This window comes from Arvicanthis niloticus, chromosome 19 (genome assembly GCF_011762505.2).
Source record: "Arvicanthis niloticus isolate mArvNil1 chromosome 19, mArvNil1.pat.X, whole genome shotgun sequence".
NCBI classification, from domain to species: Eukaryota; Metazoa; Chordata; class Mammalia; order Rodentia; family Muridae; genus Arvicanthis; species Arvicanthis niloticus.
Window position 1 is genome coordinate 51,245,106 of NC_047676.1, and position 72,089 is coordinate 51,317,194.

At 38.0% G+C, this 72,089-nt stretch overlaps 1 long non-coding RNA gene and 1 other non-coding gene across 2 annotated transcripts; both read left to right on the forward strand.

The window, feature by feature from the left end:
- Window positions 1-618: 618 nt before the first annotated feature.
- On the forward strand, window positions 619-759 carry LOC117724077 (small nucleolar RNA SNORA48). The gene has a single exon (XR_004608766.1). It is a non-coding gene; the product is annotated as a small nucleolar RNA SNORA48 (small nucleolar RNA).
- A 4,779-nt stretch (window positions 760-5,538) lies between these two features.
- On the forward strand, window positions 5,539-46,536 carry LOC143435146 (uncharacterized). Its single transcript, XR_013105156.1, has 4 exons — window positions 5,539-5,674; window positions 6,493-6,600; window positions 18,124-18,252; window positions 45,002-46,536. It is a non-coding gene; the product is annotated as an uncharacterized LOC143435146 (long non-coding RNA).
- The last annotated feature ends 25,553 nt before the right edge of the window (window positions 46,537-72,089 follow it).

Below are 72,089 nucleotides of genomic sequence, written 5' to 3' on the forward strand. Positions count from 1 at the left end.
TTTCCTGGCAAAGGGGTGGGGGGAGGTTATTAATGGGAAACATTGAAGTTTAAGAAGTCCCAAACCTGTGATACTGCTATAGCTGCTCAAACTGAGTGCCACAAGGATAAAAGTCCCATTCCATTGAATACTGACTTGAGTCACAAATGAAATACTGTATTTAATAAAATGGCTGCAGATCTGCAATAACCAAGCAAATCTTTAAGTCTTATATAAATGTGGTACTCAAACTGAGTACCACAAGGATAAAAGTCCCATTCCATTGAATACTGACTTGAGTCACAAATGAAATACTGTATTTAATAAAATGGCTGCAGATATGCAATAACCAAGCAAGTCTTTAAGTCTTATATAAAGACCTGCAGATATGTGCATATGAATCAGCTACAGAGATAGCAATAAACAATTTAAGTCCCTTGTTTTTATTGCATCGGGGTCAGATAGATGGCCAATATATCTATAAATGGAACTGAAGGTATAACTCAGTGGTAGAGCAATTGCCCAGCATAAATAAGGTTCCGGGTTTAATCTCCAGAGCTGTAAAATAAGGAGAAAATAGCAAAACAAATGTATAATATGACTAGAGATAAAAAGTGCCTACAAGAAACATAGGTACCCCACCACCAGCAATGGGCAAAAAGACATCGTGTTGATGGTGTTCTTATATCAATCAGGGGCAGAGCACATGGCAGACCTTTGTTCATTTTAGCTTGGTTCTTGGCTCATTGGTCAAAGCTGTTTTATGCCTAGGACAAATAAAAATCAACTTAAATCTAGGCAGCATAGCATGGGAAGAAGAAGACAGACAGAAATCTGTGTTTTGCTATGCCATACAGTGTGACAACAGAAAGATACCCACAGCTCTACCCTCTGCCCCATGGCACAGGCAAGCCACAGGCTCTCTCTCTTGCCACCGTATAAGTATGTGGTGGACAGATGGGAGAGAAAGAGAAGTGGAACAGCTTGAACACTATGAAGAGAGATGGAACTGGAGACTCGAGGGTGGAGAGACCAGGAGAGGAGACCACAACCAATCAAAGTGCAGAGTCGTAGTTCCCAGCCCCAGTTAATACATCTACAGCACAACTCCTACATTTACAGTTCAGGGAACTGTGAAGAAAAGAGGGCAGAAGTGTTCTGAGAACTAGAGAATCAGGAAGATTGCTGTGAAACTGTGTCTCCTAGTAACTGCAGAAGCCACACCCACAAAGTCTCACCAACATGTCTGCCTAAACATGAGCTGAACATGAACAATAACAATAGGCATGCTATTGGGGCAGGGGTGAGGGGTAGCAAATGGGACTGAACGTTACGAGGAAAACTACAAGCAATTAAGAGATGCTGACAGTGGGAGAAATGGTCTTCACAGGGACAAAAGAGCACAGCAGTTGGTTATCTAACATGAGATGGTCAGTCCTGAACACAGACTGAGCATATGTTGTGTGTGTATGCATATATATGGATATGTGTGTGTGTGTGTATGTATGCATATATACGTATGTGTATGTGTATATGTGTATGTGAATGTGTATGTGTGTGCATATATATGTATGTGTATGTATATGTATATATGTAACAGCGACTAATAAAAAGAGAGACCATGGGTTTTGAAAGTGAACAAGGAGGCATACATGAGAGCATTTGGAAAGAGCAAAGAGAACATGGAAATAATTATATATTATTATATTATTACACTGATTATTAAACTATTACATTATAATCCCCCAAAAATAAAAGAAGCAATTTTAAAAGGCCTACTCTAGTCTGCCTGATAAATGACATTTGAGAATAGCTCTCCAAGAACTAAGCACACAGGCATGATTGGTAGTTTTAATTGTCAGCCTGATAGTGTGGAGTCCCAGTGAAAAATTGCTTAAATTGTGTTGGCCTGTGGGTATAACTTTTGAGAGACTTTCTTAAGAAGAAATACCAACCCTTAATGTGGCTGACACCACTTCATGGACTGAGAGCTGGGCTGAAGACAGACAGAGAGAGACAGCGGAAAGCAGTCATGTATACACTCTCTCTTTCTACCCTTGGCTATGGCTATGGCTATAATGTCTCTCAGGCTATTCCTGCCAATGTACTGGAATTGTGAACTAGAAGAAATAATTTCTCCACCAAGTAGCCACTGTGAGTATATTTTATCAAACAAACAAACAAATCTGGAAACAAAAACAAGCCAAACAGGACTTGGCGAGGATAATATTCTAAACACAGGTACATCCAAAGGTCCCAGGGCAAGAGAGTGGGACCCAAAGATGATCTTTACAAAGGACTCTGGGAATCCACAGCTGAGGTTTTTCAGGGAGAAGTGATTGTGATGCAGCCCGTTGTCTACTTCATAGAAGACAAAGGTCCTGCTAGAAGTGAAGATTGTAAAAAAGACACCACGTTTTTGAGCCAGTATTATATATTCTCACTGGATTGTTGCTTAGATCATGTAAATTTCTATCCAGACATACATATTTATAACTCTTATCTAAGCCTCAAAGCAAAGCCATTGAGGTGGTTAATCTTCACTTTTAACTTGTCTGGATTTGAAATCACCTAGCTGACACACCTGTAGATGTGTCTGCTGGGGGTATTTTCAGAGAGGATTAACTGAAGAAGGATACACACCCTAAATGTAGGTAGCATCATCCTTAGGCTAGACTTGATGGAGAAGAGAAGAAGACAAGAGGACCAGCATTTGTCTCCCTTTGTTTCCTGGCTGGATGCAGTATGAGCTCATGCTGCCTCATGTTGCCTGCCACCATGCCTTCCTAATATGATGGATCATGTCCCTTCTTAAATCATCAGTGAGCATAACTCCTTCTTCTCCTTTGTTGCTTTTGCTAATCACTTTTCACAGTGTGGAGAAAGTAACAGCTACAACCATAAACTAGCACACACACAAGAGGTCATTCTTCTTTGCCTATTCCAAATTAGTGATGTGCTCACAGTGTTTACACTTATTGGACAATAGTTAAGGAACTGCACTTTGAAGTCAAGCAGAGAGTTGTTCAAATTAAGAGCCTACTAGATATCCAACCAGGGAACACTGCACGGGCCCTCAGAAAAACAGTTTTATTCGTCTCGTTTTGTATAAGATCCTTCATGGTTGTGGAAACGAGACATTGTTCTCTAGTGCTGTCTCTTTCTAGACTTTCCTTACTGAAACATTTATAAGCATAGGCTATACAGGAAGACATTGAAATGGTAAAATTATTCTGAAAATCTTACCCACAATAGAAGCAAGTAAACGTAAAAGAAGCAATATAAGAAAGTGTGCCTTTAGTGCACAAAAGAGACTTCTGTGGGAATTGCTCTTTTCATGTTTGGATGATGCACCTGTAGCTTGAATAGTCTTCATCTTCTCTGTTTTCCAGATAACATATGGCCAAGGCAAGATGAGAGATTTTAGCTAAAATCTCATAGCTTGTCTGTGGCAAAGATGGACCAGGTAGTCAACTCTTCTTGTGATTTGCTGGGGTCAGGTGGAACAACATCAGCCCTCAGTCCTTAGCAGGACTTGGAGAAGGGCAACCTCAGGTGACTAACCCAGTGACTGTATTGCAAGCCTCTCTCTTCCTTTTTGGTTTTGCTTTCTTGCTGGGGATTGTTAACAGAGATTATGGAACCCTCATCACAAACGTTCCAAACTGTCTCATTATGTGCCGACTACTAAGGATGTATGAAAAACAACTTTATTCTGAATGGATTCTAAAGGGTATAGATTTAAAATGTGAGGACAGAAAGCCCTCTGTAGTCTACAGCTTCATTTGGGAAGAAAGGATTGTTTCTGACTTATCTTTGGATCCAAGGACTACCACACAGCCTGCCATGTGGAAAGTATCTGGGTGGCATTTTAAGCATCGCACCGCCAGGCCCTCTGATGACCGATACCCGTTATCACAAACAGTCAAGCTGGAATGGACCAGACCTCAGCTGCCATGACTTTGTGCTTTCTGCTCTAAATCTACAGTGCTTACCTGGGAATGAATAGACAGAGCCCAGATGTGTCTCCATTGCCCGTTGGAGACTTACTCTACTTGGGTACATGAAGGCAGCTTCTTTTGCAGCTGTTGTAATCTGAGCTAGAGCCTCGGGCCTAGTTCATCTCCATGAAAAAGTAATTTTATACACTTATTTATATATTTATATGTCTGCGTGTGTGAAGAAGTTATAAACACCCCATGTCTCCAGGTGATCAGTGAGGTCAAAGAGAACATCCAATCCCATTTTCTGAGTTTTCTGGGGTGTAAGCCATGCTAGGTAGGTGCTGAGAACTGAACCCTGTAGTCTGCAGTGGACCAAGCATTCTTAACAATTGAGCCATCTCTCTAGTCCTGGAAGAGCAAATAAGAATAAAAGAATACACAACCACTTCCCTTTGGAGGCTCTGGTTGCCTCCAACCTTGCCATGGAGAATGCAGAGAAAGATAGTGACTTCCAGAAGAGTAAAGTGTCCTCACTATCTGCTGTGAGAAGACCGGCACTTGGTCTCAGTCTGCACGGTCGCTGGTAGTTGACCTGCCTTGCCTTTTGCTCCTGGGTTCACTTCACATACTCAAGATTCTATGTCAATATCAGCAAACAATTCCTGTTACTATTTCCATTTTGTAAATGAGCTAAATGAGGATATAGAGGTAAAGTAACTTGCCTGAGATCACAGACAGCAAGTGGCCAATGTCAGACTTCACAGCTACACTGCCACCCATGCAACGTTGGCCAGATAAGAGATGCTCTGCCCTTCTCTTTCCTTATAAGAGAAATGAAGGAGAAACACAGACTACCTTAGATTGTAAGGAAAGGCAATTTGGAAAATGCACAAAACCCTCTGATTTCTCCATGCATTCCAGCTCTTTCTGTTCTCTTCTGTCCTTCACATAACCTGGCAAGGGGAAGCATCACCTCTTGAGCAATCCTGTAGAAATATAAAGCTGAAAAGAATATGCTTCTTGCCAGAGCCAATGATAACAAGGCTGATTTGTTCAGACTTATTATTTTGTTTCAATAAAAGATCTGTCTCTGGTTTCCCCAGCAATCCCTCAGAGCCAACCCAAACTGAAAAGACACGCAGCACAGAGAGTGCAAACTCATTGTTGAAACATGACAAATACTTGGAGAATCAGGAAATTCCTTCTGTAAATGGCCAGCTCCTCAGTCAACACAGTCATGGATGAAATAAGACAGCAGTACAGTTGTGGCCTTTGAGGCACACAGTAGGACTCCATGCCCCTGTATGGAATGGATACCCAAGTCTATGCTTGCCAGTTGGCACATATGTTCCATGGACAAGATATGCAGGGCCTGGCCTCCAACTTGGAGCAACTGCTGGCAGAACACTGTGAGCATGTCAAAGGAAGGGGAATTTTTTTGAAGCCCATCGCTGTTTTTGTTTCTTTAAATGGTAGCCACTGAAAAGTTGTGCAAACACTTCAGCTGTGGAATATTTAATCTGACATTTGGCATGGCTCCTTTGTTGATCCAAGACATGAAGAATGTGTGTACTCTCTTAGTTCTTTCATTGCTTATTCAAAAAAAAAAAAAAAGATAAACCAGATATGGCAGTTTCATGTTCCTCCTCCTCACTTTGAACTGGGTCTGTAGCTGGAGGTATCCGTGGTTCCCCAGAAATGGAATGATAATTACAGACCACAAGTCAGGAGATGAATAGTCATTTAACCAGGTGGGTGGACTTAATGCCTTTCTGGAGGGGGGCTGGTAAAAACTTTAGGGGGTCACCATGACTGTAGGTGGGCAGCTTTCCCTCTAGAACCTGGCGTCTCGCAGCTTTGGAGCTTCTCATGGAAATATTATCCAAAAGATAACATCCCACTCCTCCCTTGGTTTTGGTGAGAAGGGACAGAAGCAAAACCACAAAAACAGCAAGAAGAACCTGGTGGGAGTCTCTTATCTGCTACACTGGTCCTGCAGCATGCTGCCTCTGCTCTCCAATGCCAAGGGGAGATATTCATTCTGCTGCTTCTGAGTTGTCTCATTGATGCCTTGTTTCCTTATAACCCACATCTCTTCTGGATTACCTTTAACTAAGATGAAACCGTTTCTACCTCTACACCAATAAGGAGAGCATTGCCCACCTAGAAAACTCAGCGTTCCCAAAAGCCTGGCTAGCAGACACTTCTTTTTCACCGTGTGGAGGGAAGGACAAAGTCCTGAGCAACATTGCACAGTAAAGCACGAAAGTTTCCAGATGCTTCTCCACTAAAGGACGGGAGCGGTTGATTGACGTCAGAAAACACAGCTCAAGTCCCACCCTCTACAGGCAAGCCAGGCATGCTGGCTACTCTAGCATCACAAGCCAAGGAAGACAACCTATTCATCCTCCCCCACTGAATTCTCAGTGGCAACCACTCTGACCTAAAGCTGCAGCTAATATGATCGGTGTCAGAACCAAGGACAAGAAGGCTCACTGCTGTCACTTAGCTATAGATGATGTAATTCTGAGTCAACAAATTCCTAAAGCAATATTTCATTTTATTGTAGGATGAATGAAGCTGGACGGGCAGAGGAGAGAGCCGGGTAGAGATCATCAGTCACAGAAAACAAAAAGCCAACCAGAGACGCTGACACTGCAAAGAGCACTGGAGACTGGTAAACCTGGCTAGTTCCTTAGTTTTCATTCAAGTTCCCAGGCCGCATTCAAAACAAAAAAAAATCTATCTTTGTTTTCCATGGAAAGTTAAAAAAAAAAAATTGTTTTAAAAATAATGTCCGTGTTTGTGCTTTTATGGCTTTAGAGTTTGAATGATTCACTTTGATGAGAAAGAAATGTCTAGAACTCAAAAAGAACTTAGTTAATGGGCAAAAATGTGCTCCACAGTAGGAAATGCCTATAAGAATGGGCCTTCTGGGAAAACACAATTCTGATACAAAATAGATATGCAAAAATACAATTTTTGACATTGAATATGTGTTTTATATGTAGCAGAGAGTGACCACACATAAATAAATAATAAATAAATAAATAAATAAATAAATAAATAAATAAATCTGCCTTTTTCCAAACTCTCTTCTGTTGGACATAAGCAGTCAGTGTATGGCAAAGTCTGCAATATTTACTATGCATTTTGGAAAGACTAGAAGAGAATTCAAGGTTCTCAATACAAAGAGCTAATATGTTTGAGAAACTGGAAAGGCTGACCAGCCTGGCTTGATCATTAATATGTATACTACAACTGTATGTCTCTGCAAGCATTATACGTCAATTACAGATAAAAATCTATGCATTCTTTCTCAAAGAACCTAACAGTGTGTGTGTGTGTGTGTGTGTGTGTGTGTGTGTGTGTGTGTGTGTTTCCTGGCAGGGTGTTCCTGGCATGAGGTACTTCTGAGTGTCTTCCCTGTGAGAAGATACACCAAGTCAGAGAATTGCTGTGGAAGGTTTCCAGAAATTGTTCTTCTCAAAACAGCTTAAGGGTGTCCTTCATCTATCTTTGTCAAGTGTCACTCATGCAAAAAGATGTTGTGCCTCAACAATGAGCCAGTTACAACTTAAACTCAAGCGTGAGAGAGTCCTTAAGTGAAGAATGTTCTGTAGAAATCACTTCATGGACTTGCTCAAAGTCATCTTAGCAGTCTGGCACCTCAAAGATGGCATCAAGGCATTCATCAGTAAACAGTTTAGAAGCCGCATCGGGCCTGACAAGTCCTCTTAGGCTTCTTACTGTAATAAGAACTACAGGTGTTCAGGAATGATTCAGGGCATAGGCTGAAGAATAATGATATCTCACTTGCTGACTCTGGAAGGAGTTTCTGGAATGTTCTGATGAGAGGTAGTAGAAGGAATGGGTCCAAACTGATTAACTATGGCTGTCACTTGTATAATGCAGTAATGTTGATAGCACAATTGGTTTTAGATTACGAACTGTAGTCCAAAATTGGATCAGATGAGTTTCTACTGGTTATAAACTGATCAACATAGTTTTTCCCCAGGGTTCAGATGGTGCCTTTCTAAGCCTAACTCAGGACAACTGGCACTATTCCAGTTTTCATTTGCATGTGTCTCTGTCCATGTCTAGATGCTCCACAGTCATTTGCCAAGGTTGTTGGAAGACTATGATCTGTGCTGGACACTGAAATAAACTAGTTAATTCTCTGTAACACCACAACCTCCCTTATAAAACCATTGCTTCATATTTAAATGTTTAAAATGGTGGAAAAAGAATGTTTCTTTTTATGATCTGCCTATACATTCATCTTTCCCTATCCTTGTATCACCCTCTCCATGAAAGGGATAGTTTAAAAGAAGATTATATTATGAACACAGTGTAAAAGTGTGTCCCAGCATCATCCTTACCATTCAGTTTCAGTAGATTTCTTACATGTGTGTATTCAATATATGCAGTGGAAACCTTAGAGAAATGAACTCAATTCCTATGGAAAATACTAAAATTACTTCCTGTCATATGGCTGCAACAGAAATGTTATTGGCAAAGTAAGTCGCAATATTATTCCCTGCAGAAGATTTCTGCATATGTGAAAAAGTATAATTGCTTAATTCAACACAAGAAGAGGAAAAAGTGAGCACGTTGGGAAGTGTGCTGCTATAATCAAGTTAAGCTCCATGTTGATTAAATTTGAACTTACAAAAAGCTACATTTATTAAACATATAAAGAAAGTGATGAATTGTCTAAGGATTTCACACTCAATAAAGCTCAGGTCCATTGAGGGTCCATCAAAATAAAAAAATGAGTCATAACCTTTACTATAAACAAATATAAAAAATTATATTTTTTGCGGTTCTAGCTAGAAAGCTACTGGTACACCCCTGATGGAAGAGTGGTCCTCTTCTATCAAGGAAGGACATTCTGTCTGACCAAGTCTACAATGTCTGGAGAGGTGCACGTGGAGCGTTGAAGGATGAAGGGGAGAACTTCCTAGGTATCTCAATCTGCAGAATCAACCATAGTGATCAATGGAATTACAGATGTTGCAGTCAGATTGCCCTCATATTCTGGAACAAGAAGGTTTAAATGGGATCAGGGATAGAAGGGCAGATTAGAGGCTGGAGTATGGGGAAGGATGACTGAAAATCTTTGAAAATGCAATATGGAAACTTACTACTATAGAATCTTTCTAATATATACATATATGCTATATATGTATATAATATACATATACATATGTACACATATACAAACACACACACACACATACACTACTAGGAGAGAAAGGTTATCAAGAGTTTAACCCAGATGTGAACCCTGTAAACTACAAGAATGATTACACTAGCAAGATATGTTCTAGTTGCTCAAATACTTTAGGAGTAACCAATCACTTTTGGATTGAATATAAGATTTGCTTCATAAGATGAAACTCAATCCTTGTATCATTAATTAAACAGAAAAATATGGCTGACTGGATCATAAGCCCTAGGGAAAATATTAACATTATCCTTATGATAAATAAATAGTTACAAAACTGACCCCTAAGTTTTTGTTGTTATATACATCACTCAACTTTCATCAGAGAAACTTCTTCTTAATCTTATTGCTGATTAGCAGAGAGACCTACAACTGGTCAAGTGCAGACAATAAGAGATTGTGGGGTTTTTTAGACATAAATGGGGCAGTTATATCTCACGTTTTCCTTAAAAGACCCATGGAACATCATAAAAATGAGTGGAAAGTTTGTAATAGCTGAAAGTATTGGGCATATGTGCCAAAATAAAATTTGCCAGACATGACACTGCCTCTACAGTATGAACTCACAGTATGGTGAAATCAATTCAGCCAAAATTCCAACATAAATGGGAGAGGGTATGAAATCTTACACCTAGTTCAGGGGTATAGGCAATGGATAGCTACTGGGGGAAGGTGGCCAATGTTGTTTAAGAATGAAACCCCTGTAAAACTACCCATGCTTCAGGAGATGGCCATACTGACAACACTAGTTAGATTCAATGGGTTTTAAGGAACAAAAGCACATGACGTTGGGAGTGGGCAGTAGTGGGTGGATTGGGGAAGAATTGGAGGGTGGAACAAGTAGATGGACTTGATTAAGACTCATATGCATATAGAAAATTCTCAAACACTAAAACATAGAATAGATTGTGATTATAGGAGATGCTTGCATATTTTATGAAGGAATACATGCTCCTGAGAGCTTCAAACAAATTACTAAGCAGATATGATTAAAAAAAAAATCTCTGCAGTTGGCACACAGGAAAAATTAGAGAATAAAAGAGCTTAAGAGCAGCAGCAACAACAAAAATACAAGAGTTAGAAATGAAAGATAAAATAATTTCAGCATTTTCCCTGTTAACCACAAAAATGTATTAAAAACAACTAAACAGAAATAGTAACATCTACAAAAATCACCCCAGTACTGAGTCACAATGATGAAGTAAATCTTGTAATATCAAACTGGAATTGTTGCTATCAGAACAAAAAAAATTGAATCAAAGCAAAGAAAAACCCATCACAGTGCTGAGAGGATAAAGATACAGAAAGTGTCTTAGACAAATTCTGGATATTCTCCTAAATCTACTTTAGGAGTTTTTTCCACATTTTTTTTATTAACTTATTTATTCACTTTCCATCCCAATCTCATTACCTCCATTCTCTCCTCTCAGTTCTCCCCTCAAGCTCATCATTCCTTTCTTCCCAAGGGAGCCCAGTTAGGGGAAGTGGATTCACAGACAGGCAACAGAGCCAGAGACATCCTCTGTTCCAGTTACTAGGGATCCATGTGAAGACCAAGCTACACCTTTGCTGCATATATGCAGGGAGCTTACATCCAAGCCATGCATGCTCTTTGGTTGGTAATTCAGTCTCTGTGAGCCCCAAGGGTCCAGGTTAATTGACTCTGTAGGTCTTCCTATAGTGTCCTTGACTCCTCCGCCCCCCTCAATCCTCCACCCAATTCTTCCTCAAGAATCCAAAAGCTCTGCTCAATGTTGGCTGTGGGTCTCTGCATTTGTTCCCATCAGCTGCTGGATGAAGCCCCTCAGAAGACAATTATGCTAGTCTCCTGTCTGCAAGCATAGCAAAGTATCATTAATAGTGTTAGGGATTGGCACTCTCCTATCAGATGGATCTCAGGTTGGGCCAGTCATTGGTTGGCCATCCCGTCAACCTCTGCTCCATCTTTATCCTTGCACATCTTGTAGGCAGGAAAAATTTAGGTCAAAGATTTTGTGGTTGGGTTGGTGTCATTATTTCTCTACTAGAAGTCCCACCTGGCTATGTAAGGTAGTCACTTCAGGCTCCATATGCCCCTGCTTCTAAGAGTCTCAGCTAGGGTCACCTTCACCTCGATATCATCTCAAGAGCCTCTCCATCCCATGCATCTGGCTTGTCCCAGAGATAACCCCCATGGGTTTCTATTCTCTCTTCCAGCCCTCTTCCCCCATCCCCGTCACACCTGATATCCCTGCCCAGCTCCCTGTTCTCCCTACATCCTCTCCCTTCCAGTTCCCTCCATCCATCCACCTGTGATGTCTATTGTATTTCACCTTCTGAGTGAGATTCAAGCATCTTTCCTTGGGTCTTCCTTGTTACTTAGCTTCTTTGAGTCTGTGGATTGTAGCGTGGTCATCCTGTACTTTGTGGCTAATATCCAGTTATATATGAGTACACACCATGTACTTCTTTCTGGTTCTGGCTACCCTCACTTAGGATGATATTTTGTAATTCCATTCATGTGCCAGCAAATTTCATGATGTCCTTGTTTTTAATAACTGAGTCCATTGTGTGAATGTACAACCTTTTTTTTAAAAAATTCATTCTTTAGTTGAGTGGCATCTGCATTGTTTCCAGTTTCTTGCTATTACAAATAACACTGCTATGAATATAATTGAGCAAGTGTCTTTGTGGTATGGTAGAACATCTTTTGAGAATATACCCAGGCATGGTGTAGTTGAGTCTTGAGGTAGAACTATTCCCAATTTTATTAGAAAAAGCCAAATCGATTTCCAATCAAGTTCAGTTTTTAAAAAAGACATGGACTAAATTGTTGGGAGGGACTACTGCATCTGGGAATTCAGCTCTGTGCTAAACTTTGATACCACACATGTTTTGAAGAAATTCGGGGATCTTTTTGTCGCAGTGATCTCTGCTAAGAGTGTTCTTAATGATAATGATATAGGGAAAATTATCTCTAGGAAGTGGTCGCTAAGGATTCAAGATGAAACCCACTTGGAGGAATGTTCGCTATTACAGTATGATAGTCATGAATGTAATGAAGTATGAGAAGGAGAAGCTGTGGGAAAAGGAGGGAGGAAAGAAGGACACTTTCTCACACTACATAAAGGGGAAGAATACTGGGAGGTTCTATACTTTAAGTTTGTACCATTATGATGAGACCCCAGAAACTACTGAATACAGGAGAATATTGTCTCAACTCAGTGGAACTGGAGCCTAAGAAGTTGTTTTAGAACTGTGTAGGAAAGACGCACAATCATAAAGCAGAAATTCCACTGTAGAAAAGGGAGAAAAAAATTTTAAAAAGACTGCATCCATATTTTTATTTGCTTTAGGTATGTTGACATAAGGTATTTAGGGTTATAGTTGTCTATTAACTCAATTAAACTGGAAAAAGTAAATTTTCTAAAAAAAAAGTTATAAAATAATACAAGAAATAAAAAGTACTACATGCCAAAAACATATGTAGTTTTAGGAAAAATTTACTCCTAGAAAATGAAAAAAGTAAATAATAAATGTTTTTTAAAGAAGATAATAGAAAAAGAAAAAATATTAATTCTAAAAAAGGTATGAAACATGAAATTAGACAAATAATCAGTATTCTTACTTAAAAACTAGAGTGCAAAAGTATCTAAAATAACTAATCTTAGACAAATTAAGTGTAGTATGGTGGTTGCCAGAAGGCAGGGGAGAGAGGATGTGGGTCAGAGGAAACAAAATGGAAGTCAAGCAACTTTGTATTTCGAGGCGTAAATGCTAGAGATTTAAAGTTGTGGGTATATTAATAAACTTCATTCAGGTATTCTACACCACTTAATTGTTATATCACTTTGTATATCATAATTATGTAAATTATAAGTTGTCAAAGAATTTTTTAATGAAGTGGTAAATAAATGAACTGAAAAATTCAAAGTACCAGTTTATAAACAAATTATTGCTTAAAAAATATTTAATAGTATAAGGAGAAAGTGTGAGGGAGGGAGGAAGAGAGAGAGAGAGAGAATCAACAATTTAGAATAATCAACGAAGGCCTAGAGGATTATAAAGAGGAAACGAAAAAGACAAAGACATCGGGAGGAATCGGGAGACAATGAATGTTGCATATAAGGATGCATAAGAATAGGGGACATGAATGAAACACTGGGAGAAAATGAGTTTAAAATATGAGATTCCATCTGAAGGAGCTTCATGAAAAGTAAAAAGTTAGGTCCCTAGATAACAGTGACATTAAAGTCAGAAGGTAAACTGTTTTGCGAGAGTGGAGCCATAAGAAACAGATCAGCTATCAGGAACAGAAATCAGGCTGGTTTTAAAAGATGTACATCCATGTTCACCAAAGATAGCAGAAAAAGCAGCTGGATATAGTCCAATACCTCTTAATAGAAACATGCATTTTTTTTATTTATACAAACAAATTGTATACAATGAAAATGACCTGCTTATAACTTATATGGTAAATGTACACATAAATCTCATAAAATAATAATACTGAATAAATGAAGTTCTAGATGAAAGAGTGTGCCAGAAAGGGGACGTTAATGGACCTTCGGAGGGGCACTGTCCTCCTTCTTCACTCACCCATGGCATGCAGCATTTTCACCCATTTTGTGGAATCGACTGAATTGTATACTGACAGGTTGGATAAAATGTCAGCATACTATTAGAGAGAAGCCATCTAAAATGACAGTGTTTGGTGGATAGGTGCTCCAATTTCCATTAACATTTTAAAATATTTGTATCAGAAATTTAGTGGGAATGTCATGTGATACAACAAAGCTTCAAAATGAGCAACAATGAAGCGAAGGAGGAAGAAAAAGGGAAGAAAGGAAGGAAGAAAAATGAAGGAGAAAGATAGGAAGGATGAAGGGAGAAAGAAAGAAAAGGAGGAAGGAAGGAAGGGAGGGAAGAAGGAAGGGAGGGAAGGAAGGGAGGGAAGAAGGGAGGGAGAGAGAGAAAGAGAAAGGAAGGAAGAAAGCAAGAAAGGATGAAATGAAAGAAGGATGGAAGGAATTTTATCAAGGGAAATGCAAAACAATGAAAAGGCATAGAAAACAGAACTAAAATGTAATGGCAGAAACTGCTCTAAATGTGTCAGTCATCACAATAAAATGTAAATAGTTTAAACATTTTTTTAAAAAGCACGTTAGAAACTTTGAAGTAAAAATGTATCTACAACCCAGATCATATTTCCAAATTCCAAATATGTTCTCCCATGGAAGTAATAAGTGACCCTAAGAAATGAGCCGGAAGGGGGATGTTGAAGGAGGGGAGCTAGAGGAAGGCAGGATGCTTTCCTGGAACTGTGGACAAGGTCTTTCTGAAGGCTGAGGTCTTTGTTCTCATTTTGGCAGGAGTTGGGGCATAAGTGTTGGGTTTAAAATCAGAATAATACCTGTAATGTACCCTCAGTTGTACCCTCAGTTGTGCTAGGGTTTGGGGGTCTGTTACATGGTCATTGCTGAATTCAATTTTCACTTTTGTGTTGACAAAACGTGAGCACATATGCACACTCTGGACTCCGCTGACTTATGTCTTTTTCTTTTTTTCATCCACCCTTATGAAAGTAATGGGATCAGATGCTTTTTCTTATCCTCTTCTCATTTGGCTTTAGTTCAAGTTTATACTGTCATTACAAATAGGTGTCCCATTTTTAAATTTTTCCTTATAAAATTTCACACAATTATCATTGCTTACTTATATCATTGCAAATATTTATTTGCCTTTTGTCTGAATATCTTTTCTGTTTCTGTGATTAAAATACCTTGACACACATTACTTAAGGGTTACAACTCTGGGTGACAATCCATCCTGACAGAGAAGTCATGGGGACAGGAGCTTGAGAAAACCAGTGGCGTCACATTCACTGTCAATAGCAGAGAACAATGAATATCTGCATGCTAGTATTCAGATTCATTCTCCATTCTTATATAGTCCAGGATCCTCTGCCTAGGGAATGGTGCCTCCTACAGTGAATGGATCTTCTCATCCCAATTGATGCAATCAAGATAATTCCCACAAACTGCTCAGATAAAATCTTGGATTTCTTCAAGCCTTGGACAAAAAAGCAAGCTCTTTGGGCAGCTCCTAATGCAATCTCATTGCCAACATATCAGGGTCTTTGTAAAAGAAACAGAAGCACATTTAATCTCCCTGACACCAAACTTAGAGGTACACTTATAAGCAGGTGTCTCTCCTTCACACCTTGTACTAATTATTTCCAGCAATCTTTCTACTCACAAACTTTGCTATGAGTGCCTGTGTCTGACTATGTTGCCTGCCTTTGGGACTGTTTCCCCCTACTGGGCTGCCTCCTCTAGCCTCAGTAGAGAAGATGCTCCTAGTCTTATTGCAACTTGATATGCCAAGTCTAGTTGACATCCATGGGAGGCCTCCTCTTTTCTGAAGAGAAAGGAAAGAGGAGTGGATGGGGCTGGAAGGGAGGGAAGAACTGGGAGGAGAGGAGGGAGGGGAAAATGTGGTTGGGATATAAAATCAATCAATCAATCAATCAATCAATCACTCAAAAGAACTTTGCTATGGTTGACTCTGGGCTGTGTGCTCTACAAAGATCTATTGTGCTAAAAATCTTAGTCCCCAGGTGAGTATGTTGGGAGCTTGTGGAACATTTGAGAAGTGAAGTGAAGAGGGAGGGCACAGAGACTTCATGTGTGTGGACTGTGTGACTCCAGCCTCTTTCTAATCTTCTCCTTAATGATAAAGTCTGCCCTTGTCACATCTATGATGTGACTCTACCTGTCCCTCTCACTAGAGGTTAAACCACCTGATTCTGGAAGTGACCAGCGAAGATTGTGAACTAAGATAGTACTTCAAACATAACATTCACAAGCATCCTATAAAAAGAATAAGAAAGTTATCAACAGTAAATATATAAGCATACTTTTACTTCTGCCAACCTTGGGGAAAGATACAGCAAAGGAAATATTTGTCTTCTTGACCAAAATAAACCTGGACATGATCTGCTCACTCTGTCTGCATTTGGAAGACAGGGAACGAGATTGGTTAGATTCTACTAGAGAAAATGCCATACTCTAAACTGGTGGCTGCACTGCATGGATGAACTGAAGATACCCTTCCATTAGAAGATGTAATTGAATATGACTGAGGTAATGAGGCTGAATGTGTCAGCTTGGAGCCCTGCAAAGATGCAAATCATTGGCAACCTCAAGGCATCTTCTAATGTGTCAATCACCATCCCTGCCATGACCCACCTGGTCTTAAAATTGCTTTGCAGTCTTTTATATTCTGAGATGATCATCGTATTGTTTTAGAAACAAGATCATGTCCTAATCTGTATTGTTAGAATAGCTGATTATCTGAAAACAACCAAGTATTTTTCTATAGCCTGTCACTTTAAAAAAAATCTAGCATTACAATCTCAAGAATCTTATTTTTAGGTTTCAGATTCTGGTCTTGCTAATTTCAGTTGTATGTATGGCCTTGAGCAAATCTATCATTAATAGGGTTTGAATCTTGAACTCCCTCACAAACTTCTAGGACCCTATTGTGAAGGTTGGGGGGGTCTTTAGAATGTGGGGGTTGGCTGAAATAGTTGTGTGTGTGTGTGCTGTGTGGTGTGTGTGTGTGTGTGTGTGTGTGTGTGTGTGTGTGTGTGTGTTAGGGTAGGGTTTTGAAGGTACCAGCCTGTGCTCTCTTCTTCCTGCCTGGGGCCCTGTGAGAGAGCCCTTTTCTCACGTTCCTGAGGCCCCAGTGGAAGACTGAAGTCTCTTTTCAAGCACAAGAGAAAAACCCATTTTCCCCTTTAAGTTTGTTTCTGTCAAGTTTCAGTCAGTGTCAAAAACCTAGTATAATTATTTTTAAGTGAGCTTAATTTTCCTCAATTGCAAACGTTCCTATTGGATTGAATTGGATGTCATACGCAAAGTATTTAGAATAGTATCTGGAATCAGAGATGTGCTCAATAATAGTTCTCATTATGCAGTAATTAATTTCTTTGGTGTTTTGTTGACATCCTCTGGGACAATTCTATTTAAAGATCTGGTTTTTGTTCAATAAACAATGCCACCCTGTTTCCTAAATAAATTCAAGCCTGTAGGCCTTGAATATGAAATAACTGACACAAACTGATTATAATTCAAGAGTTTAAAATTAGATTTAAACACAATTTTTGTTTCAGTGTTGAAGTGAAAAGTCTTAGCTTTGCCTTATGCCTTAAGAGCTCATCCGTGGTCGGTTGTTCTAAATGATTTAACATGGATTCAGCAAGACCTGCCTGCCATGGGATGTCCCCTTCTGCGAGAATGCTACAGACCCAGATCCTTCTGATGAGGGGGGAGCCTCTGAGCCAAGACTTGCTCCTGCATAAAGACTTCAGGAATCAGATGCCGGTATCTCTATCACTGAGCTGACCTGATAGATTACCTATAAACTCATTCATATAGCAGCAGGTAGGTAATTACCAAGTGCCATTGGAGTTTAAGCTCAGTGTGAGCCGCAAACAGTGCATGGGTTTTCATAAAGCCATGTGTAAACACAAAAGCATCTGCAACTAAAAGGAAATGTTAATTTTAAAACAAGAACTTTCTATAGTTAGCTCTCTTTTGATTTCTTCCCACAAATTCATAAAAGTTTACAACATACTTTTACATTATATGTCATATGACTATTAAAAAGTATCTCCATCTCTTTGCTGAGCAGAAATCCTATCTTCAGTTCGGTTACTAGTGAGATGAGAAGCTCATTGATCCTTCTTGGCTCATCTATCAATGTCTTCTTTTGCTCCTTAGGGTTTGGTCTTCAGCCTGCGGCCAGTTGTCATGGCTACGATGATATTTCCTTCCTATACCTCCAGTTACCCTTGAGTGCTTCTCATATTCATAGTCTGTAGCTCGCTCCTGTCATACTTGATGGCCATCCATTTGAGATATGGCTTACATTCCACTAAGTCAACTTCCTTAACAGTTCTTTTCCCCTCTGCATTTTTCTTTGCAGTGTTGGCCAAGTTTGTGAAGTCATCAAAAGTCTGCTTCTGAACATTTCCGTTAGCTCACAGGAGACTCTACATTAGTGTTCAGTCACTCTCCATTGCCTTCCATCTCCAGCCTCTGTCCTGGACACCCGGTAAGCAACGTTGTCACTTCTGATGCCAGTCAACTCCAAATTTCATTTCAATGAGACGTTCAATCTCATTGCATGACATGTTCTACTTCCCTAAACCTCTGTCCAACACTGTAGTTGGTATTATTAATGTTAAATTTGTTTTCATTGCTAAATAAGATTTTATTATATGGATGTGCCACACTTTTAAAACTATGTTCATTCATTGCTGAACATTTGCCCTGTATCCATTCTTTCACTATTTTGAATAACGCTTTTAAATGTTTTATTAGCATATATTGGTATTCATAATCCTTGGTTTCTGTTGCATGAAATTTTAGAAACATGCTTGCTCTTTCTTGTGAGCTCTGCCTACATTCGTGGCTAGGCTCTGTGATCAGCAGCTGCCTGCATCACTCAGCTCCACCAATTGCTAGCTCTGATTCTTTTCTCATGAGCACCAGGAACTGCACTCTCTACATTGGCCAACCACCAAGCCTCTAACAGCCCAGGCTGTGCCTTTTTTTTTCTGTGCCCTTTCTCTTGTCCACCTGAGTCGCCGTGGGTAGAAAACACCAGACAGCCTGAATATTTTAAAACCAGTCAGATAACACAACTGCTAGGAGCAGAATCTGTTGTCCTAAACTCATCAGCTATCCTGTATCAGAATTCTGCCTGTGGTGGAGGCCATCACCAGTTCTAGTAGCCTCTAGGCCTTACATGATGTTCTTCTTCTGCCCCACGGTCTGGCCGAAACCTCTCTTTCTGTCTCCTTCCATCCTCTTTCTCCTGGGACCTGGAAATCTCACCTTTTTTCTTTTGCCCAATGATTGATTCTTCCATCTTTATTGAATTAATCAAAAAACAATTAGGGAACCAGATTTTAATATCAGTTCCTCCCCTTGCAGGTTTCATTATGATATTTATCATGCATGTCCATATTTTGATCTTATTCGTTCTCAGTTTTCCTCTCTCCACATCTCTCCCACTGCTCTTCTTCTTCTCAAGATACTATTATGAACAGGAATATGTAAATGTTTGGGCAAATATATAATTTCTTCTCTGAGCTACGTAGTAAGTCTATGTTCAGTTGCTTCAAGAACTATCAGCCTATTTTCAAAGTGATAACATTGTTTTAAATTCCCAACAGTATTTTCAATTTTTCATGTCTTCACTAAATTCTTACTATCTATAGCTCCTTAACAATAACTGTTCTAGTAGTTCTAAGATAAAATTTCATCACCATATTCAGGTCTTTCTCTCTTATAGTTTATGCTACTTTTTAATTTGTTTGAAAGTCCTAAAGTAATTTTTTCTATGACCATACTTCTAAATCCCAAACTGCCTTTTAGAAGTAGGTTCATAGGTTACCTTTCATTATTGCTGGGTTTGTGTACTTAAACAATGTTAAATTTCATGTAATTATTTAGCACAATTCCTAGTAAATCAATATTTTATGATCAGCTTGGTGCTGCTCTTAAATGTTGCTGTCACAATGTAATAATGAAATTCCTGGTTTACAAAACAAAACAGAACAAAAAAAAAAAAACCCGAACAACATTGGAAAAAGTTTAAAAGTTTTGAATGTTTTGAACAAGATGCAAACATACTGCCAAAGAGTGAAAGGAAAGTGCAGGAAGAGCTCAGTATTCTGTGAATATCCTAGAATCACAAAGAAAAAGTGAAACCAAGAGGAGAGAAAGACTAATAGTTACCTCTTATATAACAACTTATATTAATGAAAGCTATGTTTTAACGTAGTTTGCAGAACTTAGCAATTCAATGAGACATCAAAACAGTTTTGATAAAAACATCTTTGGCTACCACCAAGTAGGGAAAATGGTTTCTAGAATGGTTAGTTTGTACAGTTATCAAAATGTGAAAGAATCATGTATGTTCATTACATAGCTGGAAAGTTTTAAAGGGCACTTCATGTTAGAGGCAATGATGTCACTATCTGGAAAGACTTTTCAAAGTTCACAAACAAAATCCCCACTCACATGTACATACAGCACACACAGACACACACACACACACACACACACACACACACAAGCAAATGAACATGCATACACATACCAGATACAATATCCTAGCTTTTAATTTTTTTCTTTTATTATTTGAAATTATAATTATAGCATTTACACCTTCCATTTTCCCCCTAAATCTCCTTTTATTCCTTTCCTTTCTCTCTTTCAAATTCATGACTTTTTCCCATTAAATTGTTGTTATAAGCATATATATATATATACATACATACATATACATATAACATATACATATATGTTCCTAAATATATAAATATAACTTGGTTCATTATATACTGTTATTTGTATGTATGTTTTCAGGGATGACCATTTGGTATTAAATAACCAATTGGTGTGCTCTTCCCTGGGGAATGCCATTTCTTCTACTCTCAGCATCCCTTAGCTGCCTATAGTGCATTGTATAGGGTTGAGGCCTTGTGGGCTTTCCCCATCCCACTTAGCAGTTTATTGTTGCTGTCCTTGTTCAGCTCATGTTAAAGTGAGAAGTTATAGAGGTTGCCTAAACATTAACTTGAGCTTCTAGGCTCTTAAATTTTTCATTAATATGAATAAACTCAAATATTTATAGAGGTTATCACTTGCACTCAGATATGAAAGTATTATAAAATATTCTTCAAATCCAATCTGCATAATATTAGCACAGTGCATCAATGTAATATTCTGTACAATGTTCAAAATACATTATGCTGAAGGATTAGAAAGCTGAGTGAGGCCAGAAGTGGGATTAGAAATGTCTTTCTTTCACATATGGGAATTGCTTTTACTTATCTTTCATTGATATGAATTTTTTAAAAAAAGAAAAATGCAATTGCCAAATGATATTCCTGGGGCCATCTTGATGTGATCAAGCGTAATGGTTACTATTGAATCTAATTTTTGGTGGGATCATCTTATTCATTCTCATTTGCCAGGTTCAATCTTCTTTTAGTATCAGTTGAAGTAGTGAGTCAAGCAAAGATAAAGGTAGCCACTACCTTGTACCAATAAAAGCTCATGTCAAATATCTGATATATTTCAACACAATCCAAGTGTTATCTGTCAATTGCTGAGGAGATCTCTTCAAAATATGCATTGATGGGTAGATTAATGCTGACCTTCCCATGAGTCAGACATGCTACTGGACCCCATTGCCTACTTTTCAGATATCATCACTTTTCTGGGGCCCATGAGATACAGAATTCCTCAACCATCAGTGCTAACAAGATCCACTGCCTAAACAATATCCTTGAAGCATTTGGTTGTAGCTTTTTTCTCAGTGTATAATTACCCTAAAAGACTCCACAGTGGTGCCATGTGGCTCTGTTTACAACATGACATTTTTTTCATAATGAGGTCAAATCTGAGCTAAGGACCCAGAGATTGACTTCTGTGAAAGGGAGAGGATGGGCTCAGAATTCAATTGTATATTGATCTTTTACTCCCTTTAGTATCAAGTGATAGATTTAGTTCTTTCCTTTTTTCTTAGTTTGGATTTCATTGCTGTGATGACCAGGCAACTCTTATAAAGGAAAACATTCATTTGGGGCTGGCTTACACATTCAGAGGTGTATTTTTTTTATCATCATGGTGGGAAGCACGACAGCATCCAGGAAGACACAGAGCTAGAGAAAGAGCTGAGAGTTCTACATCTTGATCTGCAGGCAGCAAAGAAAGCCTGAGCTCTATACTCAACATACTTGGAGCATATAAGAGACCTCAAAGCCCATCTCACAATGACACACTTCTTCCAACAAGGCCACACCTAATAGTGTCACTCCCGATGGACCAGGCATCTACACCCATGAGTCTGTGGGGGTCATACGTATTCAAACCACCAAACATTTCATTGCAGAAGATGAATCTCTTTATATGTTTGTAGGAAGACTTTGACAGTGCTTGCCTTCTTCTCTACTCTTCTTTGACATTTTGCCAGCTCTCTCTGATTCATAAACAAGAGCAGACAAACGGACAAAAAATTCATAACAGTCCTTTTGTATTATCCCTTATTATTATTCTGTCATACTAGCAGGAGTAATTTGCCAGCCACAACTTTCATTTCAGTGAATATATCTACTTTACCTTTAGCACTAGCATAAACAACTGGAGCATTTTGGCATACTAGGGGATATTAGTATTTACATATAACAGTTTGTAGGCTCTTTCCTATCAGCTGGTAGACAGGTAACAAAGCTTAATGCCACAATTTACAGTGTATTTCTTAGTATCACTTAGGATTTCTTAGGATCACTTTTAATTAGTAACTATTTTTATCACTGCTCCAGGGGAAAAAAAGACACGTATGTTAAGATTTTTATGGAAAAAAAAATTCCAGAGGAACAAGCAGAGTGGAGCTGCGGGAGAGAGAAACTGAGCATGTGGTTATAATCGAGGCTTAGCTGGTCTCAGTGGAATCTGTGGCACATTAATGACACTTCAAAGGTGTCCTAGATTGAGCATGGAGGCCATTCAGTAGACTCAGGTTATCTCCTGGGAAGATGTGTAAAAATGAATGAAGCTACTCTTTCCCATGGGCAGTTTTGGGGTAGGAAGCATTTCTTTTAAGTTATTTAGAGCCATCAACTTTACAAGTTATGAATGTGAGTACCTTTGTTCCCAAGGAAGATTGTAGGCTGGGAAGGTCTCAGGGAAAGATAGATAAATTGGACAGAGAGACACCCTATTCAGTGTTTGTAGGTTTTTATGACTATCAGAGAGTGAGTCTGGATAGGAAACAGTAAGGGATTGGCTGAGAGGTTTGTTACGGAGTGTGAGTGTGTGTAATGTGGAATAGGGGAAAAATGTTGGAAAAATCTTGATGACATTAGAAATTCGAGGGAAGCCCCACACTCTGGAATCAGGTTGAAACTTTTGCTGATCAAGAATTTCAGCAGAATTAGCTGTTTGTTTTCTGTCTTCCCAGCCATTAATTTTTAGACCTCCATGGTTTTCTAGGAATCTCACCAGAAGTCTTATATATAATGAAAAGTCATGTCTTAAACCCTTATGCAACCTTAGCACCTTCTAGTTTGACTGTACCTGATTATAATGGCATCTAAAGCATTTCTTAAGGTGCCTCTCAAGTCTCTATTATCCGAAGAGACAGAAGGAAAGAGAAACAGGTTTCCTAGCAACCTTTTAAGATGTAACTTAAGAGTCACCAGAGGTTACATGCAGCTACTACTAAGACAATTAATTGTTTACTGTCCCTTGAGCTCAATATTCATATTTGTACATATCTTTCTCCTATTCTTACATAGATGGCACCTACCCCCACTGGGGTGTCTTTTGTGTGTGTATTTGTGTGTGTGTGTGTGTGTGTGTGTGTGTGTGTGTGTGTGTATTTCCCTTTCTCTCAACCCCATTGCTAAATCCTATACAAAACAAAACAAAACCTGTCTCCAATGAAATTTCCAACTTTGCCTCATTATACTGATTATCCATGGAGTTACTTTTAGTGTCAGAGTCACAAATCCATGTTGGGCCTGAGTTGAGGTCTCTAAAAGTCTAGCAGAACTGGTGAGGCTGTGGACAGTGGCAATGTAGAGCTGTGTCTCTGTCACCTCTAAAGGGTGAGTGCACATATTTTTGGAGCAGATTGTACTAAAACCAGAGGTTGGGGACATGAGTTTCCACCTGCAGCTATAGGGATGAAGCAACTTTTCATGGACTAAGATGAATAAAAGGCAATTGATATTCAGAAAGGACTGAAGAGTTTCTGGGATTCTCCTATTTCTTCTTTAAACAAGGTTTTCATTTGTGTCATCTTGTCAGATGCATCATTGAGATGTCTCAAATGACATGGACATGCATTATAATGAAGCAAAAGGCAGTTACCAGTTGTCTGGGTCAACTATGTTGGTCCCAGTAGGTTCTGACAAGGTCTTGTTTTCCAGAATTTGAACAGTTGCTTGGTGTCCTGATGTGATGATGTTCCTGTTCTAGCCACGTGGCCATAATGCCTACCCCTTTCCCTGTGCTGTGTAGTTAGCCTCCCTTGGAATCTGAAAATTCTCTGTGTATGCAGCAACTGTCCACCACACAGACATCATAAGTGGAAGATTACAGTAATGCTACATCAACCCAGTATTCTGTTGAGTTTTAAAACCAGTCAGTTTATTGAAAAAATACACTGCACACAAGGATCCCGACACCTATTAAAATAAGAAAATATCCCCCTGAGGTAAAAACAAGCAAAACTCCTGCCCAGAGATAGATCCTATTTCTTCCTGTCTATCTAACAATTAGCGCATGCTGTAGAGAGAAGTGTGCTTCTGAATATCAAGTGAGTGATCTGAAACCCGAATACAATCTGCCAGAAGACTGGAGCTTTCTTAGGTAAACATAACTCCCTCCTGACTGCTCAGCAGAAGCTCAACACACACACACACACACACACACACACACACACACACACACACACACACACACACAATTCCTGTAAAGGAATAAGTCTGATTCCATCATTGCTGGTACTGCCATTACTTCTGCTTCCTGCATCAGCATTTTTCTCTGTGTGCCTGCCTGTTAGGATGTCATGGGGTCTCTGGCAGATTCCGTCCTTCTGGAAATACGAGTGAATGCAGAGTAGCCTAGTTTGCTTCTGATCATTTTGAGAAACATCTTGACCAGAAGCAGCTTCTTGAAGAGATTTGAAAGAAACTTCTTGAAAGTTTATTTCATCTTTCAACTTATGGTGCATCATAAAGGAAAGTCAGGACTGGAAATCAAAGTAGAAACCTGAAGGCAGGAACTGAAACAAAGATTGCAGAGGAGTGCTGCTTTGTAAACTTTCATGGCTCGTTCAGCCTGCTTTCCTCTGCAGCCCAAGACCACCTGCCCTTAGACTGTCTTACAGGTTAATCTGAAGGAGACAATTGAGGTCCCTCTTCCATATGACCCTAGCATGTGCCAAGACAAAGCTAACTATGATACCATAGTGTCTGTGACTTTTTTCTTCTCCCAGGGTCATCTCACACACACAAATATCTTGACACTTCAATAAAATAGATGATGCAGGAAGTGGTGAATATATATTTTACTGACATTTTAACACTCTCCAAAACATCAGGGAAATATGATATGCCAACCACAGAGAAAACACGGCTAAGGACCCAGTGAGAAACCTGAGGCTCTGTCATCCAATGTGTCACCAGATGTTTCTTTTGTCAATATTTTGAAGAGTGCAGAGAAAATTCTGATTATGTCAACTCCAAATGTCAACACCAGAGCTTGAATAATTGTGGGAAGAAAAAAGACCTCTGAGACATCCTTATACAAAAAAAGACCTGAGCCTTTCAAATGCACAAATACTGTGCTAGTAAGAAAGTATCTGGATGTAGAACTGAGAACCGCCATTGTGCTTGCTAACTAACACAGGAGCACATAGGTACATCCATATGTGCTCACACATTCACATTCTCCAACATCTATTGCAAATGACGGACGAATAAAAATGACAAAAAAACCTAAAAGAATGAATGAAAATTATAAGATAGAATCAATTAGTATTCTTTGCACAAAGGAATACATTCATCCCTTGGAAGTACAGGTCTCAATGTCAGCATATACAGTCTTTATGAATTAAAGACTACAAAAAAAAAAAAAAAAAAAAAACCAAAAAAACAACTCAATGTGGTGAATCAGGAGTTTCTGCATGTATGCAGTACATTGACAGTTTTTTCACTTCAAGTTCATATTAGTTACTTTCCTTGAGGGACAAAACACCTGACCAAAGCAAATTATGAAAAGAAAAGTACATTTTAGCTGGCAGTTGAAGGAGAAGACCCTTATTACAAGAAAGCCTACATAGCAAGAGAGTGAGCCGCCTGGTCACATTGTGTCTGCAGTAAGGAAACAGCACAGTGAATGCTATTCTTGGCTAGTTTTTTACTTCTGATACAGCTAAGGATCACAGCCCATGAAACAGCAATAAATTTAGGGTAGGTCTTTCAACCTCAATTGACATGATTTAGAAAACCCCATCTATTTATATCTAGAGACTATCTTGAGAGTCTGATTCTGGTTTCTCTACAGTTGAAAATATTAACCATCCCAAAGTATTTGCCTGATCAATATTCTGGAAAAATTTAAGACCAGGAAGCACTGAATTTTCTGTGTTATGGATCACATGGGTGAATTTTCTCTGCCCAGTTCTCTTCCTTTTGCTGACCCCTTTCAACTAACCCCATTTAGTAATTTAATTGAAGCATAGTATAAAATATCAAATGAATTAATTAGTTAACAAATAACTGACACTTATAAGATATAAGTTATAGATACGGTTTGCTGAATGGCTACAATTCTAGCATGAGGAAGGGAATGAAAATAGGAAAATCATAAGTTAGAAGCCAGCCTGTGCTATACAGTGTAAATGTAACTTTTATTCTCCTGTTGTAATTGTCATCTCTAAGACTTACTGCCTCAGTCTGATAACCCATGCCTAGTCCTGGAAGTGTCTATCCTCTGTATAATTTTATCTAGGCCTAGGATGTTTTCAGCCTCTTTGACTTACTATTGAATAAGCTCACCCTTTCTAATTGTTTCTGAACTCTAGGTGGTGGGTTCAACTCAGTTGTTTTGGCTCAAACTCCTCTCCCAGCTGACTAATTAAATCTGGCTTCTCTCAGCTTCTCCTGAATTGCTCTGCTTGCCCTCAAACTAACTCTGTCAATCTATTCTAATCTTCTAGCTCCTCCTGATTCTCTCGTTTGTTCTGTCTTCACAAGTGTCTAGCTTTGTTCCCTTTTCAACCTGTCTCTGTAAAACTCTCCTGGTAAAACTGCCTCCTTTCTCTCTGCACAGCTCCTTTAAGGAGCTTTTCTTTCTGTTCTCATGAGAATTGGGTATTTCCTATTCTGTCAAATCTTTCTCTGATTCAACACTTTGTCTGCCACTCAATTTGACATCACTTTCAAACATGGGTACTTCCTACTACAAACTAACTTTACCTTCTTTATTTGAGATTAAAGGTTTTAAGTATTAAGATGATCATGGACCATGAGAACAAAGCAACCATGGGGTTGGAACACTCTGAGTGTGAAATGTATGTATACATTTCAGCCAGAGAGATTAAAGGTGTGTGCTAAGGGCTGAGTCACATCACAACTAGAGACAGGTTTTTTTTTTTTTTTCTTTCAGTAAATTGCACAACCTCAGGGTTCACATTGCTGAAACAATGTAGAAATACATACAGTAGAAGTTAGGAAGAAAGAGGTAAATGATGCAGGAAGGAAGGAAGGAAGGAAGGAGAGAGAAAGGAAGAAGAGAGAAAGAAAGAAAGAAAGAGAAAGAATGGTGGGAGAAAATGAAGGAAAAGGTGAGAGAAATAAGAAAGGAAGAAAGGAAGAAGGGAAAAGAAATTAAGAATTAATTGTTTTTTTTATTTCTTGTTTTCTTTCGATCAAGAAAAATGGACTAAATAGCCTTTATGTATATTGAATCTTACATAAAGCAAATAATTGGATCAAACACTAAGTATTTAATAAATTAAGTAATATTACCATCCAAAGAAAGACAGCACACATTTAACATTGTGTCATAGAAGTTCACCTTGGCATAAATAAGATGTGCACCAAAACAAACAAACAAAAATTCATGATATTTTAAAGTAAAATTTTAGGGGCTAAAACTTTCATGAATAATTACAGTCATGCCTCTAAGTTATAAGAATATGAATGTACTTATTAGTAACAAATACTAAAAGAATAGTCACTTGTATCTACATTAGGCAAATGCTTCTTAGAACAGAACTCAAGAACTGGCAATAATAGAAAATGCAGTTAACACACAACTAGAGTGCTGTACTTAGCAGGATTATACTGGGAAACCTAAGACCTGTTGGACCATGAGAACAAAGCAACCATGGGGTTGGAACACTCTGAGTGTGTTCTTTGAAAAGCTGAGTACAGTTAAGCCACCGGTGTTGGATGTTACGGAGGTGGCATTGGGTTCCTGGCAAGCTCTCCTGGAATAAAGGAAGTAATTACATCATGACATTTGTCACACCATACGGCAGGTGGAGATTTCTCAGAATGCCACCTAATGTCACATCAGCACAGCAACTCTTCTGGTGAGAGCTACCTGCAATGTAAAGCTTAAGAAGAGTCTAAATTCCCATAGATGTTTAGATTATGCTGAGAAAAATCCAGATCCCATGAGAACTGATCAAGAGCCAAATCGAGAAAGGGTTGCTAAATATGCAGTGGAAATGGACAAGCAGTTAGAGATGAGCAAACATTACAAACACAAAGTCAATGGTCACTATTTACTGAGCTTAGAGGGAAATGGCTCATGGGATCTAGAACAGATTGATATTTGATATTATTTACTTTAATTAGTATTCCATTACTATTTTCCCCCAAATAAAGACAAGAACTATCAATCATGTGTTTATTGTATGCCCATTAGTGTGCTCTCTGCTTAAAAAAAAATTCTTTAGATAGCTTAGTGTGCATTTTAATGAAGGGAAAGGTTAATTCTTCCAGCTGTCCTACAAGCGTTACAATGAGAACATACAATGTTACTGCTAAGGGACAGAGCAGTTAAAATAAAAACCAGGATTGCTTTATTCTGAATCTATGAATTTTACATTCAGCTGCTTTGTGCAGGAATCTGATGAAAGAATTAAGTCAAAAGCTAATAATGAACACTCGGGGTAGAACTGAAGAGGAATGGGAGGGGTGTGTAGAGGGAGTGGCGTGAGAGAAGTTCAACAAGGGGAGTCTGACCGAGGTCTGAGGCATGGAAGTCACAGGGACAGAGGATCTGACAGATGGAACTTCAACAAGCTAGGGGTACTAGATGTGGCTGAGATTCTGGTCCTCTGACCTTGGGCATTAAGAATATACCTGTCTGCATGACATCTACCCAAGATCTTCTGGCTTTTAGAATCTCTGTTGAGAAGTCTGATGTAATTCTGATAGGTCTGCTTTTGTTACTTGACATTTTTCCCTTTCTACTTTTAATATTTTTTCTTTGTTCTATGCATTTGGTGTTTTGATTATTATGTGATGGGAGGAATTTCTTTTCTGGTCCAATCTATTTGGAGTTCTGTAGGCTTCTTGTATGTTTATGGGCATCTCTTTCTTTAGGTTAGGGACTTTTTTTCTATAATTCTGTTGAAGATGTTTACTGATCCCTCAAGTTGAGAATCTTCACTGTCTTCTATATTTATTACTTAAATTTGGTCTTTTCATTGTGTCCTGAACTTCCTGGATGTTTTGGGTTAGGAGCTTTTTGAACTTTGTATTTTCTTTGACAGTTGTTTGATTTCTTCTATGGTATCTTCCATGCTTGAGATTCTCTCTTCTACTCTTGTATTCTGTTGGTGATGCTTGCATCTGTGATACCTAATCTCTTTCCTAGATTTTCCATCTCCAGGGTTGTCCCCTTTGCAATTTCTTTATTGTTTTTATTTCCATTTTTAGATCCTAGACAGTTTTGTTCAATTCCTTCACCTGTTTGATAGTGTTTTCCTGTATTTCTTTAAGGGATTTATGCATTTCCTCTTTAAGAGCTTCTATCTGTTTACCTGTGTTCTGGTCCTCTGACCTTGAGCATTAAGAATATACCTGTCTGTATGACATCTACCCAAGATCTTCTGGCTTTTAGAATCTCTGTTGAGAAGTCTGATGTAATTCTGATCGGTCTGCCTTTGTTACTTGACATTTTTCCCTTCCTTAAAGGCATTCCTTTAAAGGAGTTATTATGTCCTCCTTAAGTTCCTCTATCATCCTCATGAGATGGGAGCACACAATCTGTTCCTGGAGCAGTTATGGACCTGAGGGAAAATGTGTCTCCAACAGGTCAGGAGGTCCTGTGTCCTCTGGGCCGGAAGGGAGTAATAGGGAGGTGGAGATGGAGGAGTGGAATAGGGGGTGGGTGTCCCAGTAAGGCCAAATATTGGGGTGGGGAAATTCACCTATGAGTCTGGCAGTGTCAGAACTTCTGGGAGTCAAGCTGTCTCTGGGTGTGGGTGTGGGTGTGGGTGAGGGGCTGGAGCAAACAATCTGCTCCCTGGAGCAGTTGCAAACTGGAAGGAATGTGTGTCTCAAACAGGGTGGGAGGTCTTGTGTCTTCTAGTCTGGGTAGGGGGAGCTGGTCCCACCTAGGCCAGGTATTGGGTCAGGGGATTCACCTGTTAACCTTGAGAGTGTCAGAACTCCTGGGAGTCAAGCTGTCTCTGGGTGTGGGCAGGAGGGAGGGGGAGGCTGAAGCACAGGATCTGCTTCTGGGAGGAGAAAACACAGGGACAAACAGTTGTACAGAGACCAAAGGAAAGGCCACCAGAGACCTCCCCACGCATCCCATCTGCAGACATCAAACCCCAACACTATTGCTGATGCCAAGAAATGCTTGCTGACAGGAGCCTGGTATAGCTATCCTCTGAGAGGCTCTGCCAACACCTCAAGACTACAGATGCAGACACTCACAGCCAAACATCAGACTGAGCCCATGGATCCCAATGGAAGATTTAGGGAAAAGATTGAAGAAGTGAAGGAGATTGCAACTCCAGTAGATTGCAACTCCATAGGAAGAACAACAATATCAACTAACTGGATCCCCCAGAGCTCCCAGGAACTAAATCACCAGTCAAAAAGTATACATGGATAGGTCCATGGCTCCAGCTACTATGTAGCAGAGGATTACCTTATCTGGCACCAATGGAGGAAGAGGCCCTTGGTCCTGTAGAGGCTTGATGCCCCAGCGTAGGGGGATGCTAGAGGGGTGAGGCAAGAGTGGGTGGGGGGGAGCATCCTCCTAGAGGCAAAGGAGAGGGAAATGGGATGGGAGGTTTGCAGAGGGGAGACCTGAAATGAAGACAACACTTGAAATGTAAATAAATAAAATAACTAATATAAAAAAAGAATATACCTGTCATGAGGACACTGGCTTGATATCTTTTTAGAATGTCCTATACTTGAGACTGAGAAAGTCAAGAAAAATGTGAGGCTTGTGCAGTATAGCTATGGTCTCTGGCATAGTTCTTTTCTGATATTGAATATCTACATGGTTGTGACTTCTGACATCTAGGGCCTGAGTAGTCTGACATCTACTCTCTGATTTTATGCACAGAATAAACTCTCGGAGTAAAGTGATCCAATTAACCAGAACTTTTGATATCTCCTACTATCCTATCTGCAAAAACTTTAACTTATAGCCACCTCTGGGATTATGAGCTGGGGTGATCAGGACTCATCTGGCATCATGCTTGCATCTCATCAAATTTCTGAATATGTATTCCAGATATACTCCAAAAAAAGTATATTCTCCTAAACTGATGACCCTCCTTGTCCTACTTACCCCTTGCCAACAAAAACTTCAACAGAGCATCTAAATTAGCTTGTCAAGCAAGTGGGACATTAGGCCATTGGGTACAAGTTCATCCGTTACCATCTTGTTAATGTTATGCAAGAAGAATTTGAAGCTTAGCTAATGGACTATGTTTTATAAACCCAGCTGGTTCTCAATTATCCTGACTAACCAGGCACACAAACTGCCTAAGAACAGTGACAAATAGGTCTCAAGCTGTTTTCTGCATAACAAAGCCACAGAAAGAATCTAGATCTCTCCCCATAAAGTGGGGATTCCTAGATTGAAATTCTGCACTTACGTTTCTGAGTGGTACTGATAACATTTAATTATTGAGCTGTAGCAAGAGCAGGTGCATTGAACTTCGATAATTGAGGAGACCAGCAAGGTCTTAAGTTAAAAGACTGTTGTAGCCATACAAATAGGTCATATAAGCCTAATGTATGTTTCAAAGACAAACCTCTGAGCAGGGCAGATAGCTAGTTAGATCTGAGAAATAAGTGTATTTGTCATAATTATATCTGAACATAAAGCTCTGAAATACATACAAAGTTATTATACTGATAGTACATATGCATACATATACAACAAAACATAACATGATGTTTTCTCCATCCAATTCTTGGTCCTCCAAAACCAATTTTTGTCATAAGCTATTTATCATCTTATAAGTAAGATTGTCTCTAAGATCCTTCCTTGGAAGAATTCTAAGCTAGTTTCCACACTTCTGGGTTCCAGCCAAGTGTTGTTGCAAGAACTGTAGAAAAACTGTTATTTTGACTGTGGAACATCCACAAAGGAAAAGGCAGCATATTAAACCAGTTATATGTAAATTTCCATGCATCCGGGAACTTCATCTATTTCAACATGGAAATGTGTTGCAATTATTACCAACAAAATCATTGTCTTTCATTAGTGAAGTCTGTTCTTAAGGAACATACATTGTTTCCTAATTACGAGGGTTCCCCTCACTCTTTTAACCTACTGTAATTTTTCCCACAATGTTTATTAAGTAACTTTGTCTAAAGCTGCCCATAGACAATACCTTCTAAGTAATATTTCCTTTTGTGTTAATTCAGGGTGATGTATGTTCAGTGATGCCTAGACATTAAGCCAGCTTTGTTAATCTCATAAAATAAGCTGGACATATGAAAATATTTTCCAGATGTAGTAGGAATGGGTCACTTTGGTCTCTTCAAGACACTGGCTTTTCCATGTTCACAGTCCCCCTGATAAGTATCTGTACTATGTTGTAAACTCCGTGTCACTGCCCAAACTCAGTCCTCTTAGAAACTCAAGCAGATCCCACTCTGGAGCTTTAAAGTTGAATATCCTTGATGCCATTGAAATAGCTTTTATTTACTATGGACTGTGGCTAAAAATATGATTGCAAACAGAGATGAAGGTTTTTACTTTCATGGGACCACATATTCAGAGACCTAGAGGAGTCAGGCACCAGTGAGGGGGTAAGAGTGGGTACAATGGGTGGCCAGAAATTTCATGACTCAGCTAAAGCTACAAGGATTTTGATATTTTAAAATTCATTAGTGGTTTGAATAAGAATGGCTCTCATAGGTACAGAGATTTGAGTGCTTTGTCACCAGGGAGTGTCACAACAGGGAGGCGTGGCCTTGTTGGGGTAAGTGATATTACCTTGTGGGATGAATTGTCTCATTAGGGTTGGGGGTTGAGGTTTTAGAAGTCCAATCCAGGCACAGTGTTGGTCTATTTCTGTTGCTTAAAGATCTGCATGTAGAACTCTCAGCTACTTCTCCAGCACCACGTCTACTAGTGGTCCATCATGTTATTCACCATGATGATGATGGACTAAACCTCTGAAACTATGAGAAAGCACCAATAAAATGTTTTTCTCTTATAAGACTTGCCAGCACCATGGTGTCTCTTCAAAGCAATTGAACGCCGACTTAAGATTCTATTATAAAGAATTAAGAGAATACATCAGTACAGCTTCCTCCAGGGCTATGCCTGGAGCACATGTTAGATGCTATATGCTGCTCTTGCCCTATACATTTGCCACTGAGCCACAAGCTGCAATTTAGTCTAATGATAGTTAACTTTTGACTATTTGTTTATTGGTGCTATCTGCAAATTCAGGTCTTGTGTCTGCCAAGGAAGATTTTGGTGGGCCTGGCTCCATATATGATGCTTGATAGAATATGATTAACATTTGAAAGAGGTAGAAACAGATCCTTTAGGAGAGTGGTTCTCAATCTATGGGTCATGACCCCCTTGGGATTTGAATGACACTTCAACAGCTGTCACCTAAGACCATCAGAAAACATAGCTATTTACATTACCAGTAGAAAATTACAGCTATAAATTAGCAATGGAAATAATTTTATGATTGAGGGTCACCACAACATGAAAACTTAAATTAAACAGCTACAACATTAAGAAGGTTGAGAACTTCTGTTTTAGGAGGTATTTAAAGGAGCTCAAATTTAGTAATAATATAGTAAAGATGCAACTTTCAGAACTCATTTCATGTTTCACTAATCCAACTGGAAAACACCTTTTGGGTCTCTCAAATCCTCAGAGATGCACCAAACATGGAAGAGAAAATAGATCATGTGGCAGTGACTACATTTATGGAGTTCACAACCTGACCATCCCATGTGTTTTACATTTTATTTACACCATTTAAATATTACCTAATAAGATAATTACAATTTCTGTATATATATATATATATATATATATGTATTTTTTTTTTTTGAAAAGAGGCAGTCTCCAGAAAATTTTTTAATTGTGGAAACTGGTTTGTTCCCATTCTGGCAACCAGTTTTGAACATACTACTCTCATCATGACTTAATTTTTCTTTGACATAATCTAATGGAATCTTGGAGAGAACAAGGGTGACACAATTAAAACCATGCTTAGGCCATACCTGCCAAGTCAACAGAAAATGGATAACTGATTAGGAATTGTGAGTGCTTCCATGCATTTGCATCAAGTGTGGTAGGCTCTGAAAGTCTTCAACCTATCAGTAACTTTACTTAGGGATGAATCAATATGTGTTTTGTGTAATTATGAGATGGTATCTGGACTAGGAACAGGGTCAAAGTAAGATGAACAGAGTAGAATGCTTATAGCAGTTACGAGTATTCTAAATCTGACTTTACTGAGTCCTAAAGCAATTTCTAGAGTAAGAAAAGACAAAGAAAACTTGAATTCAGACCAATTTCCCTTAACCTTAGTAACAGTGTATGCTGATAGGAGTTTGGTAATCCTAACCTTTTATTTTCCATAAAATGTTCAATAAGATTATTAAATAATCTGACTCTTACTTCTTCCTTGCAAAGAGAGAAAAACAACATCTATACTATATTATAGTGATGGTTACACTTGTTATGTTTTAAATATATAACAATATATAGCATATGCACACGGCATTAAATAAAGGGTACTAATTATTATTATGATTTTCACAAAAATAGCATAATTTTAACTAACTTTGAGAGTTTACCATGTATATTTAGAAAGCAAATCATGAAAGCTACCTTGTTTTATACAAATCTTTCAACATTTTAATGTAATATAATTAATATGATTATATACATTATATTTGTATATAAAATAAATAATGTTATTTAATGTAATGGAAGAACATGCAATTGCTTAGGAAGATTATTTGATGATATTTACCAGAATATTGTAAAATTATACAAAATTTAAACATTAAAATCATCTCAAATTATGGAAACATTGCTCTAACAGAGATCCATAGCCACCACACTAGGCCAGACCTTATGTAGGCAACTTTTCTGCTTCTCCTTGTCTTTCATTCCAGTGTCTCCAGACTAGTTCTTAGACATTCATTTGCCTGCTCCCCTGACCCCCTCCTCCCATCCCACCTCCATTCCTTTGAGACTTGACCCCATGGTACAGACCAGAGTCCAGGGTCTCCATAGTTATTTTCTACTTCTTCTTTCAGCCTTTTCTTTGAGCTCATCTTCATTGCTTGGCTGGAATTCAGGGATCTCACAGCCACACATTTGGCTAAGATACAGAGTGAGTAAATACAACCAAAAGAAAAAGAAAGGAATACCCACCCTACAACAAGAAGACAGATAATTATACCAAGAAACACTTCAAAGATCATAACTGCTGATGTCTAGATCCCAGCTCAAAAGCATAAAGCATAAACAATCAACATAATACACTTCCTCCAGAAGCTAGCAACCCTATTGTGTTATGATTTGAGAAAAGCAACTTATCAAAGCACAAGATATGTACTTGAAAACAGCAATTATGAATATATTGAAGGACCTTAAAGAAGATATGAATAAATAAATGCCTTAATGAAGACCATGAAAACATTAACAGTTGAATAAAAAAAATGAAAACAATTTAAAACATGACCATAGAATTCAACAACAACAAAATGGAACCACTAAAAAAAACCTAGACTAAAATAAAATTGGGAATTAAAATATCAGGATTTCAAACAAAAACCTGAGATATAATTCTTGCTTACAAATTAAAAGACAAGGAAGAAAGAATTTCAAGCCCTGGAGACAAGGTAGAAGAAATAGATAGCTTAGTCAAAAAAAAAAATTAAATCTTTAAAAAAAATTCTAGGCACAAAATATTCGGTAAATCTGGAACACTCTGAAAAGACTAGTTCTACAAATAGTAAATACAGAGACGGAGAAGGAGTCTGGGTCAAAGACACAAAAAATATGTTTATTAAAATCATAGAAAAAATTCCTTGTCTAAAAGAAAAAAATGTTATCAACATATAAGAGACATACAAAACAACAGATAGGACCAGAAATGCTCCAGATACATGATAATGAAAACACTAGATGTTCAGAACAAACAAAGGATAACAGAAGCTGCAATGAAGAAGACCAAGTCATATAAAGGCAGGCCTATTATAATAACATCTGACTTTTCCATGGAGACTTAGAAATCCAGAAGGACATAAAATGTTGATCTGTAAACTGAGCGATCCCAGGTGTCTGGTCAAACTAGTATACCCAACCAAACTAGCAATCATAGTTAACAGAGAAAAAAAAAAAACTATTTCCAAAAAAAAAAAAAAAAAAAAGCAAATTCTATCTACCAAGCCATCTTTACATAAGGAACTAGAAGGTGACTTCAGTTTGAAGAGTAGTTTGACAGTTTAGAAGTTATAAGGAATAAATAATCCCAGAAGATTTCATCAAAGGAGCTGGGATGGGGAGAACACAAAACAACAAAATAACAAAAGTTAATAAAAACTACTCATTAATAATGCTCAATCTTAATGGTCTTAATCACCCCCTCCAAAAAGACACAGACTAACAGATTGGATTATGTCTTAATTACTGTTCTATTGTTAGAGACATCATGACCAAGGCAACTTATAAAAGGAAGCATTTAATTTGGAACTTGCTTACAGTTTCAGACTGTTAGTTCAGTACCATCAGGATGGGAATAAGACAGCAAGCAGGCAGGCATGGGGGTGGAGATGTAGGTCACAGCTCACATGACCTGCAAGTGCAGGCAGAAAGAGAGAAAGACAGACAGACAGACAGAGACAGACAGAGACAGAGAGACAGAGAGACAGAGAAACAGAGACAGAGAAACTGAGAGACAGAAAGACAAAGAGATGAACTTACTGACTGGGTTTGATGTGGACTTTTGAAGACTCAACCTTCCTATCCTTCCAAATAGTTCCACTAACTGGGGATCAAGTATTGAAACAAATGAGCTAATAGGAGCCATTCTCATCCTAACCCCACAGATTAAAGAAACAAAACAAATGGAAAAAAAAAAAAAAAACAAACAGGATTCAACTTTTTGTTGGATCCAAGAAACACACTTCATCATCAAAAGCAGATATCATCTTCAGGTAAAAAGATGGAAAAAGGTATATCTATTTTAAGATCTGTCAAACTAAGGTTCAAACAAAACAAATCAAGAGACAGGTAAAAACACTTCAGAGTCAGTTAAAAAAAATTCACCAAGAAGTCATTACAAATTCACACATTTATGCACCAAATGCAGGAGCAACAAAGTTCTTGAAAGAAACATTACTACAGCTAAAATCACATATCGACTTCATACAATGATAGTAGTGATTTCAATATGTCACTGTCACTAATATAGAGGTCATCCAAACAAATCCTAAACAGAGAAGTGATGAGTTAAATAATGTCATAAATCAAATACACTTAACAAAATATTTCATCTACACATAAAAACATATACTTTCTTCTCAGTAGCTCATGGGATTTTCTCCAAAAATTATTACATATTAGGAAACAGAGCAAGTTTCAGCAGATATAGAAAATTTAAAAAAGAAAGAACAGAACAAAATAAAAACCACCCTGTATCTTGTTTGACCACCATGAATAAAAGTTGGGTATCAACAACACAGAAAGCAGAAGCTATACAAACTAATATACACCAAATGAAATTGAATGAAAATGAATGAAAGTGAAAACATCATATACAAAACTATAGCACACATGAAGCCAATTCTATGAGGCGAGTTCATAGTACTAAGTATATTTAAAAGAGACTTCATATTAATAATTATTGGTACACTTAGATACTCTAGAAAAAAGGAAAAATTAATGCCTCAAAAGAGAAAGTAAAAATAATCAAACTGAAGGCAAGAAATTAATGGAATGGAATTAAACAAACAAAAACAATACAAAGAATCAATAAAATTAATACATGGTTCTTTGAAAAAATGACAAGATTGACAAAACTTTAAGCAAATTAAATAAGAAACAGAAAATCTAAATGAAATATGAAAAGAAAACATTAAAAGAGACACTGAAGAAATTCAAAAAACTATAAAGATTTTAAAATTTATATTCCAATGACCTAGAAGACATAAAAAGAAAGAATATATATTTATTGATACATATGACATACCAAAGTTAAGATAACACAAAATAAACAATTTAAATAGACATATAACTCTAGTGAAATAAAAGCAGAAATTTAAAAATAAACAAGAAACAAAGCTGAGGGCCAGATGAATTAAGTATAAAATCCTACCAGACATTCAAAGAACTAATGGCAATATTTTTTAAATTATTCCACAAAACAGAAGCAGAGAAACATTTTCTAATTGTTATTTTATAAAGCCACTATTACCCTTATGACAAAAACTACACAAAGACCCAACAAAAAGGGGAGGAAAATGAAATTTATAGACCAATATCCCTTATGAACATAAATATGAATTTTTTGAGTAAAATATTTGCAAGCCAAATTCAAGAACACATCAAAAGGATTATCTGCCATCATCAAGTTGGATACATTGTAGAGTTACAAAATATTTTAACATACATAAATCAATAAATGTAATCCACTACATAGACTAATGACAAAGACCGCATGATAATCTAATTAGATGAAGAAAAAGCCTTTGACAAAAATTAAAAACCCCTTCATAATAAAAGCCCAGGTTGATACTAGAGATAGGAGGATATACTTCAAAAAAAATAAAGGCAATTCACATCAAGCCCACAGACAACATTATACTAAGTGGAGAGAAACTCAAAGCATTTTCACTAAAATCAGGGACAAGACTGTCTACTATGTACATATATATTGTATATAGTACTTGAAATGTTAGCAAGAACAATAAGACAACTGATAGAAATTAAGAGGATACAAGTAAGAAAAGAAGAAATCAAAGTATCCTTATTTGAAAATAAAATGATTATATAAACAAAGGGCCCTAAAAACTTACCAGGACATTTCTACAGATGATAAACAGTTTAAGCAAAGTGGTAAGATAAAAAGTTAACACAAAAATTATGAGACTTCCTATACACAAATTACAAACATACTGAGAAAGAAATCAATACCTTCCACAATAGCCTAAAAACAAATAAAAAACAAAACAGAACACACACACCCCACATGCACACATACACATGCGAGCACACACACATACATACACACACACACACACACACAAACTTGTTATAACTCTGACCAAGCAAATAAAAGTTTATATAATAAGAACTTTAAGACCTGAGGAAGACTTCTGAAGATGGAAAGGTCTTCCATGTTCATGGACCATCCCTAATATTAACATAGGAAGAATGGCTTTCTTACCAAATGCAGTCCACAGATTCAATGCAATCCTCATGAAAACTTTAACACAATTCCTCTCAGAATTTGGAAAACAATATTCAACTTTATGTGGAAACCCAGAATGGTAAGACAATCCATAATAATTAAAGACATGCTTTATATATCAGAATTCTAAGTTTCAATTTATATCACAAAGCTATAGTAGTAAAAACGCCCTGGAATTGGTATGCAAGCAGACATATTATACCTTTTCCAAGGTCTAGCCCAGTAAGGCTCACTGGTCCTTCCCATCTGTACTCCCTTCCCAACTCTAGGACTAGCTCAGAATTCATAGCCAGTGATTGCCCTTACCATGGATTCTACCCAACAGTAGACATTGAAGGAAACTCAAGATGAAATGAAGATAGACTTGAAAAATCCAATAACTCAAATAGAAAGCCCAAAGGAAAGCCATGTAAGTACAATAAATTAAACAGAAAATAGATAGAAGGACTCAAAAGTTAAAATAGAGAATCTAGACTAAATAAAGAATATTTTTTTAGAAAGTAGGAAATGCCAGGCATCATGACAAAAACTAAACCTAATTACAGGCATAGTTGAAAGAGGAGAATGTCAAATCCAGTTACTGGCATATATGGGTGCTTCAGTTAGAGCATAGGAAAAAACTTCCCTAACTTAAAGAAAGACAAGGGCCTGTAGGTACAAGAAGCACACAGAACACCAAATAGACATGATAAAAGAAGAGAATCACTACAGCATATTATAGTTAAAACACTAAGTATATATAACAAAGAATGTATATTGAAACTGTGAAAAAATTCTTATCTCATATAAAGAAAAAAGCCATCAAAATAAAAGCTGATTTTTCAATGAAAACTTGGAAAGCAAGAAGAGCCTGGAGCAATGTGTTTCAAGTCCTAAGACTATGAAAGTTGACCTAGACTAATACACCTAGCAAAACTATTTTTCATAATTGAAAGAGAAAGAAAACTTTCCACAGTATAAATAGCCTAAAATACTCAACAAATCAAACATAAAGAAAATATCGAAAATACTATTTTGAGCTGAAGAGAGGAATAAGCTTAGCACAAAGACTGTAAAAGAAACACAAAGCCATAATTATTAAAACACAAAATACCACTGAGAACACAGTACCATGTAAAACCAACAACACAATATCCACAATTAACACATATTTCAATAATAACTTTAAATATCAATGGTTTCAATTCCCCATTCAAAAGACACAGGCTGACTAGATGAATCAAGAAACAAGATCCGTTTCTCAGTTGCCTACAAGAAACACATCTTAGCTTTAAAGATAGGCACTGCCTCAGTGTAAGAGGATAGACAAAAGTTCTCCAGTTAAATCAAACAAGAAAACAATCAAGGGTTGCCATCCTAATATCTAACAAAATTGACTTCAAGCCAAAACTAATCAGAAGAGATACAGAGGGACATTTAGTTCTAGTCAAGGGGAAAATTAACCCAGTAGATATCATTTATATATATATATATATATATATATATATATATATATATATATATTTAAAGACACAGATTAATATCAATCAATTAATTGTGCTTTTAAAACCCTCTTTCTCCAGATCAGTGATCTGAACAAAAAAATAAATAAACAAAGAACATCAGAATTAATTGACATTATTCATCAAATGAACTTAACAGATATTCTACCCAAACATCAAAGTATATACATACTATTCAACAGCACAGAAAAGATTTTTTAAAATAGACTGTATCCTGGAACAAAAAACAAAATTTACAATTTTAAAATGTTTGAAAACACTCCTTCTATCCTGACCACATTGTAATAAAATTTAAAACTGACGGTAAACAAGTATGAAAATATATGAGCTTATGGATATTAAACAACTCAGGAGTGATAAATGAGTTAAAAATGAAACAAGAAAGAAATAAAAATGTTTCCTGGAACTAAATGAAAATGAAACACAACATGACAAAGCCTTTGGGACACATTGAAAGCTGTCCTATAAGAGAAATTTATAGCTCTAAAGCCTACATTAAAAAAATCAGAAAGCGCACAAATTAATGACTTAATGACACAACTCAAAAATTTGGAAAAACAAGAATGAAGCAAATCCAAATCCAGTCAGTGGCAAGAAATAATAAAATTCAGAGCAGATAAATAGAAATAAAGAAGACAACACAAAGGAACACTGAAAGTACGGGCTAGTTCTTTGAGAAGATAAACAAGGTTGACAGACCCTTGATCCAACCAATCAAAAGAAACAAAGAGAAGACCCAAGCTAACACCATCAGAAATGATCAAGGAAACATTATAACAAATCCCAAGGAAACTCAGAATATTATAAGGGAACATTTTTAAAAATCTGTACTTCATTAAGCCAGAAAACCTAAAAGAAAAGATGAACTTCTAGACTCAGCCAAACCACCAAAATGAAACCAAGTAGAAGTCAACAGTCTAGTTAGACCCACAACATATAAAATTGAAATAGTAGTAAAATGCCTTCCATTTCACAAACAACAACAAAACAAACAAACAAAAACAAGGCCAGATAGAGTCACAACAGAATTCTACCAGACCTCTAAAGAAAATCTGCACCTAATCTTTCTTAAATCATTCGAAAACATAGAAGCAAACAAATATAATGCTCCCCAACTCATTCTATGAATCCAAGATTGCTCTAATACACAAACCAGGTAAATACACAATAAGAAAGGAAATGACAAGGCAATATTCCTCAAAATATGCTTACTAAAATACTTACATATAAAATATATATGTATTCACTATGACCAAATTGACAGGGATGGTTCAGCATGTACAAGTCAATAAATGTAATAAATCATATTAATGTACTTAAAGACAAAAATCACATAATCATCTTAATAGATGCAGAAAAAGTCTCTTACAAAACCTACATATCTTCATGATAAAAGAAATAGCAATGAAGTGCTAGAGGGAGCATCTCAACACAAGGAAACTGTATCTGAGAAACCCATAGCCAACATCATCATAGATGAGGAAAATGTGAAGCAATCTCTAATTGAATGTCACTGAGTGAATATGATACTTCAGGTCAGGCCCCATCACCAAGAGTAGTTAATCAACACAAAATGGGTTCCCTCTCTTGTGTGCTTTTTCTGCTGGTATTTTTTGTCTTATTGTTTGTTTTTTAGAGAAAGAGGCAAAACATGAAGTTGAAGGAATAAGGAACTTAGAAAGACCTGGGAGTTGTTGGAGGAGGGAAAAGAATATATTAAAATATATTGTATGAAGAAATATTTTAATTAAATTATTTCTCAAATTACTGTGGCAATGACTACACACAATTCTAAGTATTGTAAAGTTACTACATTCTATATTTGAAGTACATTGTACATTACACAATTTAAATTTCAATAAAGTTGTTATAAAGGAGAAATTCATATATACTTCTACTCAAAATTATGAATGTTTATGTCAATCACTTACATATGTTCATCATGAGTTGAATAAGATATAAACTTTTGTGAATTTTAAAAGTCCATTAATGGAGAGTATAAATCATTTATAGAATATCTTTACCATGAAATAGAACAGTTCTCTTGAATAATAGAATAATAGGTCTTTGTTTGTATTCAATTCTGCCAAGTAAGAAAAGCAAGTCATCGAAGAAAATGTACGGCATTATCATATTCATGAACAAGTGGCATGCTTGTAGTCACGTATGTGTAAATGCACTGAGAAGGGCTTATGGATGTGTATCAATCTATTAGAAGAGCTTTTGTCTTGGATGTACATGTCATTTTGTGAATGAGACATAAAACTAGGAAAAATGAAGAGGGGGCCTTTATATTTCACTTTGTCAGCATCTAGGTTATGTATATAATAAAAACAAGAAACTAAGCAAGATGATGTAATAACATACTATTAACTTTAGTCATGTACCTCCTCAGCTAAACACAGCACAGCGTTAGTCCAGGACATAGTTTATTTTAGGTGACATTTTTCATGAGAGAAGGGAAATGATTGGTCTTGGTAGACACTGTGTGGTGCAAGCTCAGGCATTTTAATTTGCTATTCTGATTTCTTCTGCTTGAAATATTTCCCTGCAAATATCTACTTCTCTTAGATTTTTTGCTCAATAACGATTTCCTAAGCATTTATTACCTGCCTACCTTGTGGCATTTAACTACCCTTTGTCAATACCCCTCATAAAATATTTCTCTTAATTTTATAAGACTGATGACTGGCTTATCTGATAGCATTTTTCCCTCACTAAGAGAATTCTATGAAGCTAAATTCATCTGTCTTACAGCTTGCTTTACAGCTGCAACTGTGAGCCAATAATAACATCTGGTACATAGTATGTTCTCTGTATGTGTGTGTGCCGGGGGAGAGCTCATGAAAAAACTGAATAGTAATGACACTTTAAAAATGAGGTTTTCAAATAACAGATGAGATGAAAATGATTTATCTCTAAATTCTTATTATTCAGTCTTTCCCAGTAGATGATCAAATAGTTAAAAACAAACACAAGATATCTGAATTTTCTTCAGTTATCTAGAACCACTTGCCCTAATTCCTCTGCCATTCAACTTACAGATCCACAAAAAGAAAAGGAAGAAAGAAAGAAAGAAAGAAAGAAAGAAAGAAAGAAAGAAAGAAAGAAAGAAAGAGAAAAGAGAAACATGGCTGAAGAAATAGCATTTACCCATTCCTAGTCAAGCAAAAGCAATAGTTACCACAAATAAATCAGAAATGTAATTGACAGCAGGAGAGTTCTAGGATTTTGAAGTCTAATTTTGCTCATTAGAGTGTGGTCTCCCAATCTGAGCTTGAACCCAAGGTCAACATAGCCTTACTACTATAATAAGCTAGATTTTCTCATCCATTAATATGTCTCTTTTGGAAAGCAGTGTCCTGTGTAAATACACATTTCCATTTTCTTCATTATTTCTGATTATGTCTGAAAAAAAAATTCTATCTTAAACATATAAGTCCAACTACCCGATATAAGACACACCAGATGGTGGCTTTCTGGATCTTTCTTTCCATTCGAGCAAAGACCCAGGATAAGTATTAAAATATTTTGGGAAGCATGTTTTATCTTATTTTTCTTTCTTCTGCAGCTTAAAATTATATTTAGAATTAGCCACCTGGTAGCTTAGGTGACCCAAATTTGATTGACAATACCTAAAGAATCACAATCTGGAGCCACTTGAACATTTGCCTTTTGTTCTCCAACAGGTATGAACAGGTTGCTTGCTTTGGCAACATTAATTTCACAGAGTCTCTTCACAGCCTATTTGGTCTGCTATTTGTCAGACTTAGCATACACAGTCATTATGTTTATGTGTTGTTTTCTATCTTCTACAGATTCTGGATCAGGAGAAAAGTGATATGATACAGTGGTCAAATTTATTTCCCCTGGTGGATGAGTTTTCCAAGGATGTGAGTGGCCTTCAGAACTTCAGTGTCTGTGGTCAGTAGAGGTAGATTGACAGGGAGGTCCTCATTTGTGGTTCACCTTTCCCAACAGCTTTCTTCACACTTAGATCCTTTCCAATATCTTTTGGAGCAGGTTGGAGGAATCAGGGACTTCTTTCCTCAATTTTAAAGACCTTAGCACAAAGCTACACTTAAGGAAACTTTTGTTCACTGCCCACTTGAAGTCTGTCTGACTGCATCTTGTAGAACCAGTTTTGGAATGCCAAACAAAAGGAAGAAAACATTAAAGAGGACTGACAATGAAAACAACTAAAGGAAAAGTGCCCACAAGTGAGCTGTGAACTCACCATTGGTTAAAGACTGGAAAAACCTTTTCCCAAAGAGCCACAGGGTTTTCCTAATAACAGAACACAGGAACACAGTTCTGAGACATATGGTGACATTGTGATCTTTCACATTTTAACACCCTTGAGGGCACACTGACTTGGGTATTCTGTAAAGGGTAGAGGTCTATCTTGTGATTTCAGTCTCCAAAGGGGATTGTTCAATTAGGAAACCATTCTCACCTAAGGACTTCAAATCTTGTTCTAAGTATGTCTTCTCCAATGCCTCTTCAGCAGTAAAGAGACTTGGGTAAGACAAAACCTGAACCTTCTTGGGAAAACAGAAGCTTCTCACAGCTCAAACAGCCCCACCAAGGACTGAGACTGGCTGTACACGACGTGCTTCAAGGCACAGTGTGAAACATTGTGTTTCATAAACACTTCTAAGAACTGCTCAGAAATATTGAAGCCTCTCTGCCAATCAGATCTTGGGTGAGTCTCACCCATCACACTCCTCACCCATAATAACAGAGTTCATGTTACCTGCAAGTCCGGCTAATAAAATGAAAGTTATATTCCTAAACTGTTGAGTGATGAGCCAGAGCTCTGTTAGTTACCATTCAGTGGTTTTCAACCAACTGGTTTTGGAAACAAGGTTGCCTAGGGTCCACCTGGGGAGCCATGCCTCTCTGAGCTGATCAATTGTCAGGTGTCTTGAACTATGTCCTAGTGGGATGAGGTTGGAGCAAGTCAAATCAGTAAGGTGAGTAAAGGAACCATTTTGATCAACTGTTTCTTTAAGTCAAGCAACCAGGTCAAGTTTGGCAAAGAGTGGCTATTGTTTCATCTGCTTTGACATTTGGGTTTTATAAAAGTTTCAAAACAGCTAAGAAAAAAATTTGTGTTTTTCTTTCCTCTTTGCCTCATCCCATAACCTTTGTTACTTGATTCCACTGTGTCAGCTGAATGGAAGCTATATGCTTGCTGTGTAGTGACCCATAATTTCACAAGTACATTTTACTCACATTACAGAAAAGTAATTACTTAAAGAAAGCAATGATGCAATATCAATAAAGATGAAGTGGTGAGATGGACACCACCTATGGCCATATAAAGATTATTTATCACTTCTATTACTGTGAGGTTTGTGCTGTGTGCCTTGCCCAAGGCCTCGGGGATAATTAAAATTCAATGACTACACAAGTGTCTCATGAAATGTGTTAATGAGATTGTTTTCTGATATGCAAAAATGTCCTGACATGGTTTTTAAATACATGCTGCACACCCCCAGCCAATTACACAGAACACAGCTCTGTCTCCATGTCTATCACTAGCAGCTGAGTAGACAGCATTAGACTAAACCGCATAATTGCTGCTTAATTTTCATGTCTGATACTGTAGCAATGTCGTGAGGCATTACAGTGGCAAGAGCAAATGTTTGTTTTCTATGTGATTTTCTTTCCTCAGCCTCTTTGTGCACCAAGTGCACTCCTTTGGTTTCTTAAGCAAAAACGAGCATGTGTAGGCACACACACAAAGCCCTCTGCTTGTTTTCTCATCTGGTGAGGATTTTGTGGGGTTGGGATGGGGTGAGGGGGCGTGAGCTACTGCTGGCGTACTTCCAAAGCATGGACAAATTGGACCATACTTTTATTAATGCGAAACTGACAACAGTATTAAAATATTGTGAAGAATGCTACTTGAGTGTGCTTAAGTTTTGCATTAGTCTTCTAGAGCTACTGGAACAACAGTGCCACACGTTTTTATGTAGCTTGAATAACATAAAGAATTGTCCCAGAAATCCAAGATCAAGCCTTTCATGATATGAGCCCCTTCTAAAGGTTATGGAGAACAGCTGTGCCATGTCTCTCACCCACCTTTCTCTGTGTAGACCAGTCTTCCCCCTTTCAAGACTGTATTTGATTTGAAGCCCACCTTGTTTTAGTATGGCCTCAAATGAAATATTTATATCTGTACTGAATCTATTTCTAAAAGAGAGTCCATCTATTATAATATTCTAGGACATGAATCTGAACCTATAAATTTGAAAGGATGCAATTTAACTCACTACAACCTTCAGATCAATAAGAGTCTATGTAAGCCAATAAAGGTATAAAAATTATAGACTCAAAATAATCATGGAATTATTTCTCAAAGATTAGCATGACATCTGCATTTTAGCTTCATGGAACTTGCTCCAGAACATGCTTTCATCTCACTTTACCAAGAATGGGGAAATACTCACTATATAGATAGATACCCACTATCTGCTGACCTATTCATAGTACATGTAAGAAAGAGCTTCTTATACATTCTCAGTGATGCAAGTCACTGCTTCTTTCATTGACTATATTAATTCTGAAAACAAACAAACCATGATCGAGCATATGGCCTTACTTACATGAGCCTTTCCTAGAGTCTGACTAGTTCAATCATAAACCTCATATTGAGTCTAGGGACCTTTTGGATTTGCTAATTCTTGGAGTAAAATTGCCTTGGAGATTTCAGCTCAGTGCTTTGTCACCTATCTTCTTGAACTGAAAAATATTACAATAGGATGATGAGTTGGTCATTGGTGACTGCCATGTCAGAAGGTGTGGTCGGCCACAATGTTCATTTCTATAAGATGTACAGACTAGAGATCTGGTGAGAGGAAATGCATATACCTGAAGTACAGATTAAAGGTTCAGCCTAGCAGGTAAATGATAGTGTCTGGAATACCTGATAGTAGTGTTAGGTGGGTTGCCAAACCTCTGCAGCTCTAGAGAGACCCAACTTGAGGTCACAGGGGCTAGAAGTAGAGACTGGTCTTGGGGACTAACAGGAAGAGATGATGACTAGAAACATAGGTGAACAGGTAGAAGGTGAGAAGTTAAACACAAGTTGTGTAGGATTCTTTTCACAAATATGCTATAAACTCCCTGGCTATTTCACCATTTCATCCTCAGTGCATTAGACTTCTGTGCCAAAGGGGTCCTGTGTTTTGGCATTGCACCAGTTTTTGTCCAGACTCTTGCTTCCTATTGAGTCTTCTCTTAACATTTTTAAATTGTACTTCAAGGAAGGAATGGTTATAGCTGCCTGTGGCCACAAATTAACTGGGTTCACGTGAAAGGGGGGCTGGGAATGAAAAGGGGCAGAGGGCCAGAAGAGATGAAGCCAAGACAAAGTTCTCTGATCAGGGCTTAAAGCTTTAATGTTCAGCTCTCAATTTAAAGGGGAAGGCCCAACCCAACCCCCTCCTGGTTTCAACTGGAGATGGGTGGGATAATCCATAATCCATTCTTGATCAGATATATTCTTGCCAGAGATATCTCAAAGCAAGCCCAGGGGCAGTTCTGCTTCTGTGTTCTGTGCAGCTAAGATGGGTAACTCTACCTAGATCCTATCACTTGGTCTGTTGTGGTAAGCAAGGTCTCTCAGGCCTGCTCAAGGCTGGGGGAAGGGCACAAATGGCGATCAGATTAGGCAGTCTGTAGAATACTGGACATAACCATCTGGTAGGAGTGAGTAGAAAAAAGAAGACAAGAGATAAGCCCTTCCATGAGATAAATGCATGGGTGGTCCCTGGAATACAGCAGGGCTGGTTCTAGGCCATGTCTCTCCACCCACACTCATCCTGGAAGCCATTTAATCTAGTTCCTCTTCCAGAACCATTCATACTAGTGACTCCTCACTCCTCTTTGGGAGGCCAGCTTTGCTCCTGAACTCTACATTTCATCTCCTAACACCATTTTGAGCTCACTACCAGTGTCTTTAGCAGAACAGACCTTGAAAACAATTCAGCAACTCTACCATTTCCACACTAAGCCACACTACAGCTCTCTGCAGTATTTATAATCAGTTTTCTATAAAATGACCTTAAGGCCTTCTATTGTCTTCCTTTGCAGTCTGACTTCTGCTTTCCAGTTAAGTATGATCCAGCCATGCTAGTTGGACATATGTCTGTTCACTTGTTGCTTGAGCAAGCCAAGACAGAAGGTAACTTTCTCTCTGTGAACTTGCAGTGACATTATGTGGGCAATTATCTAGCAGATATTCTCTTGGCTGCCATCTCCTCATCACTCCAAATCAATACATCAAATTGACATCTGAGCAGACTTTCCTCAATACACAATCTAAAGTGGCCTCCAACTGCCTCTCTGGACAGCTTTTGTGGGACACTAGTGGGTTTGATTTATAGTATGTACTCTTCTGAAGGTATGTGGTCTATTTGTTTATATCTATGCTGCCCATACCTAACACCAGTTTTCCCTTGTGTAAAAAAGAAAAACATATAAGTCACAGAGAAGGGACTGTTAATGGGTTGGGGATTAATTTTTGCATCTATGATGCTCATCATAATATTTTAGTACTGTGTTACCACCAGTCAATGAAGTAGAGACTCAATGAACACCAACTGAAAAAAATCTAGTTAGCCCAGGGGCAGAATCTTCTATTTCTTCCCATATCCACTGTTGCTCTTTTGTGTGCCTTGTGTTCACTTGTCAAAAATAACAGGAATAACCTCTCTATTGGCTCCTCTGCTGATTTTGTGTTCCTCAGTCTGTTCTCAACATACCAGGGAGAGTGGATCATTAGAAAAGAAATAAGCCTGCCTCCCTCTGCTCATTGTCCTCTCCTTAGAATGAAAGTCAGAGTCCTGGCCACTTGCTTTGTCTTAGCTATCTCCCTGACTTCGCCACCATCAGTCTCCCTTTTCACCATTCTCCATCCACACTGACATTTTCAGTGTTTTGCAGGGATGCTGAGTATGTTCAGATCTGAGAAGTTTTGCCTTCACTGCTCCTTTATCCACTCCTGCTATCTGTAACATCCCTTCAGCAGAAGGTCTTCATGAATCATATAATATAAACACTCATTATGATCCTGGAGCTTTGTGAAAACAGTGTCAGATGACAGGCAACCACTTGCATGGGTCAGAACCTCAGTCATCATTTGCTGAGTATCAGTGTTTATGATACTTCATATTTCTGGCTGTGACTTCAGTCTATTCAGGATGGTGACAGGGTCCTGGGAAAAATCCCTTCAAAGCAGTAACCTGGTTTGTATTGATATTGTTAGTCATTTAAAGAAAACTAGCTTGCCTAACTCACAGGTTTGTTGCTGGAAGATAAAAAAGCAGCAGGCCCCATGCATTTGACTTAGTATAAGGGTCACATGGAAAATAGTGTGTCATTGAAAGAAAGAAAGAAAGAAAGAAAGAAAGAAAGAAAGAAAGAACCCACCCAGTGAAATAGGAAGCTGTCTAACTCTATTGGCTAAAGGCATAAACTTTGTGATCTAGTTTAAACCTTAGAGAGAAAAAAAAAAAGATTTGAGGGGACACAATCATCCAGACCACATCGCACTGGTTTTTGATAAAGGAAGCTCTCAGGAAAGGGTTAGAAATGTAATGCTTTTTTGGCAAGTGTAAGCATGGAGAAAGAGGATGGGATGAAGACACAGAGGAAGGAAAGGAACAAACTTGGAGGGCTTACACTACTGAATGCTTTATACGGTGACAGCTAAAGACTCTGGCATTGCTGAAAGTCAGGATCACGAGACCACACTGAGGCTTCCATGGGTTGGAAAAGCAGTAAAAGAGCACAATGGGACAATAGATTCTTTTCAGCAGATAATGCTTGACCTCAGCAAATGGACATCTGTGTGCACAAATACAAACCCAGAATCCAGGCATGCTGGCTCCTGCCTGTAATCTCAATTCTCAGAAGATAGAGGCAGAAGAACTGCAAAGTTGAAGCCAGTATGGGGTATATAGGAAGACCTCACCTCAAAATAGAAAAGCAAAACAAAAACCATAACAACACGCACATACACACTCAAGACTTCACCCCTTAGCAAGGCATATGTCAACATGAAACACAGAGCTAAACAGAGCTGAGAGCTAGAAAGCATCTGGAAAAAGAGCAGAGAAAGATCTGTGAACTTGGATTTGGCGATGAGCTTTTAGCTACAGCATCGGTGACCAGTGGAAGGAAGAAGTTGATAAGTAGAACTTTACTAAAAAGTGTTCTGTATGTCAGAATCTGTGAAAGACAGTTAAGAGATTGGAGGGGCAAAGCATGAATAGAAAGAAAATATTCGCAGACTGTGTATCTGTTTAAGGAATGATCTCTAAAACATACAGAGAACACTTGAAGCCATAAGAAATTAAACAGCTCAATTTCCAAGTCAATAAAAAATATGATCCAACTCCTCACCAGAAAATGCACACAGAAAGCATATGTAAAAACAGTGTCATGCTCACCAAGAAGTGTAAACCCAAACAAGACAGCAAGGCAGACCAACTAATGTGGCTGTAAGAAAAGCAGTATTAATAGTAAACAGTGATATCCAGGGCAATTAATTGTGTTCATTGCTCACACAAATGGAAGGCTCTTTGGAAGAACTTAGGCAGATTCTTGTAACATTAAATGCGGGCTGGCCATATAATAGCAAATGCCTCCTAAGCATTCATCCAACATATTTTAAAAATTCAGCCAAATGAAACTGCACATTGGAATTTCATAACAGTTTTATTCATAATGTCTCAACATTCAAAATAAGTGGGTTGTAACTAAATGGTAGCACAATGAAATATTTAGCAACAAACGAGATCCAGCAAGTGAGAAAGCAAGCAAGAGAGGGATCTAAGTCATGAACATACATGTAGGCTTATCAACATACTGCCAAATAAACAAGCTGGTCATAAAGGAATTGGTACTGAAGTGACTCTGATTATATGTCATTATTAAAGGGAAATTTGCAGAGACAATAACCTGAGGACTGACTGTCAAGAGCCCAGTGTATAGAGGGAAATAACTAAAGATCCTTTTGGTGTAGTCAAGAGAGTATATATAATAATGGTATAATCATGCACTTTGCCTGTATCTAAAGAAATAGATGTTTGCATACAAGAATAATTGTACCATATGCAAAAATCTGTTGAAATCATTTAGTAGGTCAAATGGCTCTAGGGTGGTTTGGGTATGTAACAGAACACTGTGTTATTAGTCTATACGACACTGTCATTGGAGAGAGTAGTAGATAAAGAATCAATGCTAAAAAAATTCTGAAAGTGACTAAAGGTTGGAAACCTAAAAGAAAACTGCATGCCACATTGTAGCCTAGTTGATAAAGTCCTTCCTGGTGAAGGTACACTTTAACAGTTCTGTCACCATTAAAATTATTCCCTGGTTAGCAGTTAGTGGGAGCTAGCTTTCTCATTTTATACTGAAAATTACGATAGCAAAGAAAGAGGGTATAACAAATAGTGTGTGTGGTGATGTCTTTTAGTTGGCTGTGTCAGAATGAACTCATGTTTAAATTGGTATAGAGACATGAGTACACAAAGAAACATCTACGGATGTGTGGGTACACTCACCTATTTATATATGCTTGTATCTAATCCATAGACACAACTGAGCACACACAAACACACACACACACACACACACAGAGTTTGCATTATATTGTGCAACAGAAGATGCTGTAGCCCCTTCCTAAAGAATGAACCTATATAATTGCACACATAACTTGGACTGAGAAACAAAATAATGTAAAGTGATACAGTTGGCTTTAATAATATATGGTATTTCTGTTGTTTATGTGTTCTAAATATTTTATGTGTTCTAAATATTATTTTTTCTTTTTGTTGTAAATTATTTGTAATAGAAAATCCTTTCAATCTAACATTTTGACTGTAGAAATGTAATAATTAAACTATTTGAGAAAGTCATTTGGCAACATGCAATGAATGGGAGAGTGTATTTGCTTCAGGGTGATGTCTTTACTTCTCAATGTCTTTACAGGAAACTGGCAAACATGGATAAATAAATACACAGTGATGTTCATCACAGTCATGCATTAAACAACACAAGTGTAGAAACCCTTTAACTTCTGTTTAGTAAAGCAATGGATAATCAGTTGGCTTATTTTTATACTAAACCAGCATATAGAAACTTAGACCTTTTAATTTTAAAGGGTAGTTCTTTCTTATTGCTGTTTGTGTGTAATGTGTGTGGCAGGGGGCAAATGCCTGGTGTTAGTGTAGAGGTCAAAAGGCAACACGTGTTGTTTCTCTTCTTCTACCTATGTAGGTTTTAGGAACCGGTCTCAGGTTGTCAGATGTGTATGGCCTTTACCTGCTGAGCCATCTATCTGGCCCCAAATAATTTTAATCTGTTAAATCTAAAATGACATATTTCAAAAACAATACTCAAGTTAGCAAACGTTAATAATTACTACATGAAATACGAGCCAAACAGTTTATGAGTATTTCATATGTGTGTGTGTGTGTGTGTGTAATATATATATATATATATATATATATATATATATTGGACTGTGGCATGCAGGCGTGCATTCTATGGGTTGAGTTGTGGGTCCCACATGTCTGTCGCCTGAAGAGGCTGGCGACATGGCTCAGGGAAGCAGAGGCACGAGAGTTCAATCCAGCAGGCTGTGAGAAGCCACAGGGCTCCACTCTGGGGCGTGGGGAGAACACAGTCTGAGACCCTGCAGGGGCCGGAGCTCTTGGATTGAAGATCTCCAGGGCCAAGGGGGTGGCCAGGTACTGACTGGTCTCAAGCCCTTGGTCTGTCAGGTGCCGCTGAGAGGCTGTACAAGGTCTGAGACTTGGGGATATATGGGCTGGACCAACCTGCAGCCAAAGGGGTGAGGGGGAGAAGATGAGCTCCAGAGGCGTCCCAAGGGGATAAAACTCTTGGTCACAGTGACTCACTTGGCTGGGCTTCAGCTGGCTTGAGTTGGCGGCCTCCCTGGCTGGAACATAGAAAGGTCATCGGTGGGAGAGATTAGACTGTGGCTCAGTAGTTAAAGATCTTCTCCACGGTTCCCCACAGCAGGCCCCAAAGAAGAGAGGTCTTAAAATATGGTCTTAAGCTCTTTATTGTTGTGGTGGCAAATGGACGCAGCTGTACCCTGTATTCTCAGGGCGGGCCTGAGGTTAAATATCTTTTGTGAGGAAGAGGGTCTGGGAAGGAATGCTTAATTGGCTACTGCCCTCTGGCCTTTAGGTATCTCATGAATATGGAGATGCCTTGAGGCTCTGCAGCCTGTAGTCACGCCCTCTACCTGTGCTATGTGGAAACAAACCTTTTTGGGGGGAGGGGCTGTAGAGGGCTGTGGCTATGTGAAAGAAATCAGGGGGCCCAGGAGCACCACCAAACTCTTACCGTCCCTTTAGGGTCTCCGGGGTTCAAGGCCTGCACTCTTGCAGGCCTCTCACAGCCCACTGCCCCATATATATATATATATATATATATGTGTGTGTGTGTGTGTGTGTGTGTGTGTGTGTGTGTGTGTGTGTATACGTATACATATAATATATACGTGTATATATATACACACACATGTATACATATACGTATACATATATATATATACATATACATATATGCATACATATACATGTGTGTGTGTGTGTGTGTGTATGGTAAATGTTCAAATACAAAGGAAAAATATATCAAATTATTAAGAAGAAACATACACAGAGGTAGAACTCTATCTCCAAAATTACTATTTATTAAAATTTGATAAAGAAAACTTTTTATAGTGTCTCTTTAATCTTGAGTTTGAGTTGGCTATGTTTTCTACATGCTTTCTGTAAGGTTTAAAACTGTAAACATGGTTCTTTTAACATTTTTAGGTTTAGCATGATCATTGAAACTACAAAATTCTTTTTGACTTGAGGATCAGCATCCAGGAAGCACACCCATGAGACTGAAGAACACTGAGGGCTAAATCTTAATCTACTGCCCTGCTTCCTTCTACCCTTGGAATTAAGTTTGTGAAGGCCAAGCTCCTTTCACTGTTCTTTTTTTTTTTTTCTGTGATGCTCTCTGTCCTTACAAAAACTTCTCTTGCTGTCTCTGTGACATCACATTCATCTCCTCTTTCACAAACAAACATTATATACACACTCTCTTAGCAAATCCATTCATTTACTCACTAAAGGGCATTGTCCAGTAAGACTTGAATGTCTTGTCAACTAGTACTAGAGACAATACAATAAAATTAAATTAAAAATTTTAAAAAGGATACATTTTAGCCTAAAATCAAGGATGTCCAACAGCAAGGAATTGAGAAGGCAACACTAATGATTTGATGATAGTTCCCTTGTTCTGATAAGAAGAGTAAGCGGAAAGCTGCTGAAATATTAGCAACTGGTGCCAAGTCATATCTAAAAACCAGTTTTATCCCTCAGCAACAAAAGCCCTGAAATCCAGGCAACACCCTCAAGACCCACATAAGAATGGGACCCTAAAGTAAGAATATCCTCACTTACTTAATCTTGGCCAGAGAGCTTGATGTTAAGACTACATTTTCCAGGCTCCCTTTCAACTTAGTGTGGTTCCCTTCATTAAGTTTCAATTAAATAAGCATGAATGCTGAATAAGAAGAAAGCCAACCTTAAAGAGTGGAGAGAGGCCCTTTGTTACAGTGTGCCTGGCAGAAAAGATACCATGCCAGCAGGAACCAGAAGAGTTTTGTTGTACCACAGTGAAGGGAGATGGTTGGATGGCTAAATCTGTCTCCCAAACTCATGTTCAAACTGTTCCATAAAATGAGAGGCCTATTCTAGCCTGTCAAACCATTTTCCCTATGGATCTTACATCCAGAAGCCAAGTCTGTTTACCAACTCATATATTCTCTAGATTATGTGCACTTTTATGCCATGAGAAAGAAATATATGAAGACAGCAAATGAAAACAGGTAAGGTAAGGCTCTTTTCTGTTGGTCTTACCAACTAGCGAGAACAAGTTTTCAATGGCCATATAATTTTCCCTTTCAATAATAAGAACATTGGAAAACTGCTTTTAATCTTACTCTCCTCCCGCTCAATATTACTGAGTATGTTTTTGAGACTTTTAAATTTTAATTTACTTTTTATAATTTGTGTAGGTGTTTTGCCTGTATGTCTCTGTGTACCATGTTCATGCAGTGCCAACAGATACCAGAAGAGGGCATTGGATCCTCTTGGAACAAAGGTTATAAATGGTTGTGATTTGCTGTGCAGGTGCTGGAAATCAGATCCTTTGGAAGAGCACAGCCCTTTTAATCTGTGAGCTATTTCTCCATTCCTATCAGCATGTTTTAAATGATCTGTGGTCCAGTGGCAAATGTTATCTCTTCCAAGGTACTAGATATTATGATGCTCTTTTAATTACTTTGATGCTTTCTTTTGTATCCTGTTCCCTTTTTCTCTGACATATCAGTTTAATAGCAATCACAAACATCATCACTAATTCTCCTGGTTTTTATTTTCTGCATGGAATCCTATCTTCAATATCTTGCAATTTTCAGGTCTTTCTGAGTGTCAGGGGCAATTTCTTAATCTCTGTCTTATAAAGTCTATGATCTGTCATCAACTCCCAGTTTCTATTTTCACTATTTTCACATTAATCAAAAGATAATGGTACTCTTAATTTATTTGCTAATGGTCCTAGGTGGTTTCTGCCAGTTGGCTGACAAGTTCAGCCAATGGAGAATACTATCCTCTTGGAATCTGGCTAGAGTCCTCAGAAGGCAAGCATGCCAAAATGTGAGTCCCAGTCAGAGGAGTGGGATGGCCCCGAATGCTCTCTGTGCCCACTGTTCCCCAACTATTTCCAATTGATGGGCACTGTGTTCTTCTATCAGACTCAGAAGAAAAAAATAGTTTCCAAATGTCTTAGGGTTCAGGCGACAAATTCATTAAGTTTCTGAAGCCTTATGGAACATTCTTTCAAACTGACCCCTCCCTCTAAACTATTTTCAGGCCAAGCAAGAGCAAGGTTCATTTTGCAAACTCATTAAAAGAAATACTCAGAAGTTTGAGAAAATCATCAGGCTCCAAAACTCTTGCCCTTCACTTACTTGGCAGTGATGATATTTTAAATAAAAATATGTGTCTCTGTAGGTTTGATTGGAATAGCTCTCAACACTGATTGTGTTGTTATTGTAGAGAAACCACGAGCAATATGCATGTGGCTTCTTTACCAAAACCAAAAAACAAAGCAAAACAAAACAGACATCTCTAGGTCTCAAGGGATCTATGATGGGAGGAGATTGTGCTTGGGCTCCTACAATGTAAACCTTCATCAGATCATTTCATTTCAGACCAGTTCGAGCTGCAAAGAATCAATCCAGTCCTTTTATCAGGACACATTTCACTGACTGCTAAGTGATAATTATCATCTTTTGTTTTTTGTTTGTTTGTTTCTGTTTTTCTTTTCTGTCTCCTCTTCTTTTTCCTCTTCTTCCTCCTCCTCTTCTTCTTCCTCCTCTTCCTCCTCCTCCTCTTCCTCCTCCTCCTCCTCTTCCTCCTCCTTCTCCTCTTCCTCCCCCCCCCATCTCTCATAAAATATGTAGTAGCCCCCTGGAATTTAACATAGAATCCAACCCACATTATTGTTTTCTTTTTCAATATTGATGATTTTTATGTAAGGGAACTCACCTTCTCACACTGGACTTGAGCTGTCAGTGCCCCTTGGACATTTCTGTTTTCACCACAGAAATGAAGACAAATGCTGTGGTGAACATATTTTTCCTTCTGGTGCTAGTAAAAATTTAGCCAGGCAGCCATGAGCTGACATGATGTTTTGAAAAGAAAAACAACATTCAGGGGCTCAAAGAGTTTTGAAATTTAATTCTTTCTTTCTTTCTTAGTCAAAGGGAATGGAATATTTCATAATAAGCAAAAGCACTTAGCATTAAATTCATCAATTCATTGATTCTATCATTTACATTGTGAGGAAGGATTATGAGCACACATAGATTCCCAATTGTATTTACATTTTCTTTCACTATACACAGAACATTTTATCTCCAGTCTAAGACTGAAAGGGCCTCTTTGTGAGTTAGGAAGGAGGATACATGTACAATAAAGCCAACAATGGAGAGAACACTGAAGGCTCTAAAATAGTCTGGTGACTTTGAAATCAATCAAGTAATCAGTGGGAATTTACTACGTGCCTTGAGCCACGCTCATCTCTGCAGAGGAAAGCACACAATCCTTTGGCTATGAGGGAAGTAAGCAGGAAACATGACACACATTATAAATAGGGGAGTCAAAGAGTCAAAGACCTGTACACCCAGACTGCATTGTCTTCATTCAACTTACTTTTCTTGAATTAGACCTGGACTGGTGCCATTAATCTGCTTTGAGGGATTTTTCTAAGCATCAACTTGAATGAGATTCACTGAAGTATGTAGTATTGGGGAGTTGTTGAAAACAACAATAACAACAATACTTGTCCTTAGTAAAAAAAAATAGTTTAAACACCCAAAGGACAATCAACAAAGAGATGTGAGATATAGGGATACAGATGAAGTACTAATGGATGAGAAAAATTTAGCAATCGGGGCTGGAGAGATGGCTCAGTGGTTAAGAGCACCGTCTGCTCTTCCAGAGATCCTGAGTTCAATTCCCAGCAACCACATGGTTGCTCACAACCATCTGTAATGAAATCTGATGCCCTCTTCTGGTGTGTCTGAAGACAGTGACAGTGTACTCACATACATAAAATAAATATATCTTTTAAAAAAAAAAGAAAGAAAGAAAGAAAAATTTAGCAATCTCAAGGAAGTCTCCCCAGATAATTAAGATTTACTCTTTGTGCTAAAAGAATAGGTAAGTTGTCAATTTGAAGATTGAGTAAAGAAGTCAAATCATTTGTGACCAGGAACAGCTAGAGCAAGAAGATGAGGTGATACCATCAAAACCAAGTGAGAATGCACACTAGCAAAACCCCATACATCACAATTGTTGGCAGAATGAGGAAGAAAGGGAGTTTTTTACATACACTTGATGGGAATGTAAATTATGCAGTCACTGTGGAAAAAGAGTATGGAGATGCATCAAAAACTAAAAATAGATCTACTCCATGATCCAGCTATCTAGTTTCCAGGTATATACTTAAAGAAAATTAATTAGCATACAAAAGAGAGTCCTGTATACTTATTTTTAGTTGTAGTACTGTTTTCAATAGCTAAGATACAGAGTCTGTTTGGTTCTCACCAACAAATGAATAAAAAAGAAAATGTAAGATATATATAATTTATATTTGTGTATATATTTATAAGACAGATTATTAATATTATTAATATTAATTTTAATATTAATATTAATAATAAAATGTCTCATATATATTACACACAAACACAAACAAGTGGAATTCTGCCATTTTTGTCAACCTGAGTAGAGCTAGAGCACATTAAGTTGGCTAAAATAATCCAGAAACACAGAGTCAGGTGGGACGTGTTCTTGCTTCCTCACTGTGACAGCTGAACACTATCTGATTGCAGCACAGTAAATAATAGCAAGTAGGGGGTAGTAGAAGATGAACATGTATTTGTTACTTTTCTCACACTTTCATGAAACACTTAAAGGAAGCAACTTAAGGAAGCAAGGATTTATGTTGGTTCACAGTTTGAGGGAATACAGTCTATCATAGTGGCAAAGGCATGGTGATAGGGGACAGTTCCAAGACAATGGCTGTGTGAAGCAGCTGCTTGTTCTATAATACCAATTACCACATACAGATCTTAGTCTGAACAACTAGCTGCACCCCATTTGCTGAAGGTTTCAGTCTCCCAAACAACATCATTAGCAAGGGACCAACTGCTAAAACATATAAGCCCAAAGGGGACATGCAATTTAAAACTTAAGAGTGGAATTTTTTTCATGAACAATGCAAAACCTAAAAATATCTCTGGGATAAGAATACTTTATCTTGAGCTCGTGGTTCACTTATCACCATGGTGGTACCCACCTTTAACCCCAGCACTCAGGAGGCAGAGGCAGGTAGAGCTCTGAGTTTGAGGCCAACCTAGTCTACAGAACAAGTTCCAGGATAGCCAGGACTATACAGAAAAACCCTATCATGAAGAACAAACAAATAAAAGAATGGTTTGTCTTTGTATTTCCCAAATATCCATAATTACCAGAATGCCCTGAGCAGTTATTTAAAATACCAATGTAAAGCCCTGATCTTGCATGACCTGGTTTGGTAGGTTTAACTCACATCTGGGAATAAGTATTTTAAACCTGAGCTTTGGAAAATATTGTTTGAAAAACATTGTGAACGCTACATGTTCCCTTCCCAAAGAATGTACCCTGTCTCCAGTTCCCCTGTGTTTCCTCTATGGGCAAGCACACATTCTTCCTAACACTGGTCTAGGAAGTCACTGTTCTCAGAGTATCCACATAAGAGAGAACAAAGCTAATCCACTAGCCTAGAGCAGTTTGTGTTTAATAACCAAATGGTACTTACTATGTCTGTGACTGACCTGTTCAAGGAAGGCAGGGTTTGTCATCCCGTGGTAACCTTGTGCAAGTGACCAATTGAACCTCTGATGTCTAACTAAAGACATTAGGCCTCCAAATGCTACAACTAACAAAGTTTAAGATGTGGCTTCTTTAAAGCTATAGATGCTTCATAGTATGATCTGCATAGGTAATAGGGATAATTTTGAAAGGCCTGGATACTCCCAGTAACTTACTTGATTCTTACAGTTTGCCATAGGAGCTTGTCAGCTAGTCAGATTAGCTAGATGGTCTTCAAGCATAAGTTAGCTGATAGACTGCTGAGGTTAGCCTAATAAGTTTCTAAACATCGAGACTGTTCATATATATCTGGTATGGCTTTTCTAGCTGATCTAACACATTGGTTATGGTTCAGCTTGGGGTCAGATAGACTTATATTCCAGTCCCACTCAGCTGTTGTGCATCTGTATGCCCTGTGGCACATTTCCTACTGTGTTCTGTCCTTGTCTTTCTTCTGCAAAGTGGAAATTGAGGTAGCGTCTAACATGGTTTCTTGGGTTGAAATGAATACGGAGTACCAAGCTTGGCCCTTTTTGTCCTGTGGAAACCTCTTTCAATGCTTTTAGTGAAAAGACAAACAACTTTATTCTGACAGTAAACTATTTTCTTGTGTGTGTCTGTGCATGACTTCCTACTCAGGCTGCTTGTGTTTTTGCTGTGTTGCCTGATAGTTTGAACTAAACTGTAGAATCTCCCATTTCTCCCAATGTAAACATGACCATGGTGTCTCCTTTCACCTACATACTATTTGAAGGCTTTCCGTGAAGGTTTTTCTTGATTTGGAAATGTTGTTAAGATAACTATCAGTATGCCAAAGATTTTTAATCTAGAAAAAAAAAAAAAACCTAAAAAGCACAAAGTTTTCATCAGATATTAAAAAAAAAAAACAATTAGTACATGTTGATTTCTCTCCTTTGAAAATTATTTTATGACTAAAATACTGAATCAAGTTTCTCTAATTCTCTAATGTTCTTGGTAATTTTTGGTAGTGTTTTAGAGTGTGTAATGCTCTATACACTGGTATGAACGTTGATGGCAAGGCCAGCTTTTCTTTCTCAATCTCTTTGTAACTGTAACTATAATGGGTAGTGAAGGAATGCACTTTGATGCTAACTTTGTTCCCAGTACTGAAAACTGTGCCTGGTGCCCAGAAAGGTGCTTGATAAATTTGTAAGTTCCGCAGACACAGCCTTACTCTGGCCAAATCCCCTAGGATGTTCTTGGTGTTTCCAAGTGCCCCTCTGCTGGTATCTGTGATTTTCTTCTGGAGTGTCATCATTCAGACATTCAGAAAATTGGAAGTACCCAGGATTTTTTAACTCTCAACCCAACCTCAACAAGTGACTGGCTTCTGTAAGAACATAAATGTTCCAGCTACAGACACAGAGGAGGACACTGTGAGGTGTGAGTCTGCGTCTAAATTCCTCTATACTGTAGAGTCTATAGGGTCAAGTGGAGATTCCTCAGGACCTTGTCCAAAATTGCACCTGTGCTTGGCTCCTCCTGCTCTCCTATGCTGCCTAAATTTTTTGCATGTCACCAACAAGTCACTTGCCCACAAATCTTCACATGGGGGTTAGCTTCTGGTGACCCAAACCTAAGAGTTTGAGTGATTTGTTTTTTAGGATCATTTAGTAACTATTTCTGATATGTAGAAAGTCTTTATTCAAGTACTGGCCTCTGAGGTTTATAAAGAAGTAAAAGAGGTGAAAGTTTGCTTTTAGCTATCTTATGAGATATCAGATCAGACATCACCCAGGGGTGCATTAGTGTCGCACACTCACGAGTGTGCTCATGTGTGCCCATGCACATACATATAACACAGACAGACAGATAGATAGACAGATGGATGGATGGATGGATGGATGGATGGATGGATGGATAGATGGACAGAGGTAGGGAAAAAGGAGGGAGGAGGAGGGAGGGAAAGAGAGAGAGATTGAAAGACACTACAGGTAACAAATACCATATTCAAGAAGAGTCAAGAAAAAGGGAAAGATGATAGGTTCTGTCTTGCTCCTTCCCTCCCTCCTCCCTTTCTTTCCCTCTTTCTTTCTTTCTTTCTTTCTTTCTTTCTTTCTTTCTTTCTTTCTTTCTTTCTTTCTTTCCTCCTTTCATTTCTTGGGACAGAAAAAGAGCACAGACACATTCAAAGAGATATTTTTAAAGTGTTGGACTTTAGCCAAGTCACGAGAAGAAATGCTTAGTTTTCCTAGGTGTGGCTAAGCCATTCTTTAAAATCTTTTGAAAGTCTGGGCTATGTAAACCAGAGAGGAAATGGTCAAAGAAATTTCAGCTTTGTTGCTGTGAAGGCTGCAAGGAGGTCAGGGATTTTTGCAAACTGTCAGGAAAAGCCTGGGTGTGCAGGAGAACGATTGTGAGTGTGAAAAGGCATGGGGAACTGTGTCTGTACTACAGCACCTCATTTCTAACAGCAAAAGGAAAGCGTATCATTTGTTTAGTAGGAAGACATTTTAAGTAAAACTATACAAGATTTCAGAGGGACTGTGTGTGACCTGAACCAGAGGGGTTACCATGGCCAAGTGTATGAAATAAGATCTCCGTACCTGTGGACAAGAGCAAAGGAACTTCTTCTTACAGTAGGACTCCAAAGGTGACTTTCTCCTTCAGGCTGCTCGAGGTGGTGGTGTTTATAACTCACCAACTAATGGATGTTCTTTTCAGTGTTGGGGACATGTGTGAGTCTTTCTCCCTCTTTCTCCCCCTCCCCTCCCCCCTCCCCTTTTCCTGTCCCTCTCCCTCTCTCTCCCTCTTCCTCTCCTTCTCTCCCTCCTGCTCTCCATCTCCCTCCCTTTCTCTTTCCGTCCATCGCTCCCTCCTTCTTCTGCTTATTTCTCCCTCCCTCCTTCTCCCTCCCCATCTTTGTCATCTATCCCTTCTTCCCCCCCCACACACACAGACACACACACCCCTACTTAAGTTATAAACATATACGGCACAGTTACAATAACAAATTGTGACGTCTGTATGAGTTAAGGGTAAGCTTTGACTCACTGCTTTTCTTGTCATGGGATTTGCACAGTCCTCCACCTTCCAAAAGAAACTCAGAGACCAGAATAGGTAAAAAGCATTTTGTTAGCATTTTTTATATCTTGTATTTTTTTAATACCAGGGATTATGAATTTTACCTTTTCTAAGTGATGACTATTTCTATATTCCTATAAATATTCTCATATTCTGCCCTGAGAGACAGTTATTGGGAAATAATTCCTTCCACGTGCTTCCTTTAGGATTGGTTAATGATAGCCATATAGAACTCAGGGCTATTTTTCCTTTCTGCTTAGGCAAGACTCTTCTGAGGACTCAAACCTATTGCGTGTGACTAACTTACTTGCCACCTTCCCTGATAGATGCAGGCTCCTCAAACCTTGTGTGAACAATCCATACTGTTACCTTCAACCAATCTCCTGGATCCTTCCCGTCTCAATCCCTCAGTCCTTTCCTTTATGTGCGTGTGGTGAAGCCAACAAGGAATGGTTGCTGTCTTCCAGAGCTTTCTTTTTGTAAATCTCTTAGTCTGGAGAACCTCAGCCGTCATTGACACTCTGACCCTTGTTCTTGAATTTTCCCTTCAGGAGTCTGTTGGTACATACTTGATACTCTGGGGCTGCCTGTGTGCTTCATGACCAGTAGGCCTCTGATCCACATCCGGAGTCATTCTGATAATCGTAGGGCTTGCTTTGTTTGCTTCCCATATTCCAGGAACCACCAGTTCTTCGCTGTTTGATACCCAACGGCTTGGAAACCTGAACAGTGTTTTATTTTTGTCCAGTGTCTCATGTGTGTCTCACAGGAGAGAGTATATGAAGTCTTTAAAAGTGTTTTGTAGCAGAAGCAAAAGTCCTAGCATCGAATTTACTCTGAATGTACCACTGTCTTCCAGATGGACAAGGGAGGGCGTAAAGAGGCCAGGTTACTCACTCAGCATCACAAGCCAGAAAACAGCTGTGGCTAGGATTTGGGATCAGATTATCTGGCAGGTCCTTTATACATTTTGTCTACTAAACCTTTGTTTCTGAATGCTTCCAGTCTAAGTATGAATGGCAGATTATCACAGAGGCAGAACAGGGACATATTCTTAGCAAACCGACATAATTTTCTAACTATGCTGGTGAATGGAGCATGTCCTGACTTCCCCACCCCACCCCCACCCTGCAGGGGGTCATGCCTTTAAATGATTTGCATATGCACTACTCTACAATTCAATGGCAGCCTTTCCTAGCTGACCTTTCAAAAATAAACAGTCTGCTCTGTCTATACAAAAAGCATTGTTGCATTGAATTATTTCACACTCCATGCCTTCCTGGGGCACAATGAGTGAATGCGAGCAGAGGAAGCTGACCACCTGCACCAAAACACACAGCTCCTTTTTCTACAGCAACTGGGGGATTGCAGCTCTTTCTCTAGATTTTAGGCAAAACAATCCCCGCCTGTGCAGAATCGTGTGCTTAAGCGTACAGCTTTAAAAAAAGTAATCTTGACCCTTTAGCTTCAGCTGGCAGAGGCAAAAGTCAACTTCCACCAGATTGTTTCGCTGCTTTTGATTTTCATAAATGCATTTGTCTGTTTGTGTGCAGTTGCATGTGCACATGCATGTGTGTAAATGCAGTTGTGCACATGTGGAAATCAGAAGACAACGTTCAGGAATTAGGCCTCTGCTTCCACCACACATTTCAGGAATCAAACTCAGGCTGGAAGCCTTGCATAGAGAGCATCCTCACTCACTGCCGCCTCACCAGCACTCACTTCTCTTTCAAACATTTTGTTTAATTTTGAGATGTATATGACATATATGAGTATATCCCTCCCTGTTTCCCACTCTAATTGAGTCCGTCTACCCTTATCATGTCTCCCTCCTAACTTCATGTCTTTTTGGTTATTGTTTGTTTTAGGGGTTTTGGTTTTTTTTTTTTGTTGTTGTTGTTTTTAATAAGCAACTGAGTCCAGTTAGTGCTGCTTACATGTGCATGGCTATGGGGCACTCCCTAGAGCATGGGAAACCTACCAGTTACCAGGGATACCTCTGAGCCCAAACCACCCGGATGCTTCTGCCCAGAGAAGCATCAATTTTCTAACTTACAAAAAGGCTTATTGTGGCTAAACAAGGTCTGAAGTCCAAAATCAACCCAAATTCAGGCTCTTCCCATAGGTCTATCAAGTGCATCCCATACATTCCATCTCTCCCTTCCCTTCACCTAGCACCTTATCTTTTTCTTGATAAACATTTCTGTTTAAGCCTGAAATGATCAGTGTAACAAAAATATAGTCTGGGTGAGATTACTGGTGATCTTTCAACTTTTTATAGTTCTGAAGTTTGGAAGTCGAAGATCAAAACATCAGATTCAATATATGGTAAGGACTTCTTTACAGGTTTATAGATGGGCATCTTCTCTGTCTGTCAACTTGTAGAAAGGGGGTAAGAGGGCTCTCGGGTGTCTCACCGACTCCTCCCTCCTCCCTCAGTGACCTTCAAGAGATCTCCTTTTCTAACACCATCACATTCAGGACTGGGATTCCAACACCTGCCAACATTGCCTCATGTGCCCCACCCATGACCTACCCATCTTTATTCCTCCTTTTCTCTAATTCCTTCCTAGATAAACTTCCTTCAACCCTGAAAATGTTCCACATCTGTGCAGTCCAGTATGTACAACAACTAGCTGCACGTTCTTGTGCGACAGGAATCAAATTGTTACATTTCACTCTGTCATAATGATTTGACTTTAAATAATAGCCCATGTGGCATGCAGCTACCATATTGGACAATATAAGTTTAAAAAATTATGTATGCCATGCCCCCCACTGTGTGAAACATTTTCCCAATCTTCCTGCTTCATCTCCGCCACTGTCTTTACTCTTTAGTATTTAGTGAATACATGATTGCACCAACCCTGACATTAACGTAATGAGATCCCATGTCTCAAACAGGCTTCATTCCTTCACACATGCTAATGTATCTTATCAGGTCCTTTCATTTGTAAGACCATTCAATGTTATTTGGCTCTATCTGTCTTGTGTTTGATTTTGTTGAACAGTTCTTGTTCAAAGCTCTATAGACCTAGGAAACAGTAATTATAGAACTAATGCTTTATTGGGGAGTAATTACAAGGACAAGGTTAATGGACTACTATTGCATACCATAGGTGGGACGGCACATTAAATACATAAAGGGGAAATAAAAAAATAATAGCAGTGTAAGAAATTCAGGATTCAAATGCAAGGTTCTGCATAGAGTGGAGGGAAGGACCTATGGGATGTAACTTTAGTGGCTGGGTTTAGTTCTAAGCACATCTAAATGACAACATGTAGCCTCCCAAGGACTCAGTTTCTGATCAGACATCTTAATTTAGTCTTTCAGCACCAAAGGCTTCTTAGGACTAATGTAGTCTTAGGAATAAACAGATAAATATAACCAGTTAAAAATAAAAAGCTTCACTTCTTCTTTCTAACCTCATGGTTTCATTGTTTTACTAGAATGTTACAAGATTTTATATTCTTCCAGGAAATTCTAGCCATCATGCCTGACTCATGTTTATTCAAAATTTTATGCCCTTTGGGGCACTTCCTGACATCTATTTTATAAAAGGTATCTGTTAATTACATGACTGGATTGCAATGAAGGGGTGTGTAACCCAGAGGTTCTTCTGTTCCCCAGGAGGCTTTGGTGTCTGTGAGGAAGGAGGGAGGTTTGGGAGGAAATGCAGCTGGAAACAGGGGCAGATGGAGGCTTCAGAGAAACCGACCGAGCCCTGAGCAAGCAGTCAGCACATTTATGAGGTCAGCACAAATGTAACCTCTCTCATAATGGCAGCATTGGAGGAAATCCTTATTCTTATAAAAAGATTTAAATGTATAGTACACACAGCTTAGAGGAAAATCTGCAAAGTGGTTTGGAAAATAAATTCCTTTCTAGGAGGATCACTTCCAAGCATCTTAATTTCTATCTGCTCGACAGCTTGCTGTTTGGGGATTTGCCTGTAAAGCTGTTACATAGCCAAGGCAGCCAGGCTGAGAGTCTCTTTCTTGATTGGGTTTGATTCATTCTTTCTGTCTCTGTCTCTGTCTCTGTCTCTGTCTCTGTCTCTGTCTCTGTCTCTGTCTCTCTCTCTGTCTCTCTGTCTCTCTGTCTCTCTGTCTCTGTCTCTCTGTCTCTCTGTCTCTCTGTCTCTCTGTCTCTGTCTCTCTGTCTTTGTCTCTCTGTCTCTCTGTGTGTGTACCCCTGGGCACACACGTGCATGCACTTGAGAGTTAAAAGATTTTTGGAATCATTGATCAGTCAATTCATTCAAGTAATCCCCTAAAAGAGATGCAGATGTCTGCTAAATTTCAGATGCAAGAAAGATAACTCAGTCTGGAATTTATTCTAGGATAGCCAGTGGCTCTCCTCATTAGTAGTAGTCATCTTTTAGGTGAGAGCCTGTGACTTGGGATCATTTGTGTGCTGAGATAATTTCAAAGATTTGAATATATAGGTCAGTAAAAAATATCCTTTGCTTCTAAAAATAATTATTGTAGCCTTTATCTGCAGAGCATATGCGATTTTGATAACATTAGAACATAATTTCTAAAAAGAGTTTTTCACCCTGGGGAAACAGTAAAAATCTATAAAACAATTAAATGATAAACTACAGTTCACTTGATTACACAGGAAGAAGGGAAGCAAAAGAAAGTCCATGAGTGTAAAGTAGATCGGTTGACAGAAACTTACTTTACTTGAAAGATAATAATTTCTGAGTAAACAGAGAGAGGAGGAAAGCTCTCACAAAAGCTAAGAGATGGCCCAGACAAAGGAAAGAGGGTAGGAATGACAGTAGAAAGCATTTAAGGATGTGAACTGTGAAGAGGTCTTCTTGGGGTCATAAGAAGTAGCAAATAAATAAATAAATAAATAGATAGATAGATAAATAAATAACCAACTAACCCAATGAAAGATGGACAAAGTACATGACTAGACATTTCTCCAAAAGTGATACATGCAATATGTTTCTTCAAAGATCTTCAGCATCTCAAACAACAAGAGAATGTCACATGGAGTTAGTTGTTATGAAAACAAAACCCCTCAGGATATACATGTTGGTTAGAGTGTAGAGAAAATGGGACTAGGGTGCTGCTAAGAAGACCACAATCACTATGTAGGTTGAGTTACACACAGAATTGCCCAGAAATTCAACCTGTGGATATGCATGCAAAGACTTGAAAACAGGATCTCGAAGAGAAATGAACATAGCCCTGTTTATAACAGCACTGTTCATAACAACTCATTAGCCATTGACAGGTCAATGACGACCAGTGAAGTGTGGAGCCCACTCAAACATGTGCAGGATATTACTCGGAGCACAAGAGAAAGAAAACTTTTGGAACATTGTCAACAATCTTGACATTCTTTTAGGCAAGATCATCTAGTTGCAAAAATATGAATCCTGCATGTATCACTTACTGCAAATAACTAGAGTAGACCAATTCATAGACAAAAAAAGTTCAATGTTAGTATCCTGGGTCTGGAGAAGAGGTGAATGGGGAGTTTTCTTCAACTGTTATAACTTCCAAAAGATAAGAAAGTTCTGAAGATTGGTTGCAGAACAAGTGAATACATTTACCATTTCTAAACTGTAAATTTTAGGAATGCTTAAATTGCTAGATCATATATTTTAATTACTAAAATTAGAAAAATATTCAATGCTATCATATATCTATATCTTTTACAGTATTTCCTCAAAATGTTTATAAAATCAACATACTTGAGAAAACTAACACATTTATTGACACAAACATATATTTGACTTGTTCATGAGTAGAAAAGCATATGGCTTATTTGCATACCAATATAAACAACTATGTCATTTAATATTAATTTATTTTTCTAGTTAAAATTAAAATGACTAAAATTAAATTTTAATTGAAATATTGAATTTGTTTTAAAGCTTACATACATTTGTAGAGATAATGTGTTGTATATTGTTTTGGAAATATCTAAGACATATTCAGAGGACTTTGAAGAACAATAATAAGTATTTTGAAAATAATAAATTAAAAAGTAGAACTAGAAATTCTGCTGAGACTGAATAAGCCACATTGATGATCTAGATTAATTAGAATCATTGAATAATTGTCTAACTGTATAGCCACAAACAATATAAATATCTCATGTCAGAGAAATACACTAGGGAGTTTTAACTTGTGTTTATGACACCCTTATTGCAGTGAGATGCTGTCAGACCATAGATAGATAATCTCTTTATGCCTTTATAATCCTTTATGATGAAAAAGGGATCTAACACAAATTAACACTAAAAATACTACTCTCAGGGACTCTAGGGCATAATTCTTAACTCATAAAGCTGCATCTTTGTGTAAAGAAGAGGCCTGCAATGGCTTCCTTCGTACTCTTCCCTCCAGACCATCAACGGATTTTCTAATAAGACATGAAACAGGAATAAAAGAATAAAGCTGCCCTTGGGAAGAACAGAAAACAGTCCCTAACAGAGGAGCCGACTTCTTCTAAGTTAAAAAGTGGAGAACTTGACTTCAGTTTTTCAAAATATGTGAGTCATTTGGCCAGTGCCAAGGCAGTTCAAAAGTAGGGGTCTGTTTTCAAGGAATTTGCAGTCTAGAGAAATGTGATGCTCCACAACCTTAGGATGGAACTAAAGGAAATAATTTTATACAGAAATTTCAGTTGATAGCTTTTTATGCATATGTAAATAAATAACTTACTTTTTTGTGTTACATATACTTTTTAGTATTTTAGGTAATTTTCACTAATGTTTTATGTAAATATGTAAAATATATATAATGTGCATATTCTCTAAAAGAGTGGTTATCAACCTTCTTAATTCTGTAAACCTTTAATAGAGTTCCTCATGCCCTTGTACACCTAAGGCTTGTCTTGAACTTAGGATCCTCCTGCCTTGGTCTCCTCAGTACTGGAATTATAGACATTCCAACCATGAAATTATTTTTGTTGCTATTTCATAATTGCAATTTTGGTGCTCTTATGAATTGTCATGCAAATATTTGATATTTGCGATGGTCTTAGGTGGCCCACAGGTTACAAACCAGTGCACTAAAAGTATCTGTTTTGTGTTTTTAACGTATTTATATGTTTTTCATTAAGAATGAAACATGTACATACGTGTGTACGAGCACACAGACTTGTTTTTCTAAGCTAGACGCTTCACTAGCCTCAGTTCTTCACAAGTTCATTTCAAATCTGAGCAGAGTTTGCTTATTAAAATATAATGAAATTATTCTTGTTATACTGATAAAGGTGTTGATACTGATAAATGTTTATTTAATAAAAGTTGGTGTAAGTCAAAGATAGTTTATATATCTAGGTTGGGTATTGGGTTACACTTCTGATTGAGCATTACCAAACTTATAAAGCCTTTGATTAACATTTTTTAAAAATGTATAAAAGCAAAAAGGAGGGGGGGATGGGATAGAGCTTTCTAGGGAGGGGAAATGGGGAAAGGGGATGGCATCTGGAATGTAAATAAAATATAAAATAAATAAATAAATAAAAAATAAAAGTTGGTGTAGTAATTTTTTTATTCAATAATAAAATCAAGCTTATAGAAGTTCTCTTGAAATTCCTGTGCAAGCAAGTAAGGGTAACAACAACAAATAACTTTATAAAACATTGCAATTTAAGTGAAAACATCTTGTTAGGTATTTCAGAAGCAATGCTATGATGACTTTAAATTTTCCTCTCCCATCCTCTGACTGTGCCTATCACAAAGTAAGTACTCACAAAATGTCAGCTCAAGTCAAGTGCACCACAAGATTACAGCAGGAAGCCTCAAATGGGTCCTGGCAGGTTGTACTCATGAATTTAGCTAAGGTAAGTCTGACAGGCTTTTGAATTGTCTCTTATGACCATTGCATTACTGTTTCTAGTAGGGAAAGAAAATAGCCTTCCTATCTCCCAGTAGGGAACTTTTCCAACTAATTACAGAAGTCTGTAATCCATATAATACAGAACTTCTGTAAATAGTAGTGAGGGGCACTTTGGAACATTAAAACACAATCAATCCTTATACTCCGTTTTAAAAGAAAGACTTTATTTGCCTGCTTGGGTTATTTTGTTCTATGTATATCCAGGGAATAGGAAAGATTAATAGAAGTTTCGTTTAGTTTTGTTTTGTTTTGTTTTGTTTTGTTTTGTTTTGTTTTCCTATAAGGAGGTGAAAGTATGACCAGAGATGAAAGGGAACCGTCTGTATTTTTTTTTTTTTTAATTTTGGACAGATGTGAATGCTGTCTTTCTCATTAAAAGATATGCCAAAATAAGAATACAAAATATTTCCAATACTTCTATAATTTCTATTAAAAAGTAAAGCAAAGGTAGAGCCTATAATAT